This window comes from Maylandia zebra, linkage group LG16, assembly GCF_041146795.1.
Source record: "Maylandia zebra isolate NMK-2024a linkage group LG16, Mzebra_GT3a, whole genome shotgun sequence".
Classification (NCBI taxonomy): domain Eukaryota; kingdom Metazoa; phylum Chordata; class Actinopteri; order Cichliformes; family Cichlidae; genus Maylandia; species Maylandia zebra.
This window is the reverse complement of record NC_135182.1, coordinates 8,154,031-8,226,119: the sequence shown is the minus strand read 5'-3', so window position 1 is coordinate 8,226,119 and position 72,089 is coordinate 8,154,031. Positions and strand designations below refer to the sequence as shown.

The 72,089-nt window shown below is 40.5% G+C and overlaps 2 protein-coding genes across 2 annotated transcripts; both read right to left on the bottom strand.

Annotated features, from left to right (window-relative positions):
• Positions 1-35,678: 35,678 nt before the first annotated feature.
• On the bottom strand, positions 35,679-65,035 carry sucla2 (succinate-CoA ligase ADP-forming subunit beta). The gene is made up of 11 exons (XM_004566299.4): positions 64,904-65,035; positions 61,819-62,014; positions 58,739-58,838; positions 57,245-57,407; positions 52,991-53,119; positions 48,674-48,812; positions 44,286-44,447; positions 43,018-43,160; positions 42,761-42,881; positions 39,171-39,259; positions 35,679-37,872 (listed from the first exon to the last, which is right to left on the bottom strand). The coding sequence occupies exons 1-11, from the start codon at positions 64,985-64,987 to the stop codon at positions 37,798-37,800; spliced, it is 1,401 nt and encodes a 466-aa protein (XP_004566356.1). The 5' UTR covers positions 64,988-65,035; the 3' UTR covers positions 35,679-37,797.
• Positions 65,036-66,345: 1,310 nt separating this feature from the next.
• On the bottom strand, positions 66,346-69,934 carry med4 (mediator complex subunit 4). Its single transcript, XM_014410275.4, has 7 exons — positions 69,782-69,934; positions 68,994-69,060; positions 68,228-68,398; positions 67,816-67,873; positions 67,624-67,710; positions 67,408-67,539; positions 66,346-67,039 (listed from the first exon to the last, which is right to left on the bottom strand). The coding sequence occupies exons 1-7, from the start codon at positions 69,850-69,852 to the stop codon at positions 66,867-66,869; spliced, it is 759 nt and encodes a 252-aa protein (XP_014265761.1). The 5' UTR covers positions 69,853-69,934; the 3' UTR covers positions 66,346-66,866.
• Positions 69,935-72,089: the final 2,155 nt, after the last annotated feature.

The window sequence follows — 72,089 nt, the reverse complement described above, 5'->3', positions numbered from 1 at the left end:
TGAATGGCACCTGTTTGAACTCATCATCTGTATAAAAGACACCTGTCCACAGCCTCAAACAGTCAGACTCCAAACTCCACCATGGCCAAGACCACAGAGCTTTCAAAGGACACCAGGAAAAGTATTGTAGACCTGCACCAGACTGGGAAGAGTGAATCTACAATAGGCAAGCAGCTTGGTGTGAAAAAAATCAACTGTGGGAGCAATCATCAGAAAATGGAAGACATACAAGACCACTGATAATCTCCCTCGATCTGGGGCTCCACGCAAGATCTCATCCCGTGGGGTCAAAATGATCATGAGAACGGTGAGCAAAGATCCCAGAACCACACGGGGGGACCTGGTGAATGACCTGCAGAGAGCTGGGACCAAAGTAACAAAGGTCACCATCAGTAACACACTACAACGGCAGGGAATCAAATCCCGCAGTGCCAGACGTGTTCCGCTGCTGAAGCCAGTGCATGTCCAGGCCCGTCTGAAGTTTGCCAGAGAGCACATGGATGATACAGCAGAGGATTGGGAGAATGTCATGTGGTCAGATGAAACCAAAGTAGAACTTTTTGGTATAAACTCAACTCGTCGTGTTTGGAGGAAGAAGAATACTGAGTTGCATCCCAAGAACACCATACCTACTGTGAAGCATGGGGGTGGAAACATCATGCTATGGGGCTGTTTTTCTGCCAAGGGGACAGGACGACTGATCCGTGTTAAGGACAGAATGAATGGGGCCATGTATCGTGAGATTTTGAGCCAAAACCTCCTTCCATCAGTGAGAACTTTGAAGATGAAACGAGGCTGGGTCTTCCAACATGACAATGATCCAAAACACACCGCCCGGGCAACAAAGGAGTGGCTCCATAAGAAGCATTTGAAAGTCCTGGAGTGGCCTAGCCAGTCTCCAGACCTCAACCCCATAGAAAATCTGTGGCGGGAGTTGAAAGTCCGTGTTGCTCGGCGACAGCCCCAAAACATCACTGCTCTCGAGAAGATCTGCATGGAGGAATGGGCCAAAATACCAGCTACTGTGTGTGCAAACCTGGTAAAGACCTATAGTAAACGTTTGACCTCTGTTATTGCCAACAAAGGTTATGTTACACAGTATTGAGTTGTATTTTTGTTATTGACCAAATACTTATTTTCCACCCTGATTTACGAATAAATTCTTTACAAATCCTACCATGTGGATTCATGGATTTTTTTTTTTCACATTCTGTCTCTCACAGTTGAAGTGTACCTCTGGTGCAAATTACTGACCTCTGTCATCATTTTAGGTGGGGGAACTTGCACAATCGGTGGCTGTCTAAATACTATTTTGCCCCACTGTAGATGAGTCTGGTGTGAAGCAACAGTCCTAGGTTCAGCTATCTCTGCAGGTAGGGTTGCCAACCGTCCCTTAAAATACGGAATCGTCCCGTATTTAGAAACAAAAGCACACGTCCCGTATTGAGCTAATAAGGGACGCACTTTGTCCCGTAATACAGTGAGAATCAAAAGTAGTCTATAAATGTTTATGGAATTAACACTTTGTTTGAAAACATAATTCCCAGCCCCTCTCCTGCTTTGTGACCAATGAGCTGACAGCACACTTATGACAATTCGAGTATGACAATTCAGATTACCGCTCATCTCATTGGTCGAGGAAAGGTCGCTTGCGGAGAAAATACCGGAAGACAACAGATGACCACAACAAGAAGCATGGCCAACAGGGAAATAAACGCTGACACTGCGGTGCAAGTCTCGGATGTCAGTACACCTAATGCTGGGCAGACACTGTGCGATTTTTTTTTCAGTCACGTTATTCAGCTCCTGCTCAAACTGCACGATTGACTCGCAGGGGTTAGAAGTTGGTAGGTCACGATGCAGGGTCTCACACTATACCGCCCGATGCTCTGATGCGACCTGAGTGCTCACACTGTGTCTCCATAAAATGAAGGTTATAACAGAAATTCTGTCGCTCTCTCTCTCTCTGTCTTTCACTCATACAGACACACCACCACCATCAACTTTGCTAAATTGCTAATGAAAAACATTGTTCAGGCAGCTGTGATTGAGCAGCAATGTAAATCCAACTATTTTCACGGTTGTTGTGGTCGTGATAATTTTGTGATGCCACATCGAAAAGGCTCGGATGAGCTTTCCAAAGTTTTCCAAGTTGTGCCTCCATCGCTTGTGTCCAGATCACACGCTCCACAGCCGTGCTGCAACGTCTTTTTCACGGACGTTTACGTGTTTGCGCGTGAGCAGTGTGAGCGCCTGCGGTGACACCCTCACGAGCGATTGATGATCGGGAGCTGGTCGTGAGGTGTTAATCACTTCTCGTTACCCCACGTATACTACACGACGCACAATGAAGGCCAAAATCGGTCCGATCACTCAAAAATCGGCTCAAAATGGGCCTAAAATCGCACAGTGTGAGCCCAGCATTAGAGCAGCAATGTTTGTTCCCCTCAGAGAAAGGGAAGAATGGGAAAAGGAAAACACCTGGCTGGAAAAAGTTAATATGGGCATGTGCAGTGAATATCAGTGCTATGTGGCCAGAAGTGTGATAATATAACTTATTTTGTGTAATAAACAACTGCAAGGATAGATGATTACAACAAATTGATGACTAATACATAAAAGTAATACATAGATGAATAATGATGATGAGTTAAGATGCGTAATCATGGGAACAAGCAGGTTTTCAAACAGGAGCAGCTGATTAGCATTAGAAAAGCTGAAATAATACCTCAACTGAAGCCAATTGTACTAAATGCACTAAATGTGCACTGTTACAAGAATATTTTTCTTTCTATTGTTTTCTATTATTTTAAGTTAAGCAGGACAGAGTTCTTTTAAAGAAAGATTTACTTATATTCTCAAAAGTTAAGCATGACAGGCTTCTGTTTAAGAAAGAGACCTGTTTTATTGTGTTAATGTTGTAATTTTGAGCTAAAAATAAATGGCTAAATGATCATTTGTTTCACATGTGTTCATATCACAAAGAATAGAATATGCATCTACTTAAATCAACTTCAAGTCAAATGGTTAAAAAAATAATTTCACACACAAAAAAAGAGCTAGAAAATTCACCACACTGGGAAGGGTGAAGACAACTGGGTCGCCCGGCCCTGGCCACGAGGTGTCCCTTATTTATTTTTCAGGGAGTTGGCAACCCTATCTGCAGGTGACACATTCATATCAGCTAAATCAAAGAAAATACTGTGAGCATTACCAGAATCAGAGGGCTCAAAAACACAAAGGCTACTAGCGAGAGCAACCGGTGAATGATCTGACACTGAGGTGCCTCGCTGTACAGTGTCTCTGGAGTCCAAACATAAGGTGACGGAATTATCCGAGTCAGGTAACACAATGGCGGGCAAAACAGAGTTACTCACAGTAGTGCATAGGTCATGAAGTCCGGGATCAGAAAACTTGGGCTGCGAGTGTGACGCACAGTCACTCTCTCCCACAGGTGCAGCCCGCTCAGCAGTACTGGCGCGACGGCGCGACGGGTGTTTCGGTGTTGCTAAGCTGGGCTATGCTTTCACTCTGTTTCTAAATGCACTAGTTTGTTTATTTGGCCACTCCTGGAATTTTTACTCTCTCTCCCTCATGTGTGGTGTTGGGGGGGGGGGGGGGGGGGGGGTTTCCAGCCTAATGCCGTCTCCCTCCCTTTCACAAGCATCTCTTTAGGACACATATTTAAAATAACAGTGAAAAAACTCAAATAACTTTGAGCCTCTAAAGATCAGGGACTATGGATAAAAATGACTCTAATTCCTAAACAATCAACACAATACTTTTATTAAAGCCCTTGAATTAAAGCTGAAAGTCTGAACATCAATCACAACTTGACTATTTAATTTATCCACCAAATCACCAGTGGTGGTGTAGACAGGCAAAACTAGGGGGGGAAAGTGTCTTTGATCAACAAATTACTGACTTATCTGTAATAAAAACACACCAGACATATGTATAATATGTACAGGAACACTGTGACACATATGGAAGATGAATTTGAAAAATACCTGCACAAATCATTACTCGGGTATGTATGAATGACATCACAAAGCCCTTTAAATGTCACAGGTCTTAAACAGCTGATCAAACACACTGTACAAGATCAATGATGTCTTGGCTGGAGAACTTCCAGCCTTACTTCATACTTTTGATAATCACTGCTGACACCTTTGTGGTTAAACGTATTTAATGTATTTTCCGCATTATAAGGCGCACTTAAAAACGTTTAATTTTCTCAAAAATCGACAGTGCGCCTTATAATGTATGAATTCTGGTTGTGCTTACTGACCTCGAAACAATTTTATGTGGTACGCGGCGCTCAAAAATCTGTCAAACAATGTTTTAGTATGACTTTGTTAAGATACAAAGCCGCACAGCTTGATGGATTGTCGGAGCATTATGGCTACTGTAGTCAGGAGCCTCACGGAGTAATCTGGGTCCAAAACACTGTCAACTTCAGGTCCCAAAGTTAAACAAACACTGCAGCATCACTGAGAGTTAAAAACTGTCTAAATTCTTTCATCCTTAATAAAATAATCAGTGTTGCTGCTTTACCAGGTGTAACAATTAAGTTAAAACATCCAATCATCCATTAAAATAGAACTTATTAAATTTAACAGAGTTAAAAGTTAGCAGGAAGTTAGCTCGCTAGTTTCCACCTATAGCATGTTCTGACTGAGAGATTTCTGAAAAAATTAAAATGTGCAGCTCTGCTATCACTTTCAACATGAATGAAGACAGAAAACTAAACAGCAGTGACGTTTGTAGGGTTACTGAAGTTGGGCTAGCTGGTATATAATGATGTGCTACATGATCACTAGCGACACAGCTACGTTAGCATAACATAAACACAGTGGAAGGATGCTAACTTTTTACCATTTGATAAAAGTTAACGTGAGGGTTCCCGATGGTTAGGGACAAATGCAATCGCATGGCAGGATGCTATAAACCACATGTGTCAAAGTCAAGGCCCGCGGGCCACATCCGGCCCGGCGTACATTTATATTCGGCCCCGAGATCATTTTATATAGATGTACTAATATTGTTATGCATGGCCCGGCGATATGAGGCGCTAATAATCAGTGTTGGGACTAACGCGTTAATAAGTAATGCGTTACAGTAACTACGTTATTATTGTGGTAACGAGCACGGTAACTAGTTATTATGCCAAAACCAGGAACGCGTTACTCGTTACTGGGATTTAGATAGGGTCGTTACTCGTTACTTCGTGTGGTGGCTATCGCGGAGCTTCCACAGATTCAGTAACATTAGCAAGTGGTGGAAGCCAGCAGGTGGATGAAGGAAAAGGGACACAGAAGGAAAAGAGACCCGAGGCGGCCGCCGGTCCAAGTGTGAACTGAACTTCAGGTAAGAAGTTATGACCTGCAGTCTCTCTGGGTCAGATATGAACCAAGTTTAGGTGGAGTTTATTTTCGTTATTCTGACTTTTTCCGTACTGCGTGCTAGCTAGCATGACGGAGTTTCTACACAGCTGGGTGGGTGCTATGAAGTTAATGATGTTGAACCTTATTTTGTTCATAAGTTATTAGAGTTGCCAACCGTCCCGTCTGGTATTCAGAGAAAATATTACGCGTTTCTTATTGAGGTGAAAAGGAACAGTTTGTCCCGTAATTCAGCTACAATGGAAAAGGCACAAAGCTGGAGTTATTCTGTGTTTACGCTGCACAGCTGCCTCTTCTTCTCTCATTCTCTCCCCCTCCCTCTGCTGTTTCTACTTCAATCATTAAACTGATCAATGATCAGCTGATCGTCTCTCTTGTTTGTTTATCGCTCACTTTGCGCCGAAAGAGGAAACCAGCGGATGTCGCGCTAAACAACAGCAGCACGTTTAAGCTTGATCAGCTATTGTTAGAATTTATTTAATATTAATTTCTAGTATCAGCTGATGTTTGCTGGAGCCACAGCTGTAAAAAAAAAAGCTGCTGGTCATGATATGGTTTGGTTATCTGGTGAGAGGGAAACATGAAGATGAAACCAGGAGATGTCCTTACTGGATCATCAGAGCTGAACAGGTGATGGAGAAACAGGTTTACCTTTTAGGTGACATGAATGAGTTGAAGGGAAGTTATGAACTGTTTCTGAGAGACAAATAACCCCAGGATCCTTTTTTAGGTAGCTGACAGCTGGTAACTGTGCAGGTGCGGATCTAGCAAAGTGTTGCCAGGGGGGCATGTAGGGCATTAACAGGGAAAGGGGGGCACAAAGAAATACTTTTCTTTCTTATTCTCATTTAAAATGTCTCGCTTTTAAAAAAGAATTATCTGAATCTTACAACAAACGATTGATAGATTGATGCATATATACCATCAAAACAGTGCACATCACTGTCACAACAGCGTTTGTTTTCATTCAAAGGCTTTATGATTTTTCCTATAATGGTGGGCCAGTCTCTAGTCAAAATGCCCGGGACGATTTTCTGTCCCAGTCCAGCCCTGTATGCAGCTCATCTGCAGTCTGGTGTTACCTACATCTTCCTATTCAGAAGGCAGAATTTCCGAGTTCTGAGTACAATCGAAAGCACCACGACTGCAGTTTTTGTGTTGGATGTAAAAGACGCACATGACACTGTGACGTAGGCTAGAATCATGGCAGCAGTCAATGACGGTCCAGGCGTGGGATTTCTCTCGTGGAAATATGCACATTATCTTTTCCTTTCTATTGGTAGGTGGCACAGTGCACTTGTGGCAAGTAAGCAAGCTAGAAGACTGGCAAAGTTATGGAAGAAACACATTAACAAGAGAATTCTGAGTAAAACCAAAGTTACTTTCCCTAGTAACTAGTTACTTTGAAAGTAACGAGTAACCTAGACCCGGTTAGTAGAGTACGCTTGGGGAGTGTGATCGTGTATACAGCGTCCCTTTATGTCTGTCTCCACGTCGGTTGAGTGTGAAGTACATATGAGAGCATGAGGGTGGGAATGGATGTTTGTGTCTGTGTGTGCCTGTATGTCTGTGTCTATATGTCAGGTTGGGTATCAGACGCCACCTCTCTGGGGACATCTCGGGCCCTCCAAGGTTTGGAGGCCTATCTCCACCCACCACCACTTCCCCTGCCGGTGGCGGACTCCCTCAGGTATCGGTGCGTTGGTGGTTCTTTGTATCTGGGGGTGGGCGTCCGGGTACACACCGGCTCACTCCTTGGCGGCCGCTTATTGGGGCTCGCTCGGGCCACTTTGGAGGTGGGGTGCCCCCGGCCTCTCGGCCTGGGGCTCGGTCACTCAGGCACAGCTGGCTGCCGGCGGAGCTCACGGGCGCGTCACTGCAACTCCCCCTGGCCTCTGCTCCGCGGCTGCTGAATGAGCTCTCATCTGGGACTCTCCTTAGCTCTTACTGGGACAGTGGCGCGGCTGCCCCTCTGTGGGTCTTCCTTGGTCTCTTGGGTTCTGGGGGCCTCTGGATGTCTGGAGTTTTGATCTCCTCCATACCTGCTTGATACCATAGAGGACAGGGCTGTGGCTCCCCACACTCTCTAGCAGATCATTACATGGAGAAACTTTTGGAATGCAAGCATGCTGATCCACACAGGTATGCACACAGGTGTACACATGGGTATTCACAGATGCGGACTACAGCTTTCTTGGCTGCTGCCTCAAAGCACACTGTGCGCTGTCTATCTTGCGTGCTGCACAATATCGTTTATTATTTAGTAACTATTGATATCTATGACTAGCTAGTTTATTGTGATGGTGCTTTTTTTTTTTTTATTATTATGTTGCTCTTTGTTGTTTGCTGTCTCCCCTGTTTTTTTTGTTTTTCTTTCTCTCCATACAGGTGACCCAGGAGTTTTTTGTTTGTTTTTTTTTTGTTTGTTTTTTTTTGTTTTTTTCTCTCTTCCCCCCCTTCTCACCGTCTCTTCTCCCCTTTGGTTTTCTTTCTTCCTCTCCCCCTCTTTCTTTCATTCTTTCCCCCTGTCCTATTAAAAAAAAAAAAAAAAAAAAAAAAAAAAAGGATGACAAAGGATGAACTGAAGCTCCGCCATCACGTGATGTCACATGCTGCTGTTTCTGATGTCACTTCCAAAAAAAAAAAAAAAAAGAAAAGAAAGAAAGTAACGAGTAACTTGAAGTAACTGAGTTACTTTTGAGAGAAGTAACTAGTAATGTAACTAAGTTACTATTTTAAAGTAACTTACCCAACACTGCTAATAATATACAAACTACAGATCCCATAATGCAGTGCTGCAGCCTCCTTACTGAACGCTAGGCAAACTTGGAACAGTCCCGCGTCAATCAAGTCAAACTTCTGTTATTAGGAAGCTAGCTGCTCACAATGGTGGAGAGAAAAGTTGATTCTGAAAAAAGAGCCTTTCAGCGCCAGTGGGTGACTGAATATATGTTTACAGACATTGCTGGTAAACCATGTGTCTTATTAGTGGAGCTTATGTGGCTGTAATTAAGGAATTTAATCTACCAGACAAAACGTCAGGATCAGAGGTGGGTCGAGCACCCAAAAATTGTACTCAAGTAAGAGTAGCATTATTTTAAAATATTATTACTCAAGTAAAAGTGAAAAGTAGTCTTCAAAAAAGTTACTCGAGTAAGAGTAAAAAAGTACTTGGTGAAAAGACTACTCAAGTAGCGAGTAACTGTTTGAAATGTCCGATTTATTTTATAAATAAATGCTATCAGACAAACAAAAATAAATAAATATACAAATTTGAGTATTTTCAAAAGGAATATATGTAAAAAGATCAACAAAATAAGGCACAACAATTCTAATTTCAAGAATTTTACAACATTTTTTACAACAGCTGTAACTGTTTAGCAGTGAACAGGAGTCCTGCATGACTGAGAAGTCCTTCGCAAGCTCCAGATGCAGGAAGAGCTATTGATTGTGATGGACAGCTTCTTGATATGAGGAACGCCATGCAATAGATCCACACCTCCAGTGAATGGACATGAAAGGTACCTCTCCAGCTCCCTTGCTTCTGGCTTTCCTGACCCCATGGATCCATCATCTTAGTTGGTTAGGCCGCTGTTTGTGCTGGCCTCATCCAGCTCTGTGTCTAGGTGATGTCTGATAAAGTGGAGACCTGTGGAAAGATGTAAGGTTTTCAAAAGAATTAGGTCTGGTCATTATAGTGCTGTATACACTGCAAAGCTGCGGATGTTTGGCAAGAAGATTTGATCACACTGGAGATATTTTTTACTAACTCTTGTAGAAAAACAAAATCTTGTCATTCATATCCCGCACAAACAGTTTGCAATGAATTCCAGATTAAGTTTAAAATAAGAATGCGTGCAAGGCTAAGCAGTGCTAGCCAATAGATCCTCCTGTTTGGCTGTTACTCTGTGAAAAGACAAGAAAGACGGTGATGGAAGCGTGACTGGAGCTGTGATGTAGCCTATATAATATTTATATTGTACGAACGTGATAATTCTGTATATTGTAATAACGTGATATTATATTGTTCAAACGTGAAAGGTATATTGTTAGAACAATATACTTTTCACTTTTCTATTTATCTTTTGCCTGGGTGGCAGCTCTATGCTTCCGTACTACGCTTCCGTATCCAAGGCTTTTCAATGTGGCCTCACAAAATTATGATGACTACAGCAACCATGAAAAGAGTTGGATGGACATTGTTGCTCAATCACAGCTGCCTGGTCAATGTTTTCCATTAGTAATTTGGCAAAGTTGACGGTGGTGGTGTGTGTGTGTCTGTAAGACAGAGAGAGGGAGAGCGAGAGACAGATTTTGTATGATAAGCTTCATGTTATGAATGCACAGTTTGAGCACTCAGGTCGCATCAGAGCATCAGGCCGTGTGAGACCCTGCATCGTGACCTATGAGCTTCTAACCCCTGAGATTCAATTGTACAGTTTGAGCAGGAGCTGAATAACGTGACTGAAAAAAATCGCACAGTGTTTGCCCAGCTTAATGCAGACTGTTTAAACTAAACAAGCTGCTGTTTCACATAACAAACCCTGTCACCCGCAGTATTGCCTTGTGTTTTAACAGTTAAAGCAGTAGAGACGAGCTGTTTGCATGTGCGTGGAACTCTAGCGTCATTAACCATGCTAGCTGTTAGCTTATAGCTCACGCTAGCTAACCAGCGAGCAGTTAAAAGATCGTCCTCAGATCATCTCATTATATTAGCCCCGAAGCATTGCTTGGAGTTAAATTACATCTACCTGATGTGGATGTAGCCGGATGGGCTACTCGCCCTTCTTTTTCTCTCTTTCTCGCTCGCTCTACCACCCTCGTTCTCTTTCCGCTGCACTCGCTCCTTGTATCCTTGTATGGTTAATTAGGAACCCACCTGCATATTGATTACAGGGTGGTGTTTACCTGTATAAAGGGAAGTCGGTTTTTTTGTTGGATCATTCCTCCTGAGCTTCTGGTGCGATACAGCAGTAAATGCTGGCCTATTGGTTAATTTACCGATACGATCGGATTGTGTGACTGCTACAGGTAGGCCTCCTTTCGACCTCTGATTTGTCTCAAAAGTCGGTAACTAGTAGATTAGATTAGATTAGATTAGATAGAACTTTATTAATCCCTCGGGTGGGTTCCTCTGGGAAATTCGATTTCCAAAAAAGCACAGCACCGACAGAAGTTACAGAGTTACAGAATATTATATATATATATATACACACACACACACACACACACACACACACATATATATAAATACAGAGACAATATAAATAAAATATACGAAGGGGATAAATAGAATAAATAGGAATAAAAAATAAAAATACAAGTGAATTGCACATTTCAAGTATTGAGGTCTATTGCACTGTTGACTATTTACAAAAGTATTGCACAAAGGGTATTGCACAGTGAGGTGAAGAGGCACTACAGCTTAGTTGTTCCCCCCTCCTTTGTCCTCCTGTTTCCCCTCCCTCTCCCCTCCAGAGAGGAGTTAAACAGTCTGATGGCTTGTGGGACAAAGGAGTTTTTAAGTCTGTTAGTTCTTGTCTTTGGGAGAAGCAACCTGTCACTGAACAGACTCTTCTGGTTGTTAATGGCCGTGTGCAGAGGATGCCTGGCATTGTCCATTGTCCATAGTAGTCATAATTCTCCGGCCCGCTACAGCGCGGCTGTTTCTCTTTTCTTTACTCCAGCTGTGGTGGAGAGACGCGTGAGTTGCGTTCACCGTACAGTACAGCGCCTCCTGTCTTGGAGTAAGCCGCTTATATTATAGCTGCTAGTATTTGTAAATTAGAGACGATTAAGGTTATCTTTGCCTTTTTTGTTTGTAGGGTTTGATTGCTGCCGCACCTTCTCAGGGACCAACTGCCTGATTTTAAGCAAAGAGTCGAGACACCTGCCTAGCTGCTGTCTTCTCTTGCCCTGTTTTATCTTGTGTTCCGATCTGTTGGCCGTCCAGTTTTGTTCCTGCTGCTGGCCTCGCCTCGCCCCTGGGGGCTTTGGGTCTCACGCTAAGCCCCTTTTTGGACTATCGTTTTACTCCAGCTTTCGCGGCTGGTCGAGGCGATCTTCAGCTGCATATAGAGATTGAAAATGTGACGTCATTCAGGGGTAAAACCGCAAAGAATTCTGGGAACTCGTGGCAAGAGGTACTAGTGCACGCAGGCTTTCAATTGAAATCAGTTATACAGCGATAAAAAGAAACACAAAAATGTCAAGAAGCTGTTGTATTATTAACTGCAATAGCCGGTCGCATGACAGCCACGGGAAGCCGACGGGTAAAGAGATCGGTTGTTATCGGATTACGTCGTTGAAGAGAAATTGTTCGAGCCATGTTTCCGAAGTAACAAAGAGGTGACGGGTGGCCTGGATTGCAGCCATTCAAAGATCAAATATAACGTCCCAGAACACTCCAGCTCACAGGTTAGTCTGCTCCAAGCATTTCCACAAAGGTCAGTCTGCTGTTGTAGTTAATGCGTCATTTTTCTTAACATAATTGGTGATATAGGTTACAAGCAAGTCTGGCGCTGAACAGAAATTGTCGCGCTATGCTCCTTTATTTATTGTGCATAAATAGTAAATTGTCCTGACACAATATTGTGTTTCGCTTCTTTTATAACCATGGTACATTGACAAAAACATATACTTTTATTCACAGGATAAAACAGGTTTTTTGTATCACTAATTGCCCAGTACGATTACAACATACAATATTATTGTCACTGCTACATTTCTGTGATGCTACCAGAAATTATTTCCACTACTAATTAATTACCGTTGAGCTCAAAGGTCCTATTAATAAACGGTTAACGAATGTGTATTCATGAAGACGACTTGTGAGACTGGTAAACTTATGATACATATGATGGTCTTTCGTTCTACACGGTGCCTTTCAAGGTCCTGTACCCATCCGTCGGTAAACTGGGGCTTGTTGCAGTGACCTGAAGTTACTAAACTTCACGAGTGTATGCACTCACTCCAAGAACCGTATAATTATAAATATGAGCGTGGTGAAAGTTGGGCAGCACGCTAACGTATTTTGTCTCTCTGTGTGCTCGTAAGGGTCTGACCCTCTCACTGGTTTGATTTTTTTCCTCGTATCTTTTCTTTGACTTTTCATCAAGTCTGTCTTTGTACAGACCGGCATTGTTCTCCTTCGTTTTGTACATACCTTTTTGGGGGGCAAAGAAAAAGCAAGAATTTATTGGAACCGAAGAATGAACGTTTTGCGGTGCTGCAAATGCTTGCATTTAATGCAGGTACTTGGATTGTTTTGCCACGAGTTCCCGGCATGCAAAGTCATGAAAGTCACGTGGTCTGTCAATCTCTATTGGGCTGGTGTTACAAAAACTGGTACCGCCTTTCCCTCTCCCAGTTGTGGAGAGCTGCGCGAGACTGAGTAGGGCTACGGACAATCGGAACCAGCACCAGCTGTGGGCTGGCTCGCAGAGCACGAGTATTTCCAATCTGTGCTCTGTGGTGTGTATGTGGGTGTGTTTTATTGCAGGTTTCCGTTTTTCTTTTCATTTCTTTTTAGTATATAGAGAGCCTTTTTATGTCCCATGTTTTTATCCTTTTTAATGTGTATATCTTGTGCTTTTATTTCAGGAACTGAGGATCTACCAGCGGCCGTGGGACCTTAGGTGGCGGGTTGTTTTCCACACTTTTGTTGTACAGCACCAGGTGAATAGACTATAGTGGGGGTTTTTGTGTGGTTTTCTTTTGGTCCACTGCTGCTGGTAAGTCCCAGTTGTATGTTTATTTTTTTGTAATTTGGGACACTATTTTAGACATTTAGTGCGCTGTCTTTGTTGTTTTGTTTTAATTTTTTTTAATAAATAAAATGGTGTTAATACATTGAGCCGGCCTCAGTGTACATCCCTGAACCTGTGCAAACGTTGTTTTTTTATAATTAAATTTCATTTTTGAAGTTCATATATCCTAGGGGCTGGAATTCCCCCCAGGTGGCGTTGTCATTTTATCATTTCTTTTATAACCCCGCCGACCACTTGGTCACATACTGGACCCTATTTTTACCCAGGAGTTATGTGTGGACACCTTGACTGCGAACCTTAATAATACACTTCTTGAACTACTGGACTCTGTTGCTCCCGTAAAGAAGTTAAAATGTCAAAAAAGGAACCCTATGCCTTGGCTAAATGAGGAGCTCTTGAACTTGAGAAGAAATTGTAGAAAAGCAGAGCGTCACTGGAGATCTTCCCGACTAGAAGTATTTCGCCAGGCTTGGAAGGACTCACTGTCTTCTTTTCAATCAGCGATGTCGGCAGCGAAAGCAAATTATTTCTCAAATCTCATCATGAGTCATAAACATAACTCAAAACTCTTAAGTCAACTCTCTGCTGTTCTAATTTGATAGCTCATGACTTTCTTATGTTTTTCAGAGACAGGGCTGAAACACTTAGAAATCAGATAACTCCCTCCTCAAGCTTTTCATTAGACTACTCGGCTGCTTTGCCTGTTGGTGCTGATGAACTGTTCTCTGACTTCGAGGTTATTTCTCTGTTTGGATTAACTAAGGTTGTAAAAGCAGCTCGATGTACAACCTGTTCTTTGGATCCTCTACCAGCCTGGGCTATAAACGAACTGTGGTCAGTATTAGGACCCTACATTCTGTTTCTTTTAAATACTTCATTGACAACTGGAGTCTTCCCTGAATGTTTTAAATCAGCTGTGGTAGTGCCAATCTTGAAAAAGCCTGGACTGGATGTCGACATGGTCGCAAACTATAGACCCATCTCACATCTGTCTTTTTTTATCTAAAGTCTTTGAAAAAGTGGTTTTTAAGCAGCTCACTGAGCATTTGTCAACAAGCAATCTGTTTGAACCATTTCAGTCTGCTTTTAGACCAAATCACTCCACAGAAACAGCTTTAGTAAAAGTGGTAAATGATCTGCTGGTAAATGCAGACAACGATCGCACTTCAGTTTTATTACTGCTGGATCTAAGTGCTGCGTTTGACACTGTGGATCACTGCATTTTATTAGATAGGCTTGAACATTTTATTGGAATTACAGGAAATGTTTTATTGTGGCTGAGATCTTACCTGTCTGGGAGGTCTCAGACTGTTAGTTTTAAAAACGATCTCTCTGAGACCTGTGCAGTGAGGCATGGGGTCCCTCAGGGCTCTGTATTTGGACCATTGCTGTTTTCTATGTACCTGCTGCCTCTTGGTGTTCTTTTATGTTATTTTAATGTAACTTTTCATTGTTACGCTGATGACCTGCAGCTTTATGTTCCTCTAACCATTGGAAATTGTGCTGAAGTCTCTAAACTAGAATCTTGTCTATCTGCAATTAAGGGCTGGTTATCGGATAATTTCTTGCTCCTAAATACTGATAAAACAGAGTTGATGGTCATTGGGCCACACAAATTTCAGCACTTGTCCCAAAATTTAATCTTGAGAATTGATGACAGTGTCGTAAATTGTAGGGACAAGGTAAAAAACTTGGGCGTGTGGTTTGACATGGTGCTCTCTTTCGAGTCTCATGTAAAAGAGATAACAAAGACCGCCTTTTATCATTTGAGGAACATCACCAAAATCAGACAAGTTTTGTCAAGCAACACTGCACAGGTTCTTGTCCATGCATTTGTGTCCTCATGTATTGATTATTGTAATGCTCTTCTTTCTGGGCTACCAAAGAAAGGTTTTAGAGGTGCAAAATGCAGCTGCTCGCATTTGAACAAGAACTGGGAAATTTGAGCTCATTAGCCCTGTACTGAACTCTCTTCATTGGCTACCTTGTCAGGTTCGAGCAGATTTTAAGGTCCTGCTGCTCACCTACAAGGCTTTAAACGGACTGACACCTTCATACCTCTCCGACCTTTTACATCTTTACGTTCCCTCCCGTGCTCTCCGATCTCAGGACTCTGGCCTTCTAAAGGTTCCTAGAGCCAGAAAAAAGACAATTGGAGAGCGTGCTTTTTCTTTTCGTGCCCAGTTTCTGTGGAACACCCTCCCTCAAGATATTAGGCAGGAATGCTCTGTGGAGATTTTTAAAACTAAGCTGAAGACACATTTGTTCACCCTATCTTACATGTCTTAATTCTATGGCTTTTAGTTTTTAAATTTTTACTGTTTTTAACTGTCTTTTACCTGTATTGCTATGTATCGCTTTTATTATTATTTTTTCTTTTTAGTTTCAAATAGTTGTACAGCACTTTGTTTGAAAGCGCTTTATAAATAAAGTTATTATTATTATTATTAAAAGGACAGCCGAAGCTGCACAAAACACCCACAAACTTATCTCACTACAACGTAGCGCCGAAAATATGACTCGCAGCTCGACACCGCTGCTGTAACATAAGACTGACATCCAACTAACCACAGCTAAAAAGATATTTAGAGAAAACTTACCGTTTCCTCAGGTTACACGAGCTGAGTTTTTTCACGCTGAAAAGTTGTTGTTTTGGCTCTCACTGAAGACACCGACGCTGAAGACATAGCTGTTCTTTTGTACTGCTTTCAAGCGAAACATTCTTTGTATGTGAGGCCAAGGATGTTCATCCTCTTCAGCTCTAGCGTAGACGACTGGCTCTGCCATGTTTTCATGGGTCATCTTTCCGTGTGTCTGCTACTTTGAAACGCTTGGGCCGCTCTGCCCACCACAGTTTCAAACTGGTCATGTGACTGCATGGCCACATGTGATTGGTATAAAAGTTACTGGAAACTCCACCGACGGCATGTTATCTAATGTGTTAAACTAATTATTTTTTTAAAAAGTAACGAGTCAAATTTTGCAAATGTAGCGGAGTAAAAGTACAGTTTCTTCTTCACAAATGTACTCAAGTAAAAAGTATCGTGCAAAAAAGGTACTTTAAAAGTTTTTTTTTCCATCCATTCGCTTCCGCTTATCCTTTTCAGGGTCGCTGGAGCCTATCCCAGCTGTCATAGGGCGAAAGGCGGGGAACACCCTGGACAGGTCACCAGTCTGTCGCAGGGCCAACACACAGGGACAGACAACCATTCACACTCACACTCACTCGCACATTCACACCTAGTGACAATTTGAATTATCCAATTAACCTATCCCCACAAGCTGCATGTCTTTGGACGGTGGGAGGAAGCCGGAGTACCCGGAGAGAACCCACGCAAACATGGGGAGAACATGCAAACTCCACACAGAAAGACCCCGGCCTGATGGTGGAATTGAACTCAGGACCTTCTTGCTGTGCGGCAACAGTGCTAACCACCGTGCCACCGCCAAAACTTACTCAAATAAATGTAACGGAGTAAATGTAACTCGTTACTACCCACCTCTGGTCAGCATAAGCTGAAAAACCTAAATGCAGAGCAGAAACTACAGAAAGTAGAAGAGCTAAGGAAGAATCTAACATTTCAGCAGACTTTTTTTCACCAGAGCAAAATCACAACGTGAAGCTGTTGTGAAAGCAAGTTTTACTGTAGCAGAGGAGCCAAATCAGCCACTCTGAAGAGCTGCATGATGAAGCTGTGCGACGTCTTGTGTCCAGACAAAACGCAGATTTTGGCAAATGTGAGCCTGAGGAGAAATACGATTGCTGATCGGGTTTGTGAGATGGCCACTGATTTAAGAACACAGTTGTGTGAAAGAAGCAAAAACTTTATTGCATACTCTCTTGCTGCTGAAAGTATAGACATGATGGACATTGCACAGCTGGCCATCTTCATCCGTGGAGAGGAAATATTGAACATTAAATCGATGCACGGGACAACGATAGGAAAAGACATTTTTTTAAAACGTATGTCAAAGTGTAACTGACATAAAAACTGCCCTGGGACAAACTTGTTGGACTTACAACAGATGGAGCGCCAGTGTTATGCGGTGAAAAAAGCAGACTAGTCAGCAGGATGCGAGTAAAGATGCAGGAGGAGAACTGTACCGGTGAGTTAACAGCATATCAGTGCATCATACACCAGGAAAGGCTGTGTGGTAAACAGTGTTGGTCAAGTTACTTGAAAAATGTAATCAGTAACTAATTACTGATTACTTCCCCAAAAAGGCAATCCTGTTACTTTACTGATTACTTATTTTCAAAAGTAATTAATTACATAGTTACTTAGTTACTTTTTAAAAACACGATTTACAACCTGAAGAGGTGATAAAGCGATAGATCTTTCAGCCCAATTCTACTTTTTCTGCATAATCCATCATACAAAATGTAATCAAATGGAAAAGTCTCTTTTTAAAACTTGTTTTATTAGTTTTAATCTTTTAACTTTATGCATCAAGCAAAAATTAAATTATATGCAACATTCTCTGACTGGAAGAAATTTGTTTAACATTTAAACTTATTTTCTGCACATTCCAGCACATAAAATAAAATATTTTTTGTGTTTACACTCACTCTTTCAAATAGATGCAAGTAAAACACAGCAGAAAATAAATAACATCAAAGACTCAGCGGTCCTGTTGCTCTATTTTCACCTGTAAAGCAGGAGTAGGATAGGCGGAGGTTTACCCTGGTGCAGGTGTGCCGCAGCGGTCAGTTGAAGAATCCGCGAGTTTCTCTGTGAGTTTCCCATTACGTCATAGCGCACTCGGTGCTTGCTTGGAAGTTTAGGGGTTTTTTCACTGTAAAAAGAAGTTTTCTTCCCACGCACGATGGACGCTAATGTTTTTGTCACTTTTTATGGAATCAAACTCAAAGTAAGGTCAGTACTTCCACGCTTTAAACGCTGCACGCTCATACTCTCTCCCACAATCGATATGTGATCCATTGTTGATCTGCAGACAGCTGTTGTTACAAACGGCGCACTCGCTTACGTCACTGTCATGAGACATTCTCGCAAAAAATCAGGTTTTAGTAACGCAGTAACGCAGCGTTCCTACGGGAAAGTAACGGTAATCTAATTACCGTTTTTGCAATAGTAATCCCTTACTTTACTCGTTACCTGAAAAAAGTAATCAGATTACAGTAACGCGTTACAGCCCATCTCTGGTGGTAAAGTCCTAAAAATGGAGCATGTAATGATCACCGTAACACAAACGAAATTTTATTTGAGCTAAAAGTTAAATCACCGTCAATTTCAGTCTTTTATGTGGGAAATAGATTCAGAGTTTGCCGACATTCCTTATCATACAGAGGTCCGTTGGCTGAGTTGGGATAAAAATTCTCAATAGAGTTTTTGAGCTCAGCAAGGAAATCTGTCAGTTCATGGACATGGCATGTATGAAGGCATTTCATGTGTAGCTGTCACAAATGCACCAGTACAACCTGCCTCACTTTCCCTGTTGCCAAGTAATGCTGAACCAAGTCAGCGGACTTTGCTGAAACTTAATATTATATCCACTCAGTCGAGCAGGGATGGCATCAAACATGTGCAAAAACTATGGTCATTTCTGAATTTGGTGTAATTAATAGAAATTTCTAAGAAATATTTTGGCATGTTAAACATTTACTTGCTCATTAGGCACCCTGCCTACAAGCTTTTGAAAAGCTGTTTTGCTCTGCGGCAGTGGTTTTCTTGCAAATTATAAACTGCTCATTTCTCACAGGCATCTCTCCAGCATCATTAAAAACTGCAGGCCACTCCTGAAAAAGAGAAATCTGGATGCCCCACTAATAGCATCCTTGACAGATTTTAATCAGGTCTCTGCTCATATTATTGTAAATTCTGGACTTACTTACCAAGGTAACACATTAATGCTTCCTACAACCCAAAATCACTTCAAAAGGACCACGTGGTTATCATTTATTTTTACCTCATGCTAGCATGCTTTCACCTTGTCTCATCTTGACTGTTGTAATCATGGCACAGCCAGAAGGTCGTATCCAGCTCTTGCTCATCCAAAAATCAACTATCAGACTGTAAACAAATTTAAAATGATCTTTTGAGGTTATTTAATAGGAAAATGACTAATAAATATATATACAATTTTCATATATGATATATATATATATACATTTTATAACAAACAGATGCATTTTCATAAGTTTATAACTAATTGATAAAAATATATAGGAACAGGTTTGCAATTTTTGAGAGCCTTCCCCATATTTTAATACAGTGGCCGTGAAGGACATCTCCCTTCAGATTAATAGCAATTTACGCACATGGCTAGAGGCCAGCAACAGATGGTCACAACAAAGATGGAAGAGAAGCTGTAGGCATTCATGTGCACTGGCAGACCGTTCTCACTCCCGAGGCGTAACATCCCGACGTTTTGTCACGTCCCGCGGCGTTCCTGAGGAACGCGAAAGGTGACCTTCCGCGTTCTTATGGTACGCGCCGGGTTATGGCAGAAATCCAGTGGAATGACGGTCCCGCGGTAATAGACGTTACAGCCCTGTATTCCAGCCCTAAACCTAACCTTCTCCCTAACCCTAACCATAACCTTGTTCCTAAGCTTAACCACCACTTTAATGACGTTAAATAGTGTTTTCCCAAGCGATTTGAAGGAGAAGAGTAAACATGTGTAGATTGAGTCCAAACGGTTGTCATAGGTCCTCAGTTTTCCGATGTCGTCATGTAGGAACGTGTTGGGTGCCCGAAAACGTAATATGTTGACGATTTGTCACCTAGCGTAAAATGTTACGCTTTGGGATGAGAACGTGTTGGCACTGGAGGGGCATTTAAATGAATGCCCGAACCTTCAACCTCAAGATATGTAGGTCTCCTTGAACTAAGAAGCAAAAACATGAAGAAAAGTGACAACGCCACTGACATCTTCATAAAACTCTTCCTCCACTCCTCAAGCCTAATGTCCTGGATTAAAGTCATAGCTCTAACAGAAAAAATTGCTTAAATATGTTCATTTATTTCCAATGTTGTCACAATTATGTCTCATCAGTAGATTATACATGTGACCCTCCCACCTCCGGACAGCTGACAAGAGCCAAGCAAACAACAACAAAAGGAGGTTATAAGCTAACATTAGCCTAAAAATCCCAATTTCCCTCTGATAACAGTTTGTTTGCATTCTTGCATCATATGAGAGTTTATTAACTAAGCATCAGAGTTCAGCTATGTCACATCCACTTCAAAGACAATTTCACTAACGCTAACAGCGGCTAACATAGGCCAACAGCAGCTAACCGAGGCTAACAGCAGCAAAAATAGCAGAGCTACCAAAAGTTCACCATATCCACAATCCGATCCTGTCTGGTCAGTATTGGATGTAATGACCCAGCTCACATTGCTCAAAAGGATCAAGGCTCTTTGTCTCTAGTCACTCGAGCTCGGCAAGTTCAGGAGCTCCTGGATCTCTGTAGCTTTTTCAGTTCAGAGATACTTGGGGGCTCAGGATACTCAGGGAGCTCAAGAAAAACAGTCAGCTAGAAAGCTGGCACAGTAAGCATGGGGGCTCAGGCAAGCCAGTCTCTTAGAGGGTATTAATACTAGGTGCAGGAACAGTCTGGGCCCTAGGCAAGGCAAGGCAAGTTTATTTGTATAGCACAATTCAACAACAAGGTGATTCAAAGTGCTTTACAGAGACATTAGAAACAAAAACAAATAAAAAGCATGATTTAAAATTGATTAAAACAAGCAAATAAACTAACTAACTAATTAACAAACAAACAAACAAACAAAACAGTATATAAAATCAAAACAGATAAAATCAGAACAGTAGATAAAATCAGTAGTTAAATGTAAGTTTTGAAATTTAAGCTTAAAAGTGTGGATTTGGTGCTTTATTCAAATGCAGCTGAGAACAGGTGAGTCTTCAACCTGGATTTAAATAAACTGAGTGTTTCAGCTGATCTGAGGCTTTCTGGGAGTTTGTCCCAGATATAAGGAGCATAAAAGCTGAATGCAGCTTCTCCGTGTCTGGTTCTGACTCTGGGAACTGATAAAAGACCGGATCCAGATGACCTGAGGGATCTGGAAGGTTCATACTGGGTCAGGAGGTCATTGATGTATTTTGGTCCTAAACCATTCAGAGCTTTATAGACCAGCATCAGGACTTTAAAGTCTATCCTCTGACGGACAGGCAGCCAGTGTAAAGACCTCAGAGCTGGACTGATGTGGTCCACTTTTTTGGTCTTAGTGAGGACTCGAGCAGCAGAGTTCTGAATGAGCTGTAGTTGTCTGACTGATTTTTTAGGTAGACCTGTAAAGATGCTGTTACAGTAATCAAGCCTACTAAAGATGAATGCATGGACTAGTTTTTCCAGGTCCTGTTGAGACATCAGATCTTTTATCCTTGAAATATTCTTGAGGTGATAGTAAGCTGACTTTGTTATTGTCTTAATGTGTTTTTCTAAGTTTAGGTCTGCATCCATCACTACACCCAAATTTCTCACCTGGTTTGTGGTTTTTAGGTGTATAGATTGAAGTTCTCTGGTGACCTGTAATCGTTTTTCTTTGGCGCCAAAGACTATTACCTCAGTTTTGTTTTTGTTTAGCTGGAGAAAATTGTGGCACAACCAGTCATTGATTTCCTCAATGCATTTACCAAGAGCCTGTACAGGGCCTCGGTCTCCTGGTGACATTGTGATATATATTTGTGTGTCATCTGCATAGCTATGATAGTTTATTTTGTTGTTGTTTATAATCTGTGCCAGTGGGAGCATGTAGATGTTAAACAGAAGGGGTCCCAAGATGGAACCTTGGGGAACTCCACATGTGATACTTGTCTGCTCAGATGTGAAGTTACCTATTGATACAAAGTATTTCCTGTTTTCTAAGTATGTTTTGAACCAGTTTAGTACAGTTCCTGAAAGACCTGTCCAGTTCTCCAGTCGTTTGAGTAATATGTTGTGGTCAACTGTATCAAATGCTGCACTGAGATCCAGTAAAACTAAGACTGACATTTTTCCACTGTCTGTATTCAGACATATGTCATTAAACACTTTGGTCAGAGCGGTTTCAGTGCTGTGGTTCTGTCTAAAACCTGACTGGAAGGCATCGTAGCAATTATTCTGTTTTAAGAAGTAATTGAGCTGTTGAGAAACTGCTTTTTCAATGATCTTACTTAAAAATGGGAGATTTGAGATCGGCCTGTAGTTGTTCATTTGTGTCTTGTCAAGATTGTCCTTTTTCAGTATAGGTTTGATTACAGCAGTTTTTAGTGGTTCTGGAAACACACCTGATAATAAAGAAAAGTTGACGATCTGTAACAGGTCTGACTCTAAAGTCTTTGAGACCTTTTTGAAAAAACTTGTTGGCAGGACATCTAAACAGCAAGAGGAGGAGTTCAGTTGACCTAAGATGTCCTCCAGGTCTTTGCTGTTAATAGGGTGAAACTGTTTTATGGTGTTTAAACAGTTTTTTGGTGGACACAGTACATATCCTGGATCTGCTGTTGATGTACCAATTGCTTGTCTAGTTTTTTGGATTTTTTCTGTGAAGAATTTGGCAAAGTCATTGCAGGCCATGGTCGAATGAAGTTCAGCTGCCACTGACACAGGAGGGTTTGTTAGCCTGTCAACTGTAGAAAATAAGACCCGAGCATTATGGCTGTTTTTAGTGATGATGTCAGAGAAGTAGGACCTCCTTGCACTCCTCAGTTGTAAATTATAATTGTGAAGTTTCTCTTTATAAATGTCATAATGAACCTGGAGGTTTGTTTTTCTCCATCTGCGCTCAGCTTTCCTACACTCTCTTTTTTCATTTTTCACCAGTGTGGAGTTTCTCCATGGAGACTTTTTCCTTCCAGAGATAACCTTCACCTTAATGGGAGCAATAGTGTCCATTACATTTAACATGTTAGCATTGAAGCTATTGACGAGCTCATTGACTGACCCTCTGGGCAGGTCAGGTGTTAATGGGAAGACCTGGTTAAAAATTGCACTACTGTGTTCAGTTATACACCGTTTTGTGATCACTGTTGTTGATATATTTGTGTGGGCTGAGATTTTACTTTCAAAGAAAGCACAGTAATGATCAGACAGGCCCACATCAGACACAGTAACCTTTGAAATGCTCAGGCCTTTGGAGATCAGTAGGTCAAGAGTGTGTCCTCTATTATGTGTGGCCTCTGTTACATGCTGAGTCAGCCCAAAGTTGCCCAGAGTGTTACTCAGGTCTTTAGTCCCTTTGTCCTGAGGGTTGTCCACATGAATGTTAAAATCCCCAACAATAATTACACAGTCGAAATCAACACAGATCACAGACAGCAGTTCACTGAGGTCATTAAAAAAGTCTGTGCAGTATTTGGGAGGCCTGTAAACATTAAGAAACACAACTTTGGATGGGGCCTTCAGCTGTAAAGCCACATATTCAAAAGACTAGTGACCTTCCTCCTCAGAGTGGGGAAGAATTTAAGAATTTAGACCCAGCCCTGGCTGACCCAGGCAGAGGAATAGACGTGGACCTGGCATCAGTTGTCCTCAGCAGTAGAGATAAAGGGGTGCTGGGACAGGCTTCAGGCAGCTCAGACTAGGCTTGTGTGCAGGGTTGCTGGGCTGCTGCACTAAGGAGGAACAGCACTGCCAAGGATGCTTCATCCTGAAGAAGGTGAAACAGAGGAAGTGGGCTCAGGCAGGCAGGGGCACATGTCTCAGTAGGTGGCTCACTGACTTCATGTTTAACCAGCCCACACTGACATGTGAGGAAAAGCTCCCAGTGTAGAACATTAAAGCCAAAATGGGTGCTGCTTAACATCCTGCAGTATTTCATAAGACTGGCTTTATCTTTGATGATATTTTGGTAAATTTATGCAAGGTCACAACTTTTAAATCCATCCAGACATTACATGAATTTTTTACAAAAGTCTGGGTGTTGGGAGAGTCAGACCACTGCGTAAAGTCATCTTTAGCCCATCCCAAAGAAATCTTGATTATTATTATTATTATAAATCTTTATTATTATTGTTATTATTATTATTATTATTACAATTATCCCCAATATAAAGATTCTTTAAGAGTTATTCCTCCAAATCAAAGGTCATGTGCTGTACAGATGATATTATATTATGATATTAATCAGAAGTCACTTGCATTGAAATATATAGTTATATATATGTGTGTGTGTGTGTGTGTGTGTGTGTGTGTGTGTATATATATATATATATATATATATAGAGAGAGAGAGAGAGAGAGAGAGAGAGGGGCACCAGATCTGATTATTTCTCTCCTTGCTGTTTAAAAAAAAAAGCCTGTTTCCAATTAAAACTGGGTTGCATAGCTGTGCTAATGTGCAACTTTTATGTTGTAAATGTGCCTCGGGTTCCCAGAAGGTTGATTCTGTTCATCTGGACGTAGCGTTTTCAGTAGTTTCTTTAGTCTGTGAGGTCTTCAGTGAGACTGAAGAAGTCACTTGGATGAGTGACAAAACATATCTTCCACTGAAAATGCTACGTCCAGATGAACAGAATCAACCTTTTGAGATTTACATACCTTGATGATTGAGCATGAATCAAGACGTGCCTCGGGTTGTTTGAGGTTTTTTGTGTATCAGCTTGTATTTTCTGACTGTGTGTCAGTATTCAGGGCTTTCGTCATCAGTGAGGCCGTGTACTGTGAACTAAAATGAACCGTGTCCTTTGTCTGCAGCAAATGTTCTGATGTAAAACAGTTTTCACTTTAACATCTCAACTGATTCCGGCTGAAAATGATGAGCCTCGCTTGAATTTGATAGTTTTATTAGGTCACAAAAACTCAGATAAACAGTTTTCTTTCCATCTGTGCTTCATCCTCCTCTCGTCATCTTGCTCACTTCCTTCTCTCTCCCTGCTATCTCCACGCTGGGTGCAGACAGTGATGGAGTTCCAGCAGTGTGAATACAGGTGGCTTGGCTCCCTGGCTGCTTGCTCTCAGCTGGCGTGCTCTGATAAGGTTCAGAGTTTACAGAAGTTGTGCTGCTGCTGCTGCCAGTTCATTTACTTAACTTGTGATAAGGCCAGTCAGCTGCAGCGAGCTGGGTGGGATGGAGGTGGCAGGCAGTTGTTGGTCAATTTAGTCCATTCATAAAAAAAAACACGCTGTCGTTCTGTGATGAAAATGAGTATATTTCACCAAGTTTCCAGACTAAGCCAAAAAGAGAAATCAACAGTGGAGTGTGTGTGTGTGTGTGTGTGTGTGTGTGTGTGTGTGTGTGTGTGTGTGTGTGTGTGTGTGTGTGTGTGTGTGTGTGTGTGTGACTTAGAAGAAGTACATTTCAAATTCACTGGAAAAATAATACACATGTATCAACACAAATAAACATATAATCAGAGCAAAATCAAGCAAATTGCTTTGGATTCCACTTTATAGTAGGAAGTTATAATAAAACATCACAAAATGTTGCCCACAGTCACAGCCGCTCTGTAATGCAATGCACGATAATCATCTGCATCATGAAATCTGTGTGTTCAAAATAGAAAAATTAACAGCTTAAAAAAAGGCGAAGGCAAAAATGGTTTTTTTCCTGCATTGTAGTGTGATTGACTTTTCATTATCCAATTAAATCATTCATTGAAATCAAGGTTATGTTTGTGTCTACTCTTATTCAACTGTCCAGTGTCCACAAGTAAATTGTGTTCCTATCTAAGTATATGAAATTTAAACCTTATTGTAAAATAATGATCAATTTTCTTTAAAATGTAGGTTTTTTTACCAAGAGGAAACCTCAAAAAGTGGCCAGCTATCACTTCCCTCATGTCTAGCCCTACATAGATATCCCATAATGCCAGTTATTTATTAACGGGCGTCTTAAAGCAGTGAGGGTTCACCTGAGCAGTCAGCCTTCTTTCTCCATTCTCTCTCATTTCTAATTAAAAGACCCTTTTCTTCATCATTTATGGCTTATGCATGCTGAATGAGTGACACTTTTATTATGACTTTCCTCTCCTGATATAAGGGTCTCCCCATCACTGAGCCCTACAGGAGTCTTTAAGTTTTTTTTTTTAATTTTGAATTTAACAATAGAGTACAAAGGTGATGCAAAGTTTTTCTGGTATTTTGGAAGTGGAATACTGTGTATTTTGCACACAGCGATCAGTATCAGGCAATAATAAATAACTCTGCTGCCCAGAGTGACAAACCAGTCAACCAAAGTCTTATCATGCTTTACAGCATTCACTGAAATAAGACTTTAAGTAAACATGTGGTGCAAAACAATTTCTGTTTCAGATTTTAGCAGTGACGTCAGTGGCAGATTGACCATCAAAATACTAGCTAATGTTGTAACAGTGACAGACTAGAAGTGGATTTGTGGCTGAAATAAGAGGTTGGACCGTTATGAACCCTATATGTCTCAGATACACTTATGTGACAACTGGGGCAGAAAGCAATCATCTACCGGTAATAGATAATATGTAAAGAGAAAAAAACCCACTTGAACTAATGGTACTGAAAGTGATATCTTTGGATGAAAATAACAGGTTTCCCACCCAGCAAGAGGTCTTTGAAAACATGTGTTTGGATTTGACTGAAAATTGAAAGTTGAGAAGATGGATTTCTCAGATTGCTGTAGAGGTGTCAGGTTTATACACATAAATGCACTCAAATTCGACAGCTTCCGAATAAAAGAGATAGGCCAGATCGGCACACTTTTTGTTTTTGTGCTTCTACACAAATACTGATAACTGTAAACCTGTGGGGGGGGGTTTTTCAGGCTGTTTTGTTTACCAGAACACTAAAAAGTCAAGATTAATATCACTGTGTAGTTTATGTCAACCATTTTTACTGTAACAGTTAAGAGACCCATTATTTATGCTGTAAAGCTGTCAAACCAATGAATTTCCTAAATAAAATACCTTTACAAAATTTTTACAAATTTGCTAAAATTGGAACAGTTAGTTGAAAACAACTCATATAGGTCTGCAAACAGTAGTGCAAGTGTATAAACCATGAAAATACCATTAAATAATAATTATGATAACTTAGCTTACGTAGCTGCGTCCTCCATTGGTCCAACAGGCAATCACACACTAATATAACAGCATGTGAGTTCTAGGATTCTGACATGGGAATAGATAAACATTGTTTCAGCACCACTGACTAGCCTCCACATTTCGCTATCCCACTATAACAATTTCAATTCAGTTTTATTTATCACAACAACAGTCACCTCGAGGCGCTTTATATTGTAAGGTAGACCCTACAATAATGCATACGGAGGAAAACTCAGCAATCACATGACCCCCTATGAGCAAGCACTTTGGCAACAGTGGGAAGGAAAAACTCCCTTTTAACAGGAAGAAACCTCCGGCAGAACCAGGCTCAAGGAGGGGCGGGGCCATCTGCTCCGACCGGTTGGGGTGAGAGAAGGAGGACAGGATAGAAGATGACATAAAGTTATGAAATATAGTCTGTGATAATCACTGAAGTTCTTTTGTAAAATGAAAAAAATATGTAAAATTCACTTTTTCCAATAGATTTGGTCAACAAACACACATTTCCCTGATCAAAGACAAAGCTAAAACCTTCATTGATAAATATATATATATATATATGTCCAGCATGAAGGAAGCAGACGTGGGTTTTTTTATAGTTTTTTAAATCTTTCACAGCATTATTTTACAATCTAGTTGTATAATAAGGTTTATTGTTTTTATTCTTTAATTTACAAACTTTCATCAGGCTCTGTTTTAGTTTACACACGGTACATGCATGCAAGATTAAGGACACATTAAAAATCAACCCGGACTCTAAAGGGTTCCTTCCTGCTGCTCTTCCCTCACTTCTGCTGCAACAAAGTGAGCAATGACCAGCCAGAGGCGTCAGGATTCACGTGTGAGCAGCAGCACGGTCGCCTCTGCTGAGAGAGTGGGAGTCCCTGATGTGATCCGTGCTGACACTTCAAATATCAGTGGTGGAGAAGCCTTTTATTTTAGGCCATGGCATAATGTGTAAAAATAACCCATTGTAAGAATTAAGATTTTCACAAATTTCGTCAGTAAAATGCATCATGTCGGTGCCGGTTTTATAGTATTTTAATACACTTAGGCCTGTAGGTTTGGGGACAGTGACAGTGTTTTTTTTCTGTACACAACCACAGTAGATTTTAAATAGAACAACTGGGATGTGATTGAAGTCACAGCCACTGTAGGAGGGAAGAAACAGTTGGTTTTGGTGAAAAAATAATTAATAAAACTAGTTTAAGCATAGATAGCCAAGCTATCATCTGTAGATCATATGACCCACATTCATTCTTGAAGATCTAGCTATAGACCTGTTAATAGAGGAAGTGTGGTTTTGTATAAGGAAGTCAGGTGTCAGAGAAGTATGTGAAGCTGGTGCAGCACATGTTGAGAAGTGGCGGGATTGTCCACCCTGAATGACTATGAGGCTTGCAGATGATGGTGAGCTCTGTAGTGAGAGTAGGAAGCAGGTGGGAAAGAGCCTGGAGAGGTGGAGGTATGCTCTGGAGAGAAGAGTAATGAAAGTCAATGAATAGCAAATTCGTCCCGCAGTCACTCTATGGAAAACAGCGGTTGGAGATTTTTACTGCAGCCATGTGCAGTGAAGTTCTTGTTGCTTTTCACGTGGTTTGTTCAAAACAAACAAACAAACAACCTTTATTTGTCACGTACACAATTATACAAAGTATAACATGTAGTGAAACGCTTGTGTCCGAGCTGCAGACATAGCCGCACAATTCCAGGGCTTGTTTTTTTTTTTTTTTTTTAGCATGGGGGTCGAGCCAGGACCCTTACTGGATACCAGGTGGGAATCGAACTTGTGATTCCTGCTCCAAAGGTGTGTAGTCTTACCACTACATGGAGCAAGTCTGCAGCCAGTTGCACTCAGCTGCTGTCTTCAAAGTGTCTTGTTGTCTTGTTACAGCAAAATGAGTGTTAAAACAGCAATAAGACACCTGATCAGTCTGCTATCACGCTGTGATTTAGCTTACATAGGATACATGCATGCAAGATCAAGGATAGATTAAAAATCAACATGGACTCCAAAGGGTTGGTGGCTGTTTTCAATTAATGGGGTCAAATTGCTTATTGACTGTAAAAAAAAATCCTCGAAAGTCATAAATCTGTTGCACTCTTCATACACAGAAATTCAAAACAATTACAGGAACACTTTTTAATCAGAGTACGGAATCAAGTCAAGTAAACTTGTGGGATATTGATATTGGGTTAAGTAGCAGAGGGGTTGTTAATGAAAATGTTGATGAAACTATAGCAACAGGTGCACTAAAGGGACAACAATGGCACAATCCCTAAAACAGGAATGGTTTTACAGGTTGTACAGGTAGTCCAGTTCTTCCAGGAGTTGTCTATGTACACAGAAAATCACATTATATAATAAATAAATTAAATTAACATGTGCTACTTACATCCAAAGTCTAGACACTGATGTACAATACTGATGTTGTTGCCACAGGATGGTTAGTTGACAGGAAAATGGCATAAGCACTTAGAAACATTGCTTTTTTATAGGAATATGACCCATTGGCAAACAGTTAAGTCGTCCCCCATAGCAAACACACAAATTACAACATGTTGGCAACTTGTCTATGTTAACAGAATAGTCCGCAAGTACCAGTCTGTGTGAGAGTGACTGCAGCAATTGTTTGAAGACACATCTCCATCTCCACCAGGAGATGTATGCAACCCTTTGGGTGATGTTATTTTAATAAAACACAGGGTTTTAACTTTTCTGTTTCACAATAATTTAAAAAGATAAAGGCAACAATTTAGAATTTTTGAATGCAATGTAATCCAGCAGGAAACAGACAAACTCCCAAAGGTTATAATCTCACAGAGAAAAAGCCAGAAAATATAAAATGAGTTTGTGGTTCATGCAGGGGTTTTTCTCTGGCATTTCTTGCTGTAATTTCTAACTGTGATCTCCCAGGGCTGGATTCAGATGATGTTTTCTGCTCATGCCAGGAACTATGAAGAATTAGAAAAAAAAATCCTTCATGGTTTTTCTGTGTTCTATACTCAGCTACTTTGATACATGTGTGATGGTTACACCTATGATTAGGTCTCGCAAGTGTTTGCTTTATTTTCATACCAAGATGCTTTACACAGAGTTTGTAATTATACAGCAAAAATAAATTCATAAATGATACATGGTAAAGTCAGACATTCCTTAATCATTCTGACCGAGCACTTAAAGCTTCTCCCCCTCAGACAAGATCTGGGCTACACCGTGTTTAACTTCTCCATTGAAATATCCATGTCAGCACAGTACAAACTCACACCAAACTCAAGAACTCAGGTATTAGAAACATTTCATTCTGATGATTATATTCTCATTCATCTGATTAGATTTTGATTAGATCTATTTTTGTTTCTGAGCAGATTTAAGCATGATTCATTATTAGCATAATCACATACAGATAAAATGCTGTAGCACTTTGTATCACTTTAAATAAAAAAGCTGGATATTAAGTCCTTTGATCCTCTCTCAGATGTAATGAAAGATAAGCTGGGGGACTTCCCACCCCTCTCAACACTTTCAATCTGTCACTGAAAGCAAAAAACTGAAACGAAATGCCATAATTGTGTCTTCCCTGTCACAAGGAAGTTACTGCCCCAGTTTTTTTCTCATGTGAATGAGCTTTTCCTCATAACCCACCTTTTCTACCGTTTGGTCTCACTGATTATGTTGCAATTCATATATGTAATGTGTTTCAAACCTACAATATTACTCTTAGAGACTTTGGTAATCCTTGCGTTTAGTTTGTTAAAAGTTGCTGTACATCTGCAGGCCACTTTGGAACCCACCTCAAGCCACAGATGCCTGCTCCATGTTCTGCTGGGGTCTGTTCTCCATACCAAAGACAAATATAAATTATGCACAGAGTTTAAAAAAAACCAACCTTCTCCTGGTTGAACTGAATGACTTAGCAATAACCCACACACATACACAAAAAAGGAAAAACAACACCAGATTAAAAGTGTTGGTTTGGTTTTGAGATGAACAAAGCTAGACTTAGATCGTAGAGAGCATTTGTTTTACTTTGACCACCCGCCGTAAGTTTATTAAACACTGCACAAGTGATTTTAGTAAGGTACTGCTACATTTTTCCATTACAGCTAAAATTACTCATGACACAGATTCAGTGCAGTTTGTCCCGGCTCCAGCACAGACGCTGTGCCTGCCACCCACAAACACACATTTAGAAAATTAAAAATGTGTCATCGAGTTTCATATTTTAGTTCCATATTGCATACAGTGCATCCATGACAAATCAGAGCCCAGCTTACCCCTCCTTTCCCTCTTAATTAGTTTTAGAAATAAAAAAAGGTCCATTTATCACAAGATTTTTGGCCTCAGCAGACTTTTCATCTCTGGAGAAACATGGCAGGGAGAGATATAATGAAATGTCTTGTGTACAATCAAAATCATCTCTTCTACCCACAGGGTGGAGATTTGAGCCTGGTGCTACAGCCAAGGAAATCGTAGAAAAAGAGGCTGGAGCAAAGACTTCAAAGCTCAGTGTGAGTGTGTGTTGTGTTGGCAAGGTTTAATTTGAGTGAAGATGTGAACTCAGCAGGGAGTCCTCTGATGACTTAACCCAGCTTTTCATCTCTTCTACAGTGACACGGCCTTCCAGCGCTCAAAGGCCATATCCACATTCAGCTTTAAAGCAGTGACTTCATCTCACCGTCCATATTAAAACAGTGCTGCCCTTGTGGATTTCAGCAGCAAAGAACTGCTAGAGCTTGTTGCCTGAACTGGAAGAGGGCACGTGTGGCTGTGTGCAGATTGACTGATTGGTAGATCTGCTGCTTGTGAACGTCAAGCACCTGCATTTTAGCAGCTGTCTGACCAACTGTATAGTAAATGACTTCACACTGCACATTATGAATCAGTGTGTCATTCTTTAAGAAGTGATTTTATATTTTTTGCTTGTTTTGGCATCTTTCACAGATTAACTGGTGTGTTCCTGTAGAGGTTTTATTTAGATTCGTTACCAGCCAGAACACACTCAGACACATACATGCACACAGGAAAATGAACTCACAATGTGACAGTACAAACTCTTGCTTGTAGTTATTGCGGTTATTCTTGTTGTATCGACTGATTGGAAGATATTACTACCCTTGTTTTTTAAATATGTGTTCATAAAAATATAACAGAGGTTGTCCAAATTTGCTGATTGAAGATCTGGTGTCAGTAGTCCAAAACCTTTGACGCTAGTTTATATGAATTGCAAAGGAACAATAGTCATGTAAGAAAGAATGTTTTCACCAAACTCTATGCAGTCCTGCGAAAAACTAACTACACCTTATGATTCAGTATCTTGCAGATCCTCGTTGAGCAGTAGTACCCTGAAATAATTGCTGGCCCACTCTTCTTTACATCATTGCTTCAGTTCTTTTACAAACATTTCTTTCTGCACAGGTCACACTACAGCATTTCAATTCTCAATTGAGTTGAGGTCTGAACTTTGATTAATATATTGTAAAACCTTGATTCTTTCCCTTTTCAACTGTGATGTATGTCTACGATCTGTGCTGCACGACCTAATTTGGGTCAAATAAATGACTGCAAGGTCACCAGGGCCTGTGGCTTCAAAACAAGCCCAAATCATCACCCTTCCACCACCATGCATTGCAGTTGGTATGAGGTGCTTGTGCTGATATACTGCGTTTGGTTTTCATCAAACACGGTGCTGTGCACCATAGCTAAACAGCACTACTTTGGCCACATTTGTCCTAAGTCTTTCTAGAAGTCTGATTTATTCAGATGCTGCTGTGCAAAGCTAAAAGCTGTCAAAATTTCAGAGGTGAACACGCTCACTGATAATGAATTAATGAAGAGCATTTGATTATTAGCACCTGGCTGTTACTTAGTTGCTATGGATACAATAAGCATGAACTTACATAACTATCATTAAATAAATAGATTTGTTGATCTTAAACATGGGCGGCACAAAACACAGGATGGTTTGAAGTCCCATTATAAAGCCTCAAGCTGAGTGTTTCGACTTGTGATTGGCAAGCCATTAGCCAATGAGCCGGCATAGTTTACTGGGATAAGAGAACAAGGAAGCTGAGGGTCGTAGACTTCTATAAAACTGGAAGGCTTTCTGCAACCCACTGCTGGTCATTAGGAAGAATGCAAGTTTAAGGCTTTTCCATGTTGGCTTCAGTTTTCAGACCCATAAACTTCATCCATCTTCTATACCATCTATGATTTAAACTTGTATCATCTGGCATGTTATTGTAAACCTATTCAACAGTTGATTGGTCAAGCTTTGACTATAGGACACACTCTTTCTTTTTTAGTTCCATTTTGGGTCTTGACCAACTCAGTGTGAGTGTGTGAAATATCTAACTCCTTATCCGTTTCGTGTCCTTCTACAATCTCAACTGGTCTCTGTCCTCTGACCTGACTGATGTTTGATTTTCTCAACTTCAGAGCAGGGTAGCTGAAAGACGACAAAGTGCCCACATTAAACGTCTTTTCTTTTTAAATGCATTTGGAAAACTTCTACCTTGTTAAAAAACTAAAACAGGGTAATCTTCAAATGTTAACCATGTGTGAATGTTCCTCCAGTTTTTTGTTTTTTTTACTTGACCAGAGTTTGAATCATCATGTGTTGTTTTCCATCAACATAGTCAAAAGCATTTTAACCTGCTGTCAAGAAACACCCACTCAGGTAATCACCCTGCCATTACAGCCAGCGTGGGTGACTCTGACAGAACCTGCAATCAGAGAGCGCTCGCTCAGTCGTTACAGGCCCAACACAAATGGAAATATGCTTACAAAATTATTATTATTTAAACACCAAAATGATCCTGCTACATACCGAGCAGAATTGTTAGAAAATAGCATCAAACAAAGACCATAGTTTAAAACACCATTCAGATGGGACTGAGATTACACAGGTAAACATTAGAAAACATATTCCCTGTTGTTTGTGATAGTTTAACTCATTCTGAGAACATTTTTAACCTCAGCAAAATTACAGAAAAGGGTACGTAACATTAAAACAAAAAAAAAAAAACAAACAAGTAAAAAAGTCTTTTTTTCCTACTGACAGTAATCTGTATATTCATGAATAGAGGCTGTACAGCGTGGGTAATTCGATAAATTTAGAGTGAATATTAGTTGTTTTCTGTAACTGTGACTTACTTGGTGTCATTTGTCCTCTGTTTTCCAGAGCAGTGCAGAATCTTTTTTATTTTTTCTGGCAAAGTCTAATCCTCTGGTATCCTTTGTAACCAGTGGTTTGCACCTTGTTGTAAACCCTCTGCATTTCCACTCATGAAGGTGTTTCTTGACAATGAGCCACCTGCAGTTGCGACAGCTGTTGACTGGGCTGTTTGTCGTGGAAGGTTTTATCTTAACCCAGGAAAGAATTCTGCAATCGTCCAATTCATTGGTCTTCCAGACCTTTTGATGTTGCTAAACTCACCAGTGCATTCATCCTATCCAACACTGATTTGGCCACTCTTTTTGGTATACTTGGAATCAGTTCAACAAAGACTAACAAGGGAACAGGTTTTACCTCTCCAAACCGCTTGATCAAACCAACACTCATCTAGAATGTCATCTCTGCGTTTTGCAGTTGTCCTGCTGGTTTGTTCAGGTGGTGGCCTCCAGCGAGCACTGAAGCAGTTTGCAGCAGAATGCGAGGCGGCAGGAACAAGAATTGGGACCTCCAAACCTGAGGCCATGGTCCTCAGCTGAAAAAGGGTGGAGTGCCCACTCCGGGTCAGGAACAAGTTGCTGCCCCATGTGGAGGAGTTGAAATATCTCGGGGTCTTCTTCACGAGTGAGGGGGGAGGGGAGATTAACAGACACTTTGCAGCCATGCCTGCAGTGATGTGGATTGTGTTCCAGTCCGTCATGGTAGACAGAGCTGAGCATAAAAGAGAAGCTCACCATTTACCGGTCCATCTACAACCCTACCCTCACCGATGGTCATGAGCTTATGTAGTGACTGAAAGTACGAGATGGCAGATATCAGCAGAAGCAAGCTTTCTTCAAAAGGTGGCTGGACTCTCCCTTAGAGAAAGTGGTGAGTTCACTCATCTGAGTAGGGCTCAGAATAGAGCCTCTCCACATCGAAAGGAGCCAGCCTAGTAGAATGCCTCCGGCTGTAGGTGTCCCTGGCACACCGAGGACCTCCTGCCAAACTAAGCTAGAGGTGGTGGCTGGTGAGAGGGAAGTCTGGGCCTCTCTGCTTAGGCTGCTGTCTCTGTGACCCATGCCCCGGATAAGCAGAAGAAATGGGTGGAGGCCTGGATGTATGAATAGTATTCTCCACTATCTCACAAGACTATTGCAGGTTCTCGATTTCAAACTCATACAAAACATTAAACAGTTGCTCTTTAACAGGAAACTAAATAAAGGCTTCTGAGGCTTTATGGTGCCACTACATTCAGCACCAATTAGGCATTTTTTGGTAAGAAGATTAAACCAAAATAAATGCTCAGCTTTGTACAGTGTCCAAGACAAAACACACCGGAGACAAGAAATTCAACCAGGGAAAAGTTGGTGTTCTCTGTATTTATTCTTTTCTTTTTCTTCCTTTGCTGTGCTCTTTGTGAGGAGCATAAATATTTTACAGAGCGAGAACATCAGTCTGGTTATTTACAAGATAAAATAAATGACGTACAACTCACAATGTCGGCTTGTGTTTGGAGAGCTGGAGGAGGAGGAGTAAAGGGAAGGAGGAAAAAAAACCTACAGCCGTTTTACAGTTTGACTTGGAGTACCCCAACCTCGACTCTGACTTCACAAACAGAAACAAAAAAAAGGAGCTAATAGACTGTGGCGCGATGGCACGACTGAACACACGGGAGCAGCAACTGCAGAGGTCTAAACCAGTGAATTATTCCATAGAGAGAACAAAGCAGATAAATAAAGAACGACACAAAATTCCAGTGTCTTCAGCAGTCATCAGTCCATTTCTGGTGACTTTCATGCTCCAGGGGGGGGGAATTATGGCAGTAGTTCATTTAACAAGAAAGTTGCCTACAATGACCACTTTGAACACGGTGATAAACCTGCAATCGGAACCAGTGACTTTTCTGTCCTCTTCAGTTTGAGCTCAACCGGAAAAACTTGTGACTTGTGAACGTCAACCTTCAGACTTCCTGGCTGCCCCCTTTAGACAGTATAAGCAAGTACTGTTTGGATGACAGTGGAAGTGCTTGCGTCCTCCTGTTTTGTGCAGTTTCAATTTGGAAAATAATCTCAATATTAAAACACGAAGACTGCAACTGAGAACTTTTTGCATTTTCTGTTTAATTATTTTCACACTGCCCGGGAATACTTCAAATTCCTTATTTGGATTAATTAGCAGCTCAAAACAAAGATCTTAAAAGTATTGTCATGAAAGACATCAAAACAACGGCCTTTTTGATTTTCAGATGGTCACAAGATGTGAACTCCATCTGGTTGAAACCTGGCAGGTAAGCAGGAGCAGTTTCCATGGGAACAGGAACGTACACCAAGCTCTCTTGATTTACTTTGAGATCATTCAACTTTTGATCTCCATGTTCCTTCCTGGCAAAACTTGAGGTGCCCAACACATTTATGTGATGTATCACCTGTGTTCAACATACCCACACACGAGCTCCACCACAGCTGGGGCACAGCCCAAACGCCAGGCCCGCTCATCAATACTCGCTCAGATCCTGACGTCGATCGATACGCCCGCAGGTCTGGTGTCTAATAATTCAGGCAAACAAATGCGACTCGTTCAAACCCGGGTTAAACCGGATTGAGCCGTTCAAACCTTCAGGTAAAGTCAGAGATGAACCCGAACACCGTCCGTGCCGAGTGTGCAGTTTTGAAAGGAGGAAACATCTGCTGTGTCAGGAGTAATGAAGGAGGCTGAGGAACTCATGCCTACAGGAGGTACAGAAATAACACTGAGGCCTGCATGGAAAATAAACCCCACCAATATTAAATCAATGCTGCTGATTCTCCATTAAGGAGAAAACTGAGGTTGTTTCCTCATGCCAGTGTCAAGCTTGCCAGCATGTTGTTTGTGTGTTTGTAGCTCTTCACTCACACACAAAGAAAATCGTGAATGGAGGAATACATTCCTATTTAGAGATTGAAAGGCACTCGTGCTAAACCGTGTAATGGACAGCACTAGTGGGTCCCAACTCACAAGCATTCAGCTGGAAACAGGAAATGATCCGACTCAAAAGAGCCCCAACCTGAACACCGAGTAACAAGACAAAGCTACTGTTTTTATTCTATTATTGTTTCAAAGTAGGTCAAAGGAAGTGTTCGCAACAAGTACCAAAGAAGACAGAAAGGCTCACCGCGAGTCTCCCTCTCAGGGTGGAAGAGAGCGAAAAAGAACGAGGAGGAGAAGGAGGTTTGTGCGTATCGACTCAAGTGCAACTTAAGGGTATTCTCTGGGTTTGAGACTTTGAGTAAAGGGGGGGGGGGGGGGGGGGGGGGGCGCTGTTCAGAGTCGTGTCATTGTGCCACAGAGCCAGAAACAGGTTCAACAAAGGGCTAACCTAATGTGTCTTCTCTCTAGCTCATGTTGCTGTTTGATTGGGTAGTGGAGTGGCGTGTTGTTGATAGGCTGACCCAGGGGTGTGAGAGAGGAAGTGCTTGGAGGAAGAGATCTGAAAGATTGGGTTTCTTAGATGGGCAGCTGGAAAGTGATGTCCACTTGAGCTTCCTTTGCAAGGGAGACGATTTCAGAAAGCTTTACAACCTGTGGACAGAGCAGAGTGGGCTCATGAAATAAAATTTAACATAACATACTTTTACAATTGACCTTTATTTAACCAACAAACCCGTGTTTTTAAAAAGGAGACCTTTTTTTTTAAGACAGTCAATACAGAACAGATGACACAAATGATACAGGTCTCTGAAGTCATGCAACTGTTTCAATGGGATCCCAATCCTCCTCCTGACTGTGCTTGAAAAGTCTGAAATTCAGGTGTTATGCAGGTATTCTGCTTTCAATTTAGGATTGAGACATAGTGCACTTCAGGTTTGACAGCTGACATCCCCATCACTCACAGCAGTCATGCTTCACTTCACATCATTACTACCAACTTAGCCGCTGACGTTCTACGTTTCTAAAACTTTTTCTAGAACTTTTACCGTGGGAGTGGGCCGCCCAAGTGTCATCTAGAAGACGCATATTTTTCTCTCGACACACGCACACCTCAAACTCTACTTGAACAGTCACAGAGCAGCTGCACATGTTAATCAGCTGATTGCACATGTGCAGTCTTGTTCTTGTGGTTTGTGCACTGAGACACATGCTGCAGTTTCATGCCATATCATGTCATACTTGTCTAGTAATTTTCTCCAAAATCATATTAATTCTAAAGTTTAAAAAAAATTTTTTTTAGTTATTTTGGCAGAACAAAAATACCAAACACGACAACTACTAATACAGGTGACTGATACACGTTTCTTTTCCTAATCTAGCAACAAGGACTCTCCACTCACAACAATCTAAAGGGTTTTCATTCTTTCTCATCTTTCCTGAAAATCTTTTGTATTCTAACTCCAGAAGAACAGAACAAAGGCTTTCATTTCCTCGCTAACTCACATATCTAACAAAGCTGATCCTGCTCATCACTAATATCCTGTTTTTAGATCAAATACAACCATTTTCCACATATATAATCATTACATGAAAGCTGGAATCAGTCCACTTTTAAGCAATTAATCAAGCAGCTTAATTGGATGTGAAAAGTGTTTAGAACAGAGTAAGATTTAATAAAATGTTATCAAACTGCCTCCCGGCACACCTGCTCCCCAACCCTGTTCTCACATACGCTTTCACACTGTTGCTGCTTTCTGGTTACTTTGTGCTATAAATGTAAAGTGACGTTTTTCCTCACATTGGTTCTCTCACACACACACACACACACACACACACACACCCTCCGCCTCCTCGCATACAGCGACACATCTAAAGGCAGGTACATGTCAGCCCTGCTCTCCCCATTTATGACGTGAGCATTTGAGTTGAACGTGGGTCTTTGTGCGTACCATTTTTGCAGCTTCGTCCAGGTCGTCGCAGGCCAGGATTTTCAGCGGACTGGCAGCAATCAGAGCTTTGGCGTCGTCCACTCTTGTTCCTGAGAACAAACAAACAAAAAAAATAAATGAAAAAAAGTCAGTTTTTCAAAACAGCAGTACCTTTGGCCACCCTACAGCTGTGTCACTGTCAGAACTGAGAGTTTCTTGATACGGCAAACATTCATTTGGATGCTGTTGAATGTTTTTGAACCTCGAGGAAGCTAATAACCTCCTTGTGGTTTTCTGTGGATACCTGTGCCTCCTGTACTGTCCACCCTCAGACCACAGTTTCCATTTGCACTCGGGAAAAACAAAGCTGAATGTCTAAAAGGTCTTTCCAGAAGTTTGGAGAGCTGATGAAGTTTCTTTGATGAAAAAGAAAATGTTCGCCGGACCAAAGTGAAAACTCAATTTCCCTAAAACTGCCCTATAACCTCCCAGCAGACAGTTTTTATTAAAGCTGCTGTCACACAGCAAGCCGTTGCCTCCTCCTTTGTTTGGTGGATGCCTTCACACTTCATGGTTCAACTTTTTTCAGCTTGCCTCTGTGGCTGGTGTGCAGCCATGGCAACCACAGATACAACCATAGGGGAAAAATGGTAACGGAGGCTTATTTTACAAATCAATGGAGATCAACAACATCTGCTTTAATGCCTGATTATACAGACAGACCTCACAACCCAGAAAAGAATTACAAACAGAGCAAAGCAGACACATTACAGAATTAGCCACTGACACAAATACACAAACCCATGAATCCAGGATAAACCAGGAAGCAGTCTTAGACACGAAAGAGCATGTATAAACATACCAAAGTAACTTGTCAGTGTGTAGACAGACACACACAGTATATTTATTATTTTTAAAAAAAAAACATTAAAATTTTAAAAAAGAGCATGTTCCTGTTTTGAAAGGAGAACGTGGTCCAGTCAAGTTTCCAGAGTCGAATTAGGAGCTGTGACCCATCTGATGTATCCGAGTCCGGCCCCGATTAACAAGTCATTTGGTCACACGCACATTTGTGGATTGGCTCACAGGAAAAGCGTCTTTGTGCTGATGTAGAGCCTTACAGAGGTGCTACTTGTAGCTCTGACTTAAAATCCATGAAGCATTTGAGTTTCAAGCTCATCAGTGTGATGCTTAAAGTTTATCAAAGTTAAAAACACCGCAGATGTTTAAGAGGTTACAAGACAGAATTTAATAGCTTTGGAAAGTTATTCCAACTACTTTCTTTTACCCTTTACCACTAACTTTAGAAGATAAAAGCAGATGAAGCATACATGAAGGAATTCTTGCCAAATGAATCAAATGCATCTGCTGCAGTCCATCTTACCCTGTACTGCAGGGTGTTAAAATTCAAATAGTCTTCAGAGTTTTAGACTAACAGCAGAGTATTTAGTTTCAGATGACTGAATGACTGAGTACTCTGAAGCCTTACAGTATCAACTGCACTCAGTCAATTAACTTCATTTTGAAGGTAGAAAAACAAACCACAGTATTTAATCACATCGCTATAGGTTATCAACAAAATCTCAGTTACATTCAACCATGTCCAAAAACTTTGTGTGTGAAAATACTCCCTGAAGAAAATATAAAATACACAAAGTTTCTGCTATGGCCAATATTAATGAGCAATTTTTTAATTGTGCAAGTATGTTAAGTATGTCCAAACCTCTAAAGAAGCACACATCACTACAAAGGAACTGAAAACATCTGCTGCAAACCATGAACTAGGATGTACTCTGCTAAAGAAGGAAACTTCCTCTGTTGTTGAACCTTTCACCCATATCTTATTTTCTCTTTGAAACAGATTTTATACAAAGTGACCTTAAAGCAGCCCAAGTCCATCTCTGTTCAGGTGACTCCAACAAGGAGTCATCATCCAAAGCCTTGTGACACTGCTGATCATAACATCCTATAAAAAAAAAAAATAAAAAAAAATACAGCATGCAAGGAGCAGCCAATCAAAAGAAAAGGAGGGTGGCATTAACTTTTTAACCTTTGAAAGCCAATCAGCAGTAACAATTGAAGCTTTTCAGAACTGAGTCATTTCTGTCATATTTCAGGCTTATAGAACAAAATGAATGGGTGTGCATCAGAAGTTAGCAAGGGCCTGGGTCTCTGACTATGCAGCTACCCAGAAACTATTATAATGGTGATCAAACCATGTCTTTGACATATACTCAGTCAAAACTCAACATGCAAAGCTTCCCTAAAATTAAAAAAAACAAAAAAAAAACACCAAAACTACCTGCCCTGTTCGTCACCAGTGCATTTACACTTGCAGACAAGACCACAGAGGTGCTAATTGAGATATAAGACAGAACTACCTAATGACTCCAATCCAACTTCAGAAGCGCTTCTACATCTTAGATTATAAAATGTGTAAAGAATAACTTTTAAAAAACTGATTAAACATGTAAACACAAGGCAGCGCTCCTGTTTAATTCACGTAACGTGTCTAAAGCTGCAGTGCAGTTACAGTCTAGGCGCTGGAACGCAAACCTCAGCAGCAGCATTTTGAGGTGACATCCTCTCGTTTCCAAAATAGAAAACAGGAGCAGAAAATGTTACCCTGAGGAAAACTGAGAAATGTCAGCTCTGTTTAGGCTCCAAATACAAGCATGCACCATTTCTTTGTGCTTGCAAATTTCACTGCCTTGCACTGACGAATGAATAAAGATGAGAAAACCAAATTGGCAGAGGAATTTCACCCAGTGAGGGATTCAGCTCTCTGGAAGGCCACAAAGGACCAGCAAGTCTTTGTATTCAACACTTGGCCTCCTTTGATAATATAGAGTATGAATGTACATATGCATATATCACACGATATCACAATAATTCACAGCTCATTTGTGTTTGTCGTTTTCTGCGCGTTTCCAGGAGCCAGACTTTGAAGTAGGAAGCATCAAATGAAACGGACACGAGTCCCCCCCCCCCCCCCCCCCCCCCTCAGCACTGCCAGCTGCTGCCAGTTAACCCGCCTGACAAGGTGGGGGAGAGTGTGTGTTTCCACTGGAGGGGGAGCCTGTGGCTGTGGTTGATCCAGAACATTACAACACTGTGTTTGGGCCCAAACCCCTGTCTATTTCCATTTCCTTTTAAAACAAGGTTTAGGCTGTTGGTCAGGTTGGTAATGAAATCTGCGTTACAAATATCTGTACTTGTTTTCAATCTGAGATACTGTGCTGGAGAGTTGTCGGGATTTCCTTGCATTCCATAGCTCACTAAGATCAGACATCCCTGAATTCAGCAAGATCTTCTCATGGAGGGATCCTGAGGGGCTCCTAGTGCAGATGAGGTATATATAATCTCTGATCCTTTTCCCAAATCACTTCAACTGGCTGCTACCAGATGTCTGAGGTCGTCATCCTTTCGTTCAACATTCAGAAGGAGGGAGGCATCAATCCCCCATCAAATTCATGGGAAATTATTTAACAACAGTAAAAATTCAAATAAGGATAAAGTCAAAGCTTCAATTTAACAAGTTAATGAATACAATGCCACATTTTAAATCCTTTTAAGAAAATTAAAAAAAAAAATAGCAGTTTGTTCCTCACCTTGTAACCGCACAACGATGGGTATCTTGAGGTCCAAGTCTCTTACAGCCATGATGATACCCTGGGCGATGACGTCACACCTCATAATTCCTCCGAAGATATTGACCAGGATAGCCTGAACCTGAAGAAAAAAAGAAAAAAGAAACAACTTCATCAAAAACTGAATGTTGACGAGCTCAGAGGGGTGAGCTACATCGGGCTTCAACAGTTTCCTGTTTAAAACCATGAACAGCCTTTGGAAGCTGGCATCTTCTTACCCTCCTGTCAGAGGTGATGAGTTTGAAGGCCTCCGTCACCTGATGAGCTGTGGCTCCTCCTCCTACATCCAGGAAGTTGGCTGGTGTGCCGCCATGGAGCTTGATGATGTCCATGGTAGCCATGGCCAGACCTGCTCCATTTACTAAAACAGACAAAGCCACTGGTCAAATGATTCAGGCAGACGATTTTCTTCTTTTGCACTGAATATGTACTGGAAAAAAAAAAAAACCAAAAACACTCATTGATAATAAGACTGACATTAAATGGAAACGCATTACATTTAAATCACAACTAAAAGAGCTCCTATTACGACAGTGCTGTCTTTACACTCAAAGTCTGGTCTGATAGTCGTTATAAAAAGCCAATTGGTGATAGGCTGGTAGGTTTTAATGGCTGATACTGATGCACCACTTTGAACTAAAGCAGCTCAGGTGTGTACTTCTAGGTCTGAAACTAACTGTACTTCTTCCTTATGTTATGTGAAAGTGGTTGGAAATGGTTTAATATCCATTTTGAAATCTTTAAATGATGACAAAACATTACAGACTCTCACTAAAAATAGTTTTTACACATGGAAACAAGACTTGGGTGCCACTGTGCTGTAAAATACCACCCCATTGTATTTATGAGTCCCTCGCACTTTGAGCCAGTAGAAAGTGTTAGAGCCAACAACAAGCTACTGAGTTTGGATATTTTTAAAGACATAAGAAAGAGGGGAAAAAACACAGTGTATGATCTGCTTTTCATTGTTAAGAGACAGAATTGTGTCAGATAAGCTAGCACAGCACTGGACACAACACAGCAGCTCAGCTGGACCTGTGAACTGTTTCTGAGACATTGTTTAAAGTAAGTCAAGAAAAACAAACAGTTCCACTAAAAGGCCACAAGGTGTCTTATTTGGTGGCTTTATGTTGTGGGATGCCGTGTATGGAGTTGAGGTGGCTAGAAAGTTGAGGGAGAAAAAGACAGTAAACAGGAGACTGACAGACTGCAGGATATCGCAGACAAATTAGCAAGCTCCTTTTTTTAATCTATAGATATTCATATCTTGTCCAGTTTGGTCATATTAATATCTCTGGGTTACCATTATAACCTATAACGTTCATTTTCTGTCTGGCATAACCGAGCATTATGGGAAATGCAGTACCCAATCAGGATTACAACTGAGAACATATCTCAAAATGACCACCAAATAGGTTCAAAAGCTATAATAAACACAAAAAATGAAACTACTAAATAGCTTTTCTGACATTTCGCTTGGACTGACCCAGACAGCCGATGGTTCCATCAAGACCGATATAGTTGAGGTCAGCCGTGGCGGCCTGCCGGTCCCGCGGGTCCTCTTGAGTCCAGTCCCGCAGTTCGAACACTTTCTGCTGGCGGTACGCTGCGTTGGAGTCAAAGTTGATCTTGGCATCCATGCACATTACTGTTGACAAGGAGACACATAAGATTTTGACATTAGAAGAAGATCAATGTCAGCTCATCTCTCCATCTGCCAGAGAGCCATGCCATGGGGCACTGGCACCAGGAATGTAAATGTGCAGCTGAGTTCTTTTTTTCTAAATGCATATCACCTCAGAAATGATCAAATAATTGAATATGTTGAGGAAAGAGTTTTGCTTATTAAAGAATAATTCAGGAGGACAACTTATTTCTGGCTACACTTTGTTAAAATGTCTGCCTCTGATTATGAGTACAAGGAAAAAGAAACACTCTGAGCTTCACTCAAACTACAGTGAAGGAAGCTAAGGAGCTTTTTTATTTATATATATATAAAAAAAAAAATAAAAAAAAAAAACACCCAGCACGCCCCTGCGGGCGGTTTATCCTTCAAGCTCGGGTCCTCTACCAGAGGCCTGGGAGCTTGAGGGTCCTGCGCAGTATCTTAGCTGTTCCCAGGACTGCGCTCTTCTGGACAGAGATTTCCGATGTTGCTCATCAGGCGCTCGGCATAGTGTTTGGCACAAAGGTCAGCGGTCTCCTTTCCTCACAACTGTGTTTGAGAGCTGTGATTCATGCCTGAGGAGCTCATCACTGTGCATCAGGCAAAGCCATTAACTCTGACTCACTGACAGAACAACACGCACACCTCAGACTGAAATCAATCTCCTCATCATCTCCAGGATGCTTTCATGGACAAACCCCAGTGCATTCCTCCTTGCCAGAGACCCATAAGTCCAGCTAAATTAGTCTGTTCCGCAAAATGAAAATGACCTTTAGAGGCCAAGAGCTGCACAAGCATACCAACCACATCTCAGTCAGCAAGACTGCAAACCTGGGCAAGACTAGCATGGCTCCATTTTTCTTTAATGTCAACTAGGCCCGGGAAATTAAAGAATCCTGATATTTGTCAAGTGGTAAATTCCCCAACTAACAATTAAACTGACAAGTCGTGTATGGTTAATGTCTGTCAGGGTCAACCCTCTTGAGCAACATGACTGTGCAGCTGAAAAAAAGTGCAACTCCAACCAATCTTCCGGAAGATTTGGAAAAGAGTGAAAGAGTGAAAAATGCAGCAAGAAGCTGATGCTGCTTCTCACTTATATTTAGTAAAAAAAGAGAGCCTAGGCACATTCATGTCGACAAAAATGATTACACAATTCAGTCCAAGTACATATTTTTCTGAACAACATGACTGATAACACAACAGCAGTGAAGAGTTGTAGTTTAATGTGGAAGTAAAGCCTCTCTTTGCTGTGTAGCATTCACAGCAACAGCGCTTGTTACTATAATCACCATGAAAGCATTTCCTGGTAAAACAAAAGCTAGCAGAGCTTTTATGATCAATCCACCTGTGCAAAAAAAACAAATAAACAAAAAATGGTGGTTGCCCAGTGATTGCATTGAATATTTTACTTTAAAGAAGGGTTGCAAACATTTGCCAAAAGATTTGGTCAGTCTGCCAATGAGCTGAACTCGCTGATGAGTCTCTTTGCAGTAGGAGACTCAACTGGTCACCGGGCAGCTTGTATTCTGATTATATTAAGGTTACCAAGCACCAAGTCACTTCCCAACGAAACAGTCGTCCTGAAGCAACTATATCACTATTTATTAAAGGTGATTTCTGTGCATGGAGATGACCACAGGTCTGTGATTCCCAGGGATTTATCACAGTTAAATGGCATACTATCACAAAACAACCCCATTCAGTTGCAAACTGATAGCAGTGTCTTGATTCAGTTTTATCACCAAAGGTCTTTAATGTGACAGCCAACTGTGACCGGTCACAGGTCTGATCCTCATCTTCAAAGCAACCATGTCCAAGGTAATCATCATATGCTACTTCATTGCAATAAATGTGGTTTTGCAGCAGCCTCTCACCACTGTTTTCCTTAATAATATTATTTTTGGATTAAGACATAAAAAAAATGTAATTAATTTTTACGAAATGCCATCAATGAAATGAATGGCCATTTTTTTAGATTACCAGATTTACAAATCCTTAAAAAAAAAAAAAATTCCAAAACTAAATTTGGGCACCTGCATGCTTTTCATTTGAATACATGCTGAACTGTTCGGTAAGACCAAACTGGTTTTTACTAGGGGTGCAACGATATTCGTATCGATATTGAACCGTTCGATACAGTGCTTTCGGTTCGGTACGCATATGTATCGAACAATACAACATTTGTAATTTATTTTATCAATTTTCCTTCTGACGATGCTGTCTGTGTTGAGCGCTCAGTGAATCTGCGTTCGACTACTCCGCCTAGGCTGCACTGTCCAGCGCAGATCCACTGAGCGCTCAACACAGACAGCATAGTCAGAAGGAAGAGTGCAGGGCAAGCTAGCGAGACAGAAGTTAAGCTCTCCTTTTAACATGGACCTCCCCCACTCTCATTCAGATCTGGCGTTTGGAATTATTTTGGTTTTCATGTGACGTATGACCCTGAAGGTAAGCGAGTCATGGACTAAAGTAAAACAGTATGTTGGATGTGCCATGCAATGCTCAATTACATTGGTGTGAACTAGTGTGTTAGCGCAGTTAGCTCGTTAACGTGTTGGCCGTCTAGCCCCATTGCACGGAGCGATCGGCGGTAGCTCGTTAACGGAGATTTGCCGTGTTGTGGCGTTAAGGTCATTTCAACGAGATTAACCTGAAAGCACTAGTGGGAACACAACGAATATGACTGCACATTTACGCCGACATCATCCTAGTGCAAAGACAAGTGGAAGCAGACAAAAAAAAGCAAGCATGCTACTAACTTTAGCCGAGTCATTTAGACAGCTGTTAGCACATGATTCTCCTTATGCTGCTGAGAATATAGCCCAGAAGAAGCGGATAGTATAGCTTTTATTTTGGAAAGAGCCATTTCTCTGTAATAAACTCTCTTTTCCAAAGATGAGTGATTCCTCAATCAGATACAGGGCTTGCAATATCGCTAGCCCGACGTCCCGGAGCTAGCGATTTTTTCAGTCGAGCTACCAAAATCTATCTCTGCCCTGCCCGTCGGGCTATTGTAGGAAAAATATATGTCAATGCTTTTGCATTCTTTCGGAAATGTAGCTGGGTAATTATGTCATTGGCATCGGTGAGCCACTGTCAATATGTGACATATTGAAGTCGCGTTTGAATTTGCGCTTGTTTTTTTGCTTTCACTTTGCAATCGTGTGAACTGTGTATAGAGAGCGACAGCACTGATCTGTGAGTGATGATAATTTGTGCACCAATTCCTCTGACATCGTCTTATTAATCGTTAGCTTACTATGCAAACATGACAAGTGAAATCTCCCGCAGCAAGCTTAAACATGTGAGAGGTTGATCGCGCAGAGAATCGCTGAGCTTATGTGAGTGCGTGTAAAAGCATTTCAGTTCTGCTGAGCCAAATAAGACAGGTCAGGGTGAAGAAGTGACAGCCAAAGAAAAGCTTACCACAAAACGGAGAAGTTATGACAAATCAGACTATAAGGCAAAAAGAAAGTGCAGCTTTATGGTTTCATGGACAAAATAATTTCTGTGGCTGCAATATGATGAGCTAAATAACCAGGGCTGCACATAAGTGGTCCGCAGGTGCGTATTCGCTGTCAAAATAAAAAACGCGCACAAGGGTGAGGGTTAAATTTAAAAACTGTACTTTTGAGTTAAAATATATATTTATAATTTTAATAAATGACAAATTAAAAAGGCATGAACATTTTTTTGTATCGAAAAAATATCGAACCGTGACACCAAAGTATCGAACCGAACCGTGAATTTTGTGTATCGTTGCACCCCTAGTTTTTACATTTATTAAAATACCATAAAATAATGCCATTATATTCCTTTTTCAAGCTGTATTTCCTAACCTAACAGTGACTCTGACTTCATCTCTGTGTTCAAAGAGGATGTTTTCTTTTTTGTTCTCCAGACCACATGATTAAAAATTCAATGAGACAGAATGTGTGTGATAGAGAGTGGAACAGTGATGTTATGACTCAGAAGGGAAAGATTAGTCTGTTCTAACTCAGGTTGCATCTCTGATGGATTTTAACAGTTTCCTGCTACTGAAAGCTTAAAATGTGCTCAAAACAACTGTAAACACATTTGTTTGCCCACATGATCAGGCTATACATCACTCCAAACAGCTGGGTTAGGTTAGGGGAAAAGGCTAGACAAGACCCAGCACCACCCTACAAGGACAGAAACAGACAGGTGCATGTGTGTGCGCCTACCAATGCCAGAGGAGTCTTCCACCATGGGATTGATCTCGACCATTGACGCGTCATACTTAATGAACAGATTGTACAGTTTGACCATGGTCTCAGCTGCCTCATTCATCAACGCTGGAGGGAAGCCCATCTTCTGAGCAACCTGCAGACAGATGTACTTTGTCAAAAAAAAAAAAAAAAATCAGCAGCGAGCTATTTTCAAACAAATGGCAGGGGGTCAAACATAAAGCCCAGGGGCCAAAATCGGCTTGAGAAAAGACTGTACTCCGGCTTTGGAGAATGTGAAGGAGGAATTTTATACTTTTAGGTTCACAGCATTCGCTACAAAGTAATTAAGTAATTAGAAAGAAATAAACTTTCAGTATTTTCATATTTTTTTGAATGATCAAATATCTTCTGTTTTATAACTACGAAGCAGCTTAAATTAAAGTGTACAGCTACAGAAAAAGTTCTGGTAGGTCATTGCCGAAAAAGTCTTGCTGACAGATTTACTTACCACTGCAGCGTTTCTTTATCACGTAGAAACACTGAGCTTGTGTGGTTTACTTACATTAAGATTTGTCAGGAATTAAATGTGTAGTAAAACTTCTGTACACTGAGAGAAAGGGAGTTCTGATCATTATCAACAATGGCATAAGAATTATAGCTTGATTTAAGCATCTCCTCTAACTGTCCTGATATCTTTAACATCTTTCAGCTCATTGTTTTGGTTTTCTTGGTCACATATGTAGCACTTTGTCTCATTCACTGCTCCCACAGAGCTTAATCCTGTCGACATTAAGACAAAAGTGAAATTTCAAACAGAAACAGTAGCTTCGACAGGTCTCATTAGAAGCACGGAAAGCCTGCTGGGTCTGTAAGAACATCACGTTGTTTGAAAAATGTGGTCTTGGCAGACAAAAATAAATGCAGCGAAGGAATATCAATGCCGCTCCATCTAGTTTGAGAGCCCTGCAATCAACACCTCTTCTCTCTGTCAAATATATTGAGTCTCTGCTTTCACTATGACAACCAACATATTCAATATTCAGAGCCAAAGAGATGTGCAGCAACAGGGGAACAGGAATAAAGTGGAAAGGAAAAGAAAGACAGTCAGAAGTGAGACAGGGTGGAGAAATGAGTACATCTGTAAACAAAATAAATCAAGTCCACCAAAAACAAGAAAGAACTCCAGCATTAGCTTCTGAAAGTCAGCTAATAGAAAAATAACGAAATTCATGTTTCTTTTAAAGGTGATTAGAATAATTTCTTCATGAACTGTGTTCTGTTTGAATGATTTTCTTATTACTACAATTCCTCTAACTTTGCTTTTAGAGAACTCAAGTCTAGAATCAGTGCTTAATGTTTCTGAGGGGAAGAAGCCATTGTTACTTTCATTTATACCAAAGCAGGTGACACTGGGTCTGTCCTGTTGTGCATCCTAACTGGACAGACTGATGTCCAGAGGTTTAACCGACTTGGTGTAAGACTGCGATGATCAAGTGTTCCCTTCATTTTATTTTGAGCAGTACATATTTACAGTGGTAAAAGACTGATGGCAGCTTCCGTGAGAAAACCCAACAAGAGCCGTCCAGATACAGCTTGCAACTGTGAAAGCACTCCTGCTGATGTAAGAAGAAACAGAGGGAGAACCTGATGAAGCCTTCTGTAATTATGAATTCCAAGTTGATTTATGTCAGGAAACAAGCAGACATAACGTGTCATGGCTACAGGGCGATCACTTCATCTTTGTAGTTTTTTTTTTTTTTTTTAAATTGAAATTATTATTAAGATCATGTTTCTGTGTTAAGCGCATTTTTTTTAAGATCGGTCAAGAAGAAGCTTTTGCAACGTGCAGATGCCGTGATAATGATTATTAAACATGATAGTTTTGTGAAAGCTGTAATGTTTTGAGTTTGTTCAGGTGATCTGGAAATAAACTACAGTTAATGGAGTTCATGATCCAAGTGTGATTGAGTGAACACACCTGAGCGCTCAGCTCAAGAGTGCTGAATTTTCCCCCTAGTGCTTTTTACTTGTTCGGTACATGTAGCAGGAACATTCTCACTCTCTCACAAGTAGCTGCTCAAGTATCTGTAAAGTACAGCAGCTACATTACAAACACTGCAGCATCATCTTGTTGACAAAAGGTAGACCACAGTGCATCAGAAAGTATTTGCAGCGCTTCACTTCTTCCACATTGGCCCATAATGACAGCAATAGTGATGATGAAACAAACATAATGACACAATTACAGCCTCAAGTCATTTGTGTGTGTGTGTGTGTGTGTGTGTGTGTGTGTGTGTGTGTGTGTGTGTGCTTTTTTTTTTTTAATATGATCTGCTTCTTTGCAGAACGTCTCAGGCTCTATCAGACTTTATGCAGAGCGTTGGTTGGCAGCCCTTTTCAGATCTCTCCAAGATGTTGAATTGGGTTCAACTCTGGGTTCTGGCTGGGCCACTTGAGGATATTCACAGAGTGCTCCTGATGCCACTCCTTTGTTATCTTGTCTGTGTGCTTAGGGTCATTGTCCTGTTGGAAGATGAACCTTGTCGCAGAGCTGAGCGCTGGATGTGTCTATACATTGCTACATTCATCTTTCCCTCGACTTTGACTAATCTCTCAGTTCCTGCTGCTGAAAAACATCCCAGCATGATGCTGTCACCACCATGCGTCACTGTAGGGATGGTATTGGCCAGGTGATGGGCAGTGATGAGCGTTTGATCTTTGTTTCCTCAGACCAGACGATTTTGTTTCTCGTGGTCTGAATCTTTCAGGTGACTTTTGGCAAACTCCAGGGGGGCTGTCATGTGGCTTTTACTGAGGAGTGGCTTCTGTCTGGCCACTCTACCATGCAGCACTGATTGGTGTAGTCCTCAGAAATGACTGTCCTTCTGGAAGGTTCTCCTCGCTTCACAGAAAAATGCTGGAGCTTTGTTAGAGAAACCATCAGGTTATTGGTCAGCTCCCTGACTAAGGCCCATCTACCCTGATGGCTCAGATTAGTCAGGCGGCCAGCTCTAGGAAGAGTCCTGGTGCTTCTTCCACTTACAGATGATGGAGGCCGCTGTGCTCACTGGGACCTTCAATGCTGTTTTCTGCACCCTTCCTCAGATCTGTACCTCAATACAATCCTGTCTCAGAGGTCTACAGACAATTCCTTGGTTTGTGCTCTGATATGCACCTTTAGCTGTCGGACCTTATATAGACAGCTGTGTGCTTTTCCAAACAACGTCCAGTCAACAGAATTTACCACAGGTGGACTCTAGTAATGTTGTACAAACACCCGACAGGCGATCAGTGGAAACATAGTCAGAATCAGAATCAGAATACTTTATTCATCCCGAGGGAAATGCACCTGAGCTCAATTTTGTGTGTCACAGCAAAGACTGTGAAAAATTCTGTACATGTTATATTATTAATAAACTTGCAAGAATTGCAAGAAAATGTTTTTCACTTTGTCATTATAGGGTATTGTGAATAGAATTCTGAGGTAGAAAATGAATGTAATCTATTTTGGAATAAGGCTGTAATTTGACAAAAGTGAAACACTGGGGATATTATCCTGATGCACCGCAGGAATACCCAACCCTACCTACACAACCTGTTGTCCTTAAAAAACAAGCTTACTCCTTCATAAGGACTAGAGCCAGTGTCTTATTGAGACTATTTTAAAATTAACTGATAACATTTCTTTCTTCATCGCCGTTATTGTTTGTACATCTCATGTGAAAATCTGATTCTGTAAAAAGCTCCAGCTGAATGTTTGTAGAGTCATCTTTGTAAATAAAGCACAACATGGAGCATTATTTATCTTGCTTGGCACATCATCTAAAACAGGATAAGGGTTTTTTTTCCCTCTAACAGATTATTTTAAAGGCAAACATCAGACTGAAAAATAAAAAAAAAGTATGATTATTCTAAACCAGGCACCAATTTCATACTGTAAACATGAGAAAATATCAGTTGTTTTCTATAAGCCCTGGAAAATGATTATAACTTAGGCTCAGAGGAAAATTTGGGATGATGGGCGGAAATTTGTCATTAACGGATAACAAACTAAAAATTCGAAAAACCTTAATTATATCAAAAATAGGTGCAAAAACACGCTAAGAAGAATGCAACAATTTCTCCAACCAATGACCTTGTTTAGATAAGAGTTAACCTTCTTTAAACAGCAAAGAGCCCCTTCTGATTTAGACATTTTGGCACTCACTGCAGCATGAACGCACACAAACACACTCCCCTTTCTCTTCCTCCAAGTCTTCCTGCAGCCCAAACTACAAAGTGGGTGCACCTCAAGTCTGTTTCGTGACTTATTACATCTACCATTGATCGCACCTTGACAGCCTGCTCCATCTTAATACCCTCCACGATGTCGATGGGTTCTTTCACAATGGCATCTGGATTTTCCGCTGCAACATCTTCGATGTTCACGCCACCCTGTGAGCTGCCAATCAGCACAGGGCCCTGTGGGACACAAGTGGGAGGGATGGGGATTTAAAATCTTAGAGTTACTGCAACATTTTTGTTTCGAAATCTGTGAAACCTAAGCCCCGGATAGACACCTTTACAAAGAAAACGGGTGATTTAATAAGAGTAATTTTATGCAAGGAGGTTTTGACTATCCTCTCCCAATAATTACAATCAAAATTACCTTCTGTTTTTTTACTGACCTGGCTGCTCTTCCTGTAATTTAAATCAAATCTGAAGCCACATCCTTCAGACTTCCTATTTTTCTGTGTAAAAACTAAAAGATGCTATTGCCATGAAAAAAAAAAAAAAAAAAAAAAAAAATTCCAATGTCTTCAAACCTCTCATAACAAAAGCAACAAAGTAGTCTGTGCCTGCACAGTAAAATCACTGTCCTCATAATAAAATGCAAAAGACAACAATAAACAATTTTATAATCATGTCATTTATCTTCAGATTATTTTCTCAAACCCTCAGATTTTCTATTTAAAGTCGTGTAAAACAGGAAAAAGAAGAAACTCTCAGACCGGAGTAAGTAATTTTCATTGTTGTTAGAAAAGCAACACTAAATAGTTTATAAAATATGAAAATACTTATTAATTTCACATTCATCTGATTGTCAATAGGCTAATCACTGAGCGCACTGATTGCTTGCAGCAGCTTCATAAACACAGCTGCATAGAGAGAAAAAAATAAAAAGGTTATCCACACAAGTCTTCATGACTGCACATCCTAAGGAGGCTCCTCAGATCACAAACCCTGTTTAATACAAGGTTTTGTTCCAAAGACTCCTGAGCTGAGACCTCCTTATTTCTGCTGTGATGACGGCAAAATGCTAAGAAGGAATTTCTGTGGTGAGCAGCATCTTTATCCCTTTCTCCATACAGTAAGAACATGTGGAATACATTACAATAAGAATTTTATATACTATATACAACAGTGTGAAAACGTTTTAAACACAAAATTCTTGCTCACCGCATAGTTCATGATCTATAATCAAGTTATAGACACAATCGACTCAAATGTTAGCAGCTTTGCCTAATTATGAATAAAAACCTGAACATCCAGTCAAGCATACAGACTCACTGAACCCTGAAAAAGATCCAGTGAAAGTGTTAAAATTCTTAACACATGTAAAAACACTGACTTTATCTTCAGTATTGTGCTGCCATCTAGTGGACAAAATCTGTTAACTGAATCACAACTTTGTTTTTTTATGAGTTCAATGAAGATGAGTCAAGATGCATTTAAGCACTGACAGATGAATCTGTGTGTGCTTTGCTTAATTTAGTCATCTGAATGAAAAGATGTGGAGGGGAGGTGCGATGTACAGTTACATTACAAAAACAACAGTTAATCTCATCTAAATCTTTAATTTCACATCTAATTTTTGTAGTTTATAAATTGCCTCTAATTTTTTCAGAGCTGACTTTTCTTATGATACAGATCTTAATTTAAATGAATGAGTAATGTGTTTAATGTGTTTAAGTAAACAAACAGCAGCAGCTTGAGCTTTTCACACTAGGCTTGCAGACTGTCAACAGCTCAACTAAAATGATCTAGAGCTCATTCAATGCCACGCAAAAACATCATGAGATTACTGTAGTGTAAGTGTACCTTCCCTAACACTTAGACTAATACTAATCACCTCTAACAAATCCAATCCAATTTTATTTATAAAGCACTTTAAAATACCCAGCACAGGAACAAAGTGCTGTACAGAAAATAAGTTAAAACAATAGAATAACAAAAAACAGCAAAATAAATAAATAAAACACATAAAACATAAAATTAAAAACAGCCCTATGTTAAAACAAAAACAAGATAAAACAGCATCGAATCACCTAAAAACAACTAAAATAAAAAACCAACATCTCACGTGGTGTCAAAGGCCAGGGTAAAGAGGTGGGTTTTCAAGAGTGACTTAAAAACAGATAAAGAACTGGCCTGTCTAATCTCTAAAGGAAGCTCGTTCCACAGTTTTGGAGCTGCTACAGCAAAAGCACGATCTCCTCTAAGTTTACGCCCAGTCCTGGGTATTTTCAGGAGCAGCTGATCAGCTGACCTGAGAGAGCGGGTGGGTGTATAAGGCTGTAGCAGCTCAGAGAGATAAGATGGAGCTAGGCCATGGAGAGCTTTAAAAGTAAATAAAAGAATTTTAAAATGAATCCTAAAAGAAATGGGCAGCCAGTGAAGTGAAGCTAAAACAGGGGAAATGTGCTCAAACTTTCGAGTGCCTGTTAAAAGACGAGCTGCGGCATTTTGCACCCTCTGTAGATGACTAATATATAATGCACTGAGCCCAATATAAAGTGCATTACAGTAATCCAGCCGAGTGCTAACAAAGGCGTGGATCACTGTCTCAAAGTGCTGCCGTGAAAGAATTGGCTTTATTTTTGCCAGCTGCCTGAGGTGAAAGAAGCTAGATTTTACCACTGCCTTAATTTGATTATCAAACTTCAGATCACAGTCCACTTTGACCCCCAGGTTTGTGACAGTTGGCTTAACATACTGTGCCAGGGAATCTACATACACATTGGGGGTCTCAGTGGGGCTACCAAAAACCATCACCTCTGTCTTTTTATCATTGAATTTTAAAAAGTTAACAGACATCCAAGCCTTAATGTCATCGAGACACTGAAGTAATGGCTGTGTAAGGTATCTGCCTTTTTTCTTTAGAGGGACATAGATCTGACAGTCATCAGCATAAAAGTGGAAAGGAATGCCGTGCTTTCTCAGTACAGAACCAAGAGGAAGCAGATATAAAGAGAAGAGGAGGGGGCCTAGAACTGAGCCCTGTGGGACACCACACAAGAGGGGAGCGGAGGACGACACATAGTCACCAAGGCTGACACAAAAAGTTCGCCCCGTCAAGTAGGACCTGAACCACTCCAGTGCTGTGCCCCTAATGCCCACCCAGTGCTCCAAACGAGAGAATAAAATGGCATGATCCACGGTATCAAACGCAGCTGTCAAATCTAAAAGCACAAGAACAACACAGTCCCCAGCATCAGTCGCTAAAAATATGTCATTAAAAACTTTTAAAAGGGCTGATTCAGTGCTATGAAAGGGTTTAAAACCAGATTGGAAAACCTCTAAAACATTTTGCTTTTCCAGGAAGGCCATTATTTGGCTGTAAACTACCTTTTCAAGAATTTTGGAAAGAAAAGGTAGTTTGGAGATAGGCCTGTAATTTGCAAGAACCGTAGGATCAAGAGCAGGTTTTTTAATCAGGGGTTTGACTACTGCATGTTTAAAATCTTTAGGGACAATACCTGACATCAGACTATGGTTTACCAGCTCAAGAACCAAAGGACCAACTGTAGGTAACACCTCTTTTAAAAGTCGAGGAGGGACAGCATCATTTGGAGACCCTGCAGGCTTAAGATGACCAACAGTCTCCTTTAAAAAGGACAGAGTCACAGGCTCAAACCTGTCAAAGACAGCAGAGCAGGAAACAGAGAGTGAGAGGTCATGACCACAAGGAGAGATCTGATCCCTTGTGGAGGAGACCTTCTCAATAAAAAAGTGTAAAAAATTTTGACAGGCTTCTGATGAGGGCTCAATACAGTCAGTATACGGTGCATTAAGAACAGAGTTAATAGTTTTAAATAAAATACGCGGGTTGTGGCAGTTTGACAAAATAATGTCAGATAAGTGTTTTCTTTTGGCATCTTTTACAGTTCTTTGATATTGACGCCAACAGTCCTTCAGCATCTGGAATGACACTTGTAGTTTGTCCTTTTTCCACTTGCGCTCAGTTCGATGGCAGTCGCGCCTGACAGCTCGTGTCAAGTCGTTCAGCCAGGGCTCAGGGCTCTACACAGAGACTGATGGGTTATTAGTAACACTAAATCTGTGATTTTTTGGGACCATTTAGGGGAGGAGCAAAGCCTGAACACCATTCAACATAAAAAATTTATCATCTCCTCTAAAGGTTTGTTTGAAAGGTTAATGCATGATTTACAAAACACAAAGAAATGGGCATTAAGAGCACTCCTTTTGAACTTTTCCACCTTTGTTGTTTTTTTTTTTAAGGAAATTCATTTCCCGTGAAAGCATCGTTCTCAGCTGAGCAAACACATCATTTGGCTTCTTGTGGGTGCGCCTGTGTTCCCTCACCTGAAAGGACCTCTCCATGGTGATGGCAAAGTAGTATTCTCTGCGTGGGTACCTGCGCTCGCAGATGAACACCTGGTTGCAGATACGACCCGCCTCCCCGGTCTGCTTGGTGTACAGCTTTCGACCAATCATCTGAGATGAAATGTCTCGGGCTTCCTCTGGCCTGGAGATGAGGAGAAGACAGGAAATTGAAAACTTTTTAATGCATAACAAGTTAATTAGAAAACTTATGAAACAAATAGATAAAAACCTGTAAGGACAATACAAACTAAAATTATTAAACAGATACTTGAGTTTATTAACATTTAAATCATATCTGTCAGCACTACTTTCCTGAGCTAGTCAGTAAGCAGGAGAATGAGGATGGACACAGTTACCAAGGTTGTAAGTGTAATCTGCTCCGTGTATTGTACGGTGCAGAAAAAGTTAATTTCCACTCTTTACAGCCTTTGTCCTCTAAACAACAGTATGCAAAGTCTGTGCAGTAACTTCTGAAAACAGACAATAGAACAGGCTTGTCAAACTCATTAAGAGGAAATGAATAGTCCAATTAATTATTTTGTTCTTCAGATGAAGTCTGGAGTTCATTTTCATCCATTTTTCAGTATTACTGCAGTTTGTTGCTGCCATACTGGAGACACTTTGCCAAGTAGGCAGCATTTTTCAATTACACAGCAGTCAGCTGTGCTAAATAAAAATTAATGAAGCACTTTGATGACTACAGCAGCTCAGATATTCAATCAGCTCTACAATCTGTAGGCATGAGAAAGACCCCTCACAATTTTCCAGCAGTGGAAACAGCCCAGAAAATCCTCAGCAAGTGCAGACTTAGCAATGCTAAGAAACTACAAAAAACACAGGAGCTACATGTCAGACCCTACAGACCGTAGCTAGCATGTCAAAGTTCATGATAGCACAGTTGTGATGACTTCAAGTTTTTTACGTTATTGTTGCTAAAGATCTTTTTATAAGCTATCGAATCGCAGGCTGTTTTTCACAGAAGTGCATAGAGTCGTGGGAAAACATTCTTCAAATGACTGCATATTCACTACTCAAGGTAGGGTAGGTTAAATTGATTAGCATGTAAACATGGTCAAACATCATTAAAAGGTCTCTAAACACAGCACTGTTTCTTCATACAGAAGGAGCTGAACTCCCTGGTGTCTTCCACCTCCCTCTTCATGTATGTGTTCTCCTCTCCTCCTTTCTGTGCCACAACATGATGAGGAGCTAGGGTGATCGTTATTTACCGTTATCTCTCCTACAATCTTTCCACTCCCATGGCCAAGAAAAACATTTCCTGCTGATCCTGTTTCATGTTAATAATCTTAAACATGGGTTTTACTGTGAAGCAGCAAAACATACTCTTTGGTACACGCGTAAGTGAGGACAGGATTTTATCTAAGATGTGTTTACATATAGACAATCGTAATTTAGCCGATTTGTTGCCAGTAACGACTTATTTTGTTTAATTATAAAGGGTGGGTTACTTACGAGTAGACGATCCTCACTCCTCCCTTTAGTCCACCTTCAAACGTCCCTTTTCCTCTGCCGCCAGCCAGAACCTGAGCTTTCACCACAAGGTCCTTCGAACCTAACACACACACACAGTGATATTAAATGCACTAAATGTCATAGTAACTAATCAGTTACATGACAGACCGGCCAGAAATGAAGTTTGTACATTGTTAATATCAAGTAAAAAAATATCCTGGTTTTCTGTTAATATTTACACTCACATATTTCAAATGTGTGTTTGCTGCTTTATACATAAATGTACCAATCACTGCTCTACTTCAATTTTGATATTAACAGAAACAGACCTCCATTTGTATGTTTTCTGTAGTGACGCAACATTTAGATGGACTAATTTGATCTTATTCTCCTGTCACGCATAAACAATATGGCCAGAGGCTTACAAGACACCATGAGGCTTTTGCAATAATGGCTGAGTTTAAAAGTGAGAGGAAGGACTCCAGTTGGCAACTAACGCACCCTTGACCGTTTCAAAAATATGCAGTGACACAAAGCTCTGGGTCATAGTTGAGTTTTATTTGAAGGTTTGTTCACAAGTTTGGCTTTTGAACCAGTTTTCTTCAAATCTAGGTGGCAACTTATCACTAACTGTGCTAATGTCTCATGATAATAGTAAATTATATACACATTTAGCTTTAACTTCTTTAAGAACAGCATGGCATGCTGTAGCACACAGCATGTTTCAGTTTTTTTCCATTAATTAGTACTTTTGTTCATTTTCATCAATACACAGTTTCATTCTGGGACTGAGGGTGGAGGGGGGGGGGGGGGTAGCTCAGTTTAATCATTTCCTTTTATCTTATACTTGGCCTTGGCCACACCCTATCACAGTTCATCCTCTGTCTCAAACAAGCTCTTTAGAGCAGTCTGTAAAATTTCTTAAAGATTTTGATGAAATTAGAAAAGTGGAGGACAAAAGAAGACGTGGCAGCAGCCAGTGGAACCACTCAGCCTCCTAGCAGATACACCTATCGTATAAAAATTTTACATCGTCTTATTCTTGAGTTAGTACATTCACAAATGTGGGCGTGCAAGCCTCCTCAGAAATGGTCTCAGTCAAAGGGGTAGCTGTCAAGGAGTCATTCTTAAAGAACATAAACAGCAAAATCAGACAAAAGCTGTACTGAAAATCAGCGGCAGCAGGTCTTATGGAGAGATCAGTCCAGATTTCACATATTTGGTTCAAATCATCATTAATATATACAGGGGAAAAAATACAACAGTGAATGTCTACAGCCATCTATAGAACATAGTGGAGGCTTCGTTCGTCATGTTTTGGAGCTGAATTTCATCCAGGGACGCAGGAGATCTTGTCAAATTGGTGGAATCATGAAAAAGTACCATCAGATTTTGATCCACTGCAAATTAACATCTGGAAAACATCTGACTATCAATAGCTTCATTATCAGCATGACAATGACCACAAACACACTGCCAATCCAGTGAAAGCATGCCTGTATGAACAAACAGACAGTGGCCTCCCAAGAGCACAGACCTTAAAATTACTGAATCAGTGTGGGATCATCTTGTCAGAGAACAGAAAAAAAATGTCAGAAAACATGCAAAGAAGAGTTTTGAATGTCCTTGGACAAACCTGGAGAACAATTCCTGAAGACTACTGAAACACATGACAAGCAATCTTCCTAAGAGAGTTCAAGCTGTGCTGAAGAATAAAGGTCTTTATACCAAATTTTGACTTTCAAGCTTCTTCTTTTTGGCTTATATACTGTATTTCCATGTATGATTGAACATGTGTCAATAAATAACTGCAAACGCTTCCCATTTTCCTAGCAAAATAAAGAAATTAGGGGTGGCTAAAAACTTTTGCAACATACTGTATATGCCCCCCCCCCCAAAAAAAAAGCAGTAGAGGACCAGCTTAGCTAAATAAGTCTTATCATATTACATGTCTCCTTACTGATAGAGGAATATAACTTCACACACAGGCAAAGTAGGAGTAACATATGGGGAGAAAAAAAAACATGGCATGCAGCTCCTTTCATGTTATTTACAATGAACAAGAAACAGGGTGTGTATTGATTCCAACAGGTGCATCTTCTTTCTATCCAAGAATTGTGCACGCTGAGTGTCAACTGATACCACTGAAGCAGGAGATGGCTATGTATAGACTGGGTGTGCGAGAGTCTTTCTCTGTCTGTCTCACTCTTACACGCGCGCACGCACGCATACACACACACAAACAATGTTAGAAAAGCCTCCAAGTGGCATTCAGGTCCAGAGGGGTGATGAAAGAGTTAGCAGCATAAATGGATAGTCACGCCACTGGGTTTGTCAGAGAGTAATAGCGTGGTTAAAGTCAAAACTTTCATTCCATCTCTTTAAATGCTTTCAAGTCTAATGCAGAGCAATGGGGTCAAAATGTTTAACACCGGCATCTTTAAAGTTTTTCATTTCAAACATAGCTCTAAAGTGCTCTTCTTGCTCATATAAGACCAACCAAAGAAAATCACCACTAGTAAATCCACAACAGTGGCTTGGTGGTGGACCATTAACAGATAAAACATTCATAACACTACTAAAGCCCACTGCATTTAACATGGTAGCTAAATTCAAAGGTCTCCAGACTGAAGTTTGACAGAACAGAGTTTAACTACAGCAACTCTAAATGTAAGACTTCTGTACTTAAGTCAAGTTTGTGAAAGTGATGGCTTATACAATATGAGATTGTTTGGAATAGAAACAGTACTAATGTAATTTGGCTTCTTACAGACAAGGTTGTATTATGATTTATTTAAAACGTTAATATTGCCACAGTCAGTTCACAATCAAAGCATTTGAAGTTTAGCCTGCTGGGCTTCTCAAGGCTTCTGTAATTAAATGCATATACAACATCTTCAAATGTCAGTGCCTCTTTATCCATTAAAGTGTGAAGCTGTGCATCTTGACTGAGGTTGGACATTGTCTTTAAAAATCACTTAAACTGTTCTAAATAACAGAACTACAGTTTTTGTTTTTTTTGTCCTTTAGTAAAGGACAGTGAAAGTGAACTTGCTTGTTAACGACTTGTTCAGCCTTACCAATCTGCTTGGCCACAGCGTACGCCTCCTCTGAGGAGTTAGCCACCATGCCGGCCGGCACAGAGATGCCGGCCTCTTTCAGCAGGCCGATGCTCATGTACTCATGTAGTGAGAGGTTCCTCTGCTGCTGCTGCACGTGAGGGGGCTGGGGCTGGGACACATGGCCGCCAAACAGACCTGAAGAACCACCAAGAACCTGAAGGGACAGAAAGAACAAGCACAGGAAGCAATGAACTTAAAACCAGTACATCTACCATCTTCAAATGTCAATCTAACCTACAAATAAACAATCTCTTTTAACTCAAAACAAGCAGACACATCATTGTGTTGTCTTTTGCTCAATATTGCTAGAGCAACATGTGAAAATCGCAGACACTAAACCCACGAGATAAAATTCCTACAACACAAAACATAACCATCCTTGGAGGAAGAGAGAATCGTTCACAGTCCGTAGGACCACAAAAGCAACACTGGAAACTTCAGCAAGGATGTGAAACAAAGTGTTACTCAAAGCATATCAGCTGGGCATTAGACAATCACGTTTATTTCCTCAACTAAATCAGTGGACCAAAAGAAAAATCCAACCTTTCATTTTTGGTCAAAAAAAAAAAAAAAAAAGAAGACAACTGGCTGCTTTATTAGGCACACCTGCTTCACATATTTACTTATTAACACAAATATCTAATCAGCATTTAGGCAAATAGGCATGGTCAAGACAACCTGTTAAAGTTCAAACTCAGTATCACACCAGAGACACAAAGCGATTTAAGTAACTGTGACGGTGGAGTGGTTGCTGCTGCCATACGGGCTTTGTCTGAGTACCAGAAACTGCTGATCTGCACTCTAGGGTTTACTGAAAAAAGAAAACATCCAGTGAGTGGCGGTTCTCTGGGTAAAAATGCCTTGTTGATGTCAGAGGTGATAGGAGAATGGTCAGCTGCTTTGAGCTAACAAGAAGGCAACAGTAGCTCCAATAACCACTCAGACTAAAGCAGCAGAAACTCACACCAGGTGCCACTCCTGTCAGATAAGAACAGGAAGTGAAGCTCACCGAAAGCAGTCAACAGAATGATGATTCTGGATTTTTGCTGTGATATTCAGATGATAGCATCAAAGCTAACCGTAACAGGCTCCATCCTGCCTTGTTTCAATAGCTGAGGCTAATGAGGTGGTATAATAGTGTTGGGAATATTTTCTTGGAACATTCTGGGGCCTTAAGTACAAACTGATCACCATTTAAAAGCTCTCACTGTACTCAAATGGCCTCCACGGTCACCAGATCTCATTCCAACAGAGTACCGTTAGGATGTGATGGAACAAGAGACTCACACCATGAATGTGCAGCTGACAAATCTGCATCTGTGTGATGCTCCATGTCAATATGGACTAAAATCTCTAGGGAATGTTTCCAGCCACTTGTTAAATCTGTGCCACAGACAATTAAAGCAGTTCTGAAGGCCAAAAGGTCCCCCCTGGTACCAGTATGGCGTACCTGTGACTGAAGTAAGTGTTTAGCTAAAACAGAACAAGAAGAACTAAACCTGTTGCGGTTTTTGAGGTTTCAGATACCAGACAATTAGTCAAACATTACTTTGTTCTGTTACCTTTACACACTATATAAAATTATATCACAAGCAAAAGTGTGTGTAAACAGACATTATTAACTCTAATAGGTGTGCACACACTATCAAGATTATAATGAACAGAAAAAAAAGGGAGCAACTGAAGACTTTTTGTTGGCTACTCAAGTAAGACTTTTAAAGTCCCTCTTGCAACCACATAGAGTGTAACACATGTATTATTTCACTGTTACACCATCCAAAATGAAAACCCAGAACAATACTGCAATTAAAATATACATTATATCACATTTCCAGATGGATAACTCAAAAATTCCTATTGATGAATACAAATGTAGGCAAACGGAGTCCTGACAGGTAGCCTAAAAAGAATGAAACAATTTAAAGATCACCGGTCTTTTTCGTTGATCTATATTACACCTTTCAGCCATCTTTCAAACCAGTATCCTATAAATTTTTTTAGCTGAAAAAATGTTAATATTGTGTCACTAAATGGCGTATTCCGAGTTTTGGACAAAAGAACTGAATTCGGTGCTTTTAGAGAGCTTCAACAACCTGCAGATACCTTTTTAGTAAAACAAATGTAAAGCTTTGCTGATGTTATCTGAACAATGTGTCAAAATAAGTTTTACAAGCATTTCAAACTTTCACCTAAGATGACACAAAGACTTCTGTTAAGAATGCTGATACGTTTACCACCGATAAGACAAAACACTAAAACCAGCTGTTTTGTATTGTGTAGGTCCTCTTCATGCTTCCAAAACAGCTCCGGACTGCCAGAGCACAGCCATGAGACCACTGAGTTTGTCCTGTGGTGTCAGGTGTCTGCAGCAATGTTTAGGCTGGAATGTCGAGACCCAAAGCCTCCCACCAATACGACATAAATAACGTAATTCTGCTCAGTGTAGAGTATTCAGAGTTTTGCTGGTCAGGCTCTATCTTATGGGGGCCCTGGTGTAATGGACTCCCGGTTGAATTGCGCGCTCTTCCCGGTTAGATCTCTTCCGTCATTTTATCTTGCTGTTCCCCCCGTTGTATATTTACAGCGTATCTCTGCAGTGAAAGCTGTTTATGCTTCCGAGCCTGAGCGGATTTGGCCAGATAACTTCCCAAGAAGACCCAGCGGGACAGATGTCATGGGGGAGGAATCGCTGGGATGGAAGCTGTAGCAGCTGCCGGTGGAGGTCACTGAGCTTCACTGAGCATATCCTCCACCAAGAATGCCGTTCACAGCCACACGAAGTGTACGGCTACAGAAAAGACTAAGGGCACAGTGATTCTTTGGCCGTTTACTGCTTAATCTGCAGATTTGACAGCCGGCCGTGCTAACTATGTGCTAGTTAGCGTGTTAGCCAAAATAACGGAAACTCAATCGAGTTGTGCTAATGTCAAATTTGACCCTGTCAGATTCGTAGAACTTTTAACCCTCGGGGAAGGTGTGGTGCCATAACAGACACATTCCACGAAAGCCCAAACGTTGTCTTCCGTTGTGGATACACACTTACCTTACAAGCGGAGCTAATAGTGTTTCTAGCCCCTGAAGTTCTCAGGCTAGCCGTCAAACGGCCGCAAATCAGGGACGTCGCCATGTCTCCCTCTACAGCAAAGTGGATTGAACGCGCACGCGTAGTGCGATTCCAAAGACGCCCTCCCCTCTGGTAATTTCAAATGCTGTCGGAACGTTCAGTCCCATGAAAGGAATGTTATGGCCAAATAAAAAAAGAAAATACATACGTATAAACACACACACACACACACACACACATATATATATACACTATTTTTGTAAAAACTAGGAATTAGTATTTTGAGAATAAAGTCGAAATGTAGAGATTAAAGCCCTCTACAAAGTGCCTTGCGTAGATGAACTAGTAAAATCGTACTTCAGAATTGATTTATGTTACAAGTAAATTGTTTATTTTTAACCATAAACACAATGTGCAATCTCCACATTTCGCCTTTTCCCCCTCAAAATAGTTTTTCAAATGTAATGTCAAATTTTCAACCAAAATCTGAAAATGAACACAATTTGTTATTGTTTTTTTTTTTATTAATCTGGCCCTATTACTACCATTGTACAATGCTTAGGATGAAGGACTCAGGGTTAGGGTAGTATACTGCTGGTGTGTGTTCAAATATCTGAAAATATGCGTAATTACTTTAAAGAATAAAAATGAGCATTTAAAAAGTAGCTAAATGTATTTGTTTTAAATATCCACTTCGTGCCTATTTCCCCTTTTCATAACACTGCAAAAACTCAAATAGGCTACATCACATAATTTTAATAGCATACTGCAAAAACAAATCTTTATTTCAATCTTTAACCATAGTATACAATAACATAGTGTTTTACAGTGAGCTCCTGAAGGCAGCACTATCATTGCCTCAACATACTGTAAATAAAGACTCCTTCCGCCCTTTAACCTAAATAAATACAATTCTTAGTGTCAAGTATAAACTTGTAAATGAATAAATGAAGTCATATCTCATGGCTCATTTTAAAAACAACAACAACATGTAGGCATCGTGTTGCACTCTGACATTAGTTCCACTTGTATGCAACAAGAAATTAAACCTTTTCTACCCAGTGCTAATTTCTGGCTTGTATCTCTATTATCTCCTTATCTTTCCACTCAAAAAAGTGATGTCAAATGCAAGATGGCCCTGATGTACTTATTGCTCTTTTGCATTATGTTCTACTTCCACTTCCAGTGAGAAATAGTGTTCCAGCACGTGTCAGTTCAGATTTTCAAAGATTTGATAAATAAAAACATACAGCCAACACCTTGCACCATGAAATGTACTGAATCGTAATGGATGAGATGACCTCTGACTGTATCTACTTCCATCTAATGCTGTTCAGGAACATTTGAAAGTTGGTGTTCCTAAACATGAATAACAAAACAACAAATCCACAAATCCAGACACAAAAAGAGTAGAAAAAAAATTGTATTCAAAAAGTATTTATTTACAAGACTGAGTATTTACAGGCATATATACACAACTTATACTACACTGCAAACATTCTGACCGTGACCAACTAAAATTAGACATCAAGTCTCTCACACACACGGTGTCACCAAAGAGCAAAAGAAGGCAAATTATTGTCTTTGTTTTCTGAAGGATATTCTTTGGTCTGTCTTCTTTCATGTAGGAGTCCAGAATGACACGTTCTTCATTTTTGCTAGTTCTAGTTTATACAGTAGTTTCACTGAACTGTATAATAACGCCAGTTAGCCTGGTTCTGTCCAAAGGGAACATAATCCACCTACTAACACCATAAATTCACTAATATTCAAAAAGGGTACATTTTAAAAAAATCAATTTCTCAAAGGCACAATAAATGACTGAAGCTGAAGATGCCTGCTCAGATGTTGCTCGCTGGTGAGCTTTAAGTCGAGCAAACAGACACGCGCGCGCGCACACACACACACACGTCTCAGCATTTCTTGACTCTGAGACACACTTTTAGTCGGAGTCACTACTGCTGCTGGAGGAATCTGTGGACATGGCCTCTACATCATCTTCATTCTCCTTGTTGTGACCCGGAGGCTCCAGGCCAAAGTCATTGCCGTGGTGAGGGGGCAGCATCCCCACTGAGACATCAGACGACTGCCACGGGTAATGAGGCGTCAGGACGTCTGAGGTGACACGAGAGAAAAGTGATTATTCTGTGAAACGCCAAACACTGACTGACACTACTTATCTCAGCCTCTCTCTCAGCTCCCTTATATAGTATCTGAAAGCTGGTACTTTTTGCCAAGTTTCTTATGTTACAGAGCTTGATGTAGATGCAGTCTGAATGGCAACAAATAAAACCTGTGTTCAGTGTTTATACTTGATAAAAAGAAAAATAATGGATCCATCCTTTAACTTTTTTAAGGATGGATAATGATAAATTGATAAATGATACATTTTGAAATCACCGTAACAAACCTCTGACCTCATCTAAAATCTCTTTGCCAGGAGGCATGGGTACTCCTTCCTTTAAGTGCTCAGCTGAACTTACCTGGTAACCTCCCAGCAGCTAACGCGTCTCCTGGCAGATGACCGTTCACACCATTGGTGGACAGGTTGGCCATGTGACCAAGCATCCCGCTACGCATTTCCAGGTCGGTAGGGTACGGTCTGCGTGGATCACCTGTCAAGTATGACAACAGTGAATGAAGCTGAACATGAACTTTTACCAACACCCAGTGTGAGATACAGAGAGCCTGGCACATACCTGGCACCCAGTTGAGAGGAGCACACACAGCGTTACTGGCACTGATTCTGTGAGCATACTTGATGATTTCTTCTGATGAGATGCTTCCTGCAGAGAACATGTAAACAGTGTCAATTTATGGGCAAGCCATCAAAGAGAAAACCAGCCATCAAACAAAGCTTTCACCAGAACGTGTCGGGAGTGTTCCCTCACCTTTCCTGGCTCTTTCGATGGATTTCAGTTTCTCTTTTGCCTGGTAAACAGCAGTGGCCTGAAACAGATACACAGAAATATATCAATCCTCTTTATCACTTCTCACATGATATTAGAATTTAAAGAAGATGTAGTTTCTGTTTATTATGACTATTCGTATGCTGGCCTCATTATTTTAAACCTTGGCCATGTTTAATATGAACATCTGTAACACGGTATATCAGAAAAAGAAGAGAATCATAGGCCCCTTTACATTACAATAGCAACACTATAACCCTGAACACCTCTGCTGTAAGAGCACAGTATCAGCTACACCAGCATACTTAAAACATTTGAGCATTTATTTCAATCTGTCAGCGCTGCCCTGCTCTGGATAAAAAAAAAAATACAACAAGAGACAAGCCAAACCCACCAGGATGTGTTCTGCTTCCTTCAGTTGTTTCTGGAGCTGCTGGATGTCACTATCTCTCTTCTCCACCTCCTTCTCCAGCAGTTGCATTTCCTGGTGAACCTTCCCCTGCTGCTGGGCCACCTCCATCAGCTCCTGAAACTCCTTGTCCCTCTGCACCAACAGCTCCAGGATCTTATGGATAAAGCATCAACACATTCTGTTATCAAAGATTTCCTATTTCATAGGCTTCATACAGGTTAGTGTAACTAACTAAAATCACTCATGTCTAACACAATAAAAGGTTCAAAAGCTATGAAAGATTTATGGACGACAGAAAATCAGTTGGAAGGAACTAGATATCTTCAAATGTGACAGCATTAAAATTAAATGCTTAAATTTAAAAAAAAATTATGCTTAGCAATTAAGCACAGGTTTGTCCTTAAAGAAACAGTGATCCTGTATCAGTGATCATGTCTCACCAAAACTTTAAAACAGCAAAAAACAAAAGACTGTGCAAATCCACAAAGAACTTGAAGATCAAGTACCAGAAACTGGAAAAATACAGACACCGAGTGGCAGACAAGTATCAAACTGGACAGTGTTTCACAACACTGACCAAATATATAGCTGGAGACATTTTAGAATAGCTGCCACATAGTGAGACTTGCTTCTAGAAGGCCTTTGATCACCACTAACCCTAGGACTACGCATGGTCTGACAGCCACTGTGATGGTCATTAGTTTGTTTAAATCTCCGTGTGTCGACTAAAGGCTGAGTGGGGTGTTACCTGCGTGTCCTCTCCAGGTTGAGGCATTTTCTGACTCCTGGACAATGCCAGCATCTCTATCAGCTCCCTGAAATGAACACACACACAATTAAAAATGGTCAAAAACCACATTTCAATCCAACAAATCAAATTTCTATGTTTATATATTTATTTACTTTTTAAAGCTCATACTGATGATCGTTTTCTGTACGCCTATGTTCGCTTTGTTTCTCTGATTAGTCATTTTGGCCATTCTTGTGGTAGTTTCCTTTTGAAAGTCTAAGGAGCTTGGAAAGAAAAGCGCCTGGACTTCTTTGAGTTGCTTGAAGACGTTTCACCTCTCATCCGAGAAGCTTCTTCAGTTCTAAGGGTCCAATGGTGGAGAGTCCCAGTCTCAAAGAAGTCCAGACCCTTTTCTTTCAAAGCTCCTTAGACTACGATGACCTGGATGAATGAGAACCTTCACAGACATATTTCCTTTTGAAAATGACTATTAGCCGTAGAGTGTAGTACCTACAAACTCTTCAACAACCTTGTTTTATAAAATGGAGTCTTCTAACTGCTAACAGTTTCCAACAGAAAAATTAGAACAGTGTTTCAGGTTGTTTCAAATCCCAGAGCTCGTTATCTTTCTTTCAGAAAAGCCGTAGGCTCGGCCAATGAGCGGCATGTCTGCTAGTAATCAGCACAAACTGGGGGTGCTAGTTCACGGCTCCGAGTATTTTATCTCTTCACAGATAAAATACTGATAGCTTACCAAACAGTTTACACGAGACACGAGAAAACGCTCGCACGAAGTTTAATTTTACCTGGATAAAACCTCCAAATCATCCAGCACAGACAGCAGTCTCTCCTTCGTCGATTTCTCCGCCGCCGCCATGTTTACTTTCGTTCCTCTGGCTTGCGCAAGACAGGAAATGACGTTCCAAAATCTTCTTCTTCGTCGTCTTTGTTGTTTTCGGGCAATTTGCGTTTTGGTCTCTAGGGTATGCTAGAGATATGACTCCTGTTCTCACTTCCGTAGCATTTATTGGCGTTATTAATATTATTGGCAGTCATATTCTAACCTAGACTTATGGTGCCTTATTTATATATCTATAATGTAATCTATAATTCTCAATAATTTGTACTCAGTTCATCTACTCCAAATAAATTCCTCCTGTTTTTTTTAACGTTTTAATGCACTGCACTTATTTATCAGACCTATGTTTTTAATTACAGGTTACCTCTCATTTACACAAGTAAGAGCATCAAATATTGTTTCTATTATCAGCGTATTTCACCTTCATTCAAGCGAAAAGCAACACCAAAAAAATAAGGAGTACATTAAGTTGGAAAGGTTGATAATATATATATTATTATGACGGGGAATAAAGTGGAAATATTCAAGTAACGATTCAAGCGCTTGAAAATAAAAATGAGTACAGTACTTCTGGCATCCTTTTTTCACTGTTGTTGTGTGTGTGTGTGTGTGTGTTTTTTTTTTTAGTATATCACACATTCCAGCTGGCGAGAAAGAATTGTATTAATCTTTTGTTTTGTTTTGTCACTGTATATAAATGTGTTCACACAGCTTTATTTTATTTTGTTCCCATATTCTCCGACCAGGGGGAAACAGCCGTTTCCCAGATGTAGGCTGTTTCCCCCGGTCAGGCCGTAGACAGCGCAAACCGAAACTGAAGAAACTTCCGGACCGTCAAAATAAGTGCAAACCTGCTTAAAATTTCATAAAAGTTTATGTAATGCAAGCATTTATACAAAAAGGGAAAAGTGCCACAGTAATTAAAAGATAAAATACATAAAACGTTTTTCTCTTGCAAGCTGTGTACTGTGATTCTGTATTTCGTGGTTGGATATTGTCTTTCGCAGATGAGAACTCACATTACAGCCTAATTTTATTCACGTGGTTTGTTGAGATATTTGAATCAAAGAAATAAGATATATTCTGAATTCATTATATAGCTCATCAGGTAAAACTGACAGTTCTTCTGTTTTTTTCTGTAAATCAAAAATGTGTATATTTCCTTGAAGCCCATTAAATTATTTAAATTTTGGATTTTTATGTTGAATGTTATTTCTTTAACACACTACCAGTTTTTAGTCATAATTTAAGTTCGTGTCGTTATGTTAATTTTCTTATTTTCTCTTATGTTATGGCAGGGATATCAAACTCCTTGTGTAAATATAAAGCCAGATTTGATCTTAACTGTCATTTCTGTCATTGCAAAAAAGTTTAACAACACAATACATCTCAGTTTTTCTGCATTACAGAGAAATACTAAAGTTTTTCAGCACAACTATTTGGGCTTAAACCGTAAGAAATAAATGCATAAATTACTTCCACTAATTACGTTAATTGTATAAAATTTACATCCAAATGTATTAATACAGAAAAAGTTCCATTAGCTTATGGCACAGATGGTCTTTTACTTATAAAAACAGAACATTTTTGTTAGTTGAAAGAATTTTTGTTTTTATATTTTTCCTTTAAAGGCCACTGCAAAAATGATGAATTTGAATAACAACAGTAAAAAAGTGTCATTTGTGTTTTCATTCTTTATTTACTTTAGGTGAGTGGTCACGGGGGAGTTTTTTGATCAGTAATAAAACTCATAAAACTTATGAAAATACAGTTTAAAAAGTTGTCCCAGGGGCCAGATTGGAGAGTATTTGGCAACTGATTCTGGTCCCTGGGTATTTGACGCCCCTGCCTTACTTTTACCGTATTAATCAGTGTGTGTGTGTGTGCGTAGCTCGGATTGTCCCCCCCACCCCACTCTTTGGTGTTGATGGGTTGGTTATGCAAATATATCCCAGCAAAGTAATAAACTCTATAAATTATAGTCATAGTAATAAAGTCTTGAGTTTAGTGTATGTAATCCATTACATTTCGGAAGTAAATTATATAATATTTATTGACAGCTCTAGGTACTAGAGCAACAGTCGTGATCTAATCACTTTCATAATATTTGCACAGTTTTAATGTTCTATATTTAAATAAAACATTTTAGTCTATTACTTGCTTTTTTTGTATTATTTATCTATTTTATTATTTAACAGCCATTTATATGTTCTTTTAAGTAGGTATAGTACTAAATATGTTAACTGAGTTTTTCG

What these genes read in the sequence shown, in the direction of transcription:
- med4 (XM_014410275.4), bottom strand. Translation starts at nt 69,852, where the DNA reads ATGGCGGCGGCGGAGAAATCGACGAAGGAGAGACTGCTGTCTGTGCTG. An exon ending in TCCTCTCAACTGGGTGCCAG is followed by an intron (nt 67,540 to 67,623) that starts GTATGTGCCAGG and finishes CATACTTGACAG; the next exon opens with GTGATCCACGCAGACCGTAC. An exon ending in AGCTGCTGGGAGGTTACCAG is followed by an intron (nt 67,040 to 67,407) that starts GTAAGTTCAGCT and finishes GTGTCACCTCAG; the next exon opens with ACGTCCTGACGCCTCATTAC.
- sucla2 (XM_004566299.4), bottom strand. Translation starts at nt 64,987, where the DNA reads ATGGCGACGTCCCTGATTTGCGGCCGTTTGACGGCTAGCCTGAGAACT. An exon ending in GGAGTGAGGATCGTCTACTC is followed by an intron (nt 57,408 to 58,738) that starts GTAAGTAACCCA and finishes CCTCATCTCCAG; the next exon opens with GCCAGAGGAAGCCCGAGACA. An exon ending in CATCGTTGTGCGGTTACAAG is followed by an intron (nt 39,260 to 42,760) that starts GTGAGGAACAAA and finishes GTTTGTTCTCAG; the next exon opens with GAACAAGAGTGGACGACGCC.